Raw genomic sequence first — 72,089 nt, forward strand, 5'->3', positions numbered from 1 at the left:
GCGATAAATTTGCACCACGTCACGACCAGCCGGGACCAGATTGATGTGGGCCGGAATTTTGAACTTCGCCCTGAAATTAGCAAAGGCAACCGCATCCATCACCGATTCCGTGGCCTCAGGGTCGTCCTCGGGCAGTTTTGAAAAGTCAGATCTAGCTTTCTTGTTACGGGAAATTATTTCCTCCACCATAGGAAAGCTTTCATCCTCTGCAACAATGGCAACCTCATCGTCATGGGGAGGCATGCACACTGCCAAAGGAACAGGGTCAGGTACCCCCCAGAACTGGAAGACACATTAACCATCTTTGTTTATGAATAAAGGAGGTGTAAACACAGAAAAGTCAATAGTAGTAGGAGCCACCAGAATCAGTGAAAGCAAGAATATGGAAGTAAGATCAAAAGAGCAAGGATTCTGAATGAGGAAGGAAGAAGAAGGTATGAAGGTCCAATATTTAGATTGCAAAGAGTAAGGCAAAGGATTTTGTATCCCTATTTATAAGAGTTCATGTATCAATATCAAGAAAGCAAACCATTGTTACCCAGCTCAGGAATCGAAGCGGTAGAGGCACAACGATGCAAGGTATCAGGAAAATGTGTAATAATGACATATGATGACATGACATCAATCTGAAATGACATGACCCTGGGTTGCAGCTCACGGAAGACCACGTTTCCACCCCGTCTGAAACTCTACTACTCGACCTTCTCATCTAAACTTCTCAACCATAACTAACAGAGTCCGCTCATCGAGGTCGCCCAGGGTCGACATCAATAAGTGGAGGGACTAACTGTATAGGTCAAAATCTGCCTCAATGATATTTAGCATGGAGTGGTATTATGGAAAGTGATGTGGCCGAGGTCGACTAGTGGGCAGCGGGGCTCGTAGCCGGGCGGTCAATAACGGGCAAGATCAAGTATCAAGGACGGTACTAACGGCTAGTTTTTATAATAGGATATTTAAGGAAATATTTCACTGAATATTCTATGTACTGATACTTTTAGGGTTGACTGGGGATATATCCCATATAAATAGAAAAAGAGATAAGGGGAAAAGGCATGTAATATTTTTTGATAAGAGCACTTTTTGAGAAGAAGACTCTCTGTAGAAAAGATACAAACACTACCTTTCTAATAAGATTCTACCATTCATTATTCCATATTTTTCCATCAGATCCGAGAATAGTTCCAATATTCTAGGATTTGTCTATCACTCATCACTGTGAGAAAAAAAAATCATCCACCTCATTCAATATTGGGTGAATCATTCCCCTTATTTATGTTAATACCATTTATTATTATTTATTGCTTGATATTCTTCCTTCATTACTTCTCTTGAAATATTAAATGCACAGTGCATTTAATCCCCCACCAACACTATCCTGAGTTATTTGTGTTAGCTAGTTGTAAATCCAGGGATATTATTATTAACTAGACTTAATCCCTCATTACATAAAATTAATTAGTTTAACCGAAGATTTACACTTTTTGGTGAAAGAGGTACCAATTACCCACGCCCCGTTTAATGATTGTGATGAATTATCTATTTTTTGTTATTCTATGTGGAAAATATATTAAATGACAATATATAATTCATCTGTCCAATGACATAAAAAATTTGGGAAATTTATAGATTCTATATTGGAGTTGTTGTGTAAGGGATGGTTTGGTAGGAGGTATTAGAAAAAATAATGCAAGCATTAGCTCTATGCATTACTAATACCTTATTTGGTATATTTTTTCAACCTGTGTTTAACTAATACTTGTATTAGTTATACATCATACTTGGTATTATCCTATGTATAAGTAATGCATAGAAAACCATGGCATTAGTAATACCAAGGCTACTAATGCATGCATTAGGTTGGTTAAAGATAAAATTATCCTTAAAGTCCCTTAAAACTTGAGAATATGGAGGGAATTTTTATAAAGAACTATTCTTCTTAATAATTATGCAATGCATTATAATTTTAATACGCCACACCAAACAGTAGATAAGAAATAATATCTGCATAACTAATGCATGCATTACTAACCCATGCATTACTAATCCATGCATTACTAATATACCTTATTCCGCACTATTCTCATACACCCTACCAAACTACCCCTAAAAAAGCTGAACTGATGGGTAAAACCTTTCTGTATGCTGCTCTTCCTATGTTAATTAGACCAGATAAAAAATACCTTTCTTTTCGTTCATGTTCCCTTGTGCCATTTGATACTATTCCGTTTCAATTTAAATAATGTAGTTTGACTTGGCACAAAATTTAAGAAAACAAATAAGACTTTTGAAATATGTGGTCCTAAAAGCTCAAGGGTCAAAAGTTTTGTGGTGATATGACAAAGTGGGTAAAATAAAAAATTTAGAGTTAAATTATTTTCAAATATAGAAATGTGTCATTCTTTTTGGAACGGACTAATAAGTAAAGTGTGTCATTTAAAGCAACCTAATACAAAAATAACTCCAGAAATAGGATTCAATAATAGTCTTCATAAACTCATAACAAAAAATATCTGTGCCAAAATTAGAGTAATTGAAGTGCACTGAGCACATACTGCTGTTTGGACTGACCGTTTGTGTTCGGGGGATTGCTTGTACTTCTCAACTTCAGCCAACCAATCTTCATCGGTTAGAGGAGGAAGGCTCCCTGTGAATTTCCAGTCTGTCATTGATAGACCAGAACGTGTCAGCTGTGTGACACCACCAAGCACAACCATACTGAAGACCCAAGCAACAGATGCAAAAGGCCATATGCCAAGCATTTTCCGGGCATAGGGTCCAGCAGTCACGAGGAACTTCAATCCCTCCTTGTTTTCAGCTACAAAAGTTGCCACTGAGGAAATTTTCCTGCAAGACATTCTATGCACACCTTGAAATCAATACAGATTCTCCTGTTGGTCTGTTGGCTGCCATAATGAAACTTTTTGGACACCAAAACAAGACACAAAGGGAAAGAAATCTGACTTAAGCACTTCAATTTTTTTTGCATATTCATACACCGATTCATATCTAGATGCAGTCGCTTAGCAAGCTGAAGTATAACATAATGTGTCATCGATAACAGAGATAAGGTAATACCAACTTCGAATTTTTTTTTTTTTGCAAATTTCTACTTGAGTTATTACAAACCCCTACTCGAGAAACGTGGTGGAAGTATGATAGTTTCTACATTCGGCTTTACCAGCCTCTATGAGCGTGCATAATGTGTAGTGTACTCATCAGGCTTTAGAGGCAATTTTTTTTGATTAAAATGGAATAAGAGTCAAAACGCAGCAAGTCAACAACTGATTCAACTAAATGAAACTAACCCCAAGAAATTGTACTAAACACCTCCAGATGAAATTATAGCTGGATTGCCACTATGCTTTGACTTAAATTTTAACACTTACAGTGTGAACAAGGGGATGAAGATTGAGAATTTCATGTTCATATATTGGATGGAATATGCGCACCGAATGTGGGGAAGGGCCCTTGGTATAATGTTTGCACTTCTGTTCTCATATTCTCTCCTTAAGGGATACATAACAGTAAGACTTGGACTTAGACTTTCTGGACTCTTTGCTCTTGGTGCTGGACAGGGGCTTATCGGTTGGCGGGTGGTGAAAAGTGGTTTAGAGGTACTGTTTAACCAAAGAATTAGATTCTCAGTCAAAGCCTATTTTTAGAAGTACTCGGGTTACTGATAATCAAGAAATTTAAGATTCTCTCAAAAATAAGAAAGAAAATTAGAATAAAAAATGACAAAGTAATCAATAGAAAGCACAAGAAAGTAATTACAATAATAATCAGAACGTATCTGTACAAATGACATTTCTTTCCCTTATATAGAGGTCTTCAAGTACAACGTCTTTTTCCTTTTAAGACCGAGTCATTATGAGCATTAATGATATTAATGAAACGTTATATTTGGTAATCGTAACTGTTCGTGAAGATTCTGTAATGTTTGTAATCATCCACGCTCATTAATTGAAGATCCATGAATCTGCCCTTTTTACTGTCTTGGTTCATTCCACCGGTGCCTTTTCATATAACTTAAAGAGACTCGAGCAACCATTTCTTTTCACCTCGTGGGTGATTTGTTCGTATTTGCTGCGACTCGTGTCTCTTTTAGTGCTCCTCTCCAGCTGTCGCTTTTCTAGTGATCCACGTGCCTTGCCATGTCATCCACATAATTAACTCCACGTGTAACATTTATTTTTACCAATACAAATAGTCCCCCCACTTACCCCACTTACTTATTATTCAGCAATTGAATATTTGGAAAGTGGATCACATTTATGGCGGGAATTTTTTGCCGTAGTTTCTCACATACCATTGCATCTTCCTCTGAACCAATGCGTCGTATGTCACTTCCATTTAATGCATGTGACATGTGGCAGTTATCGATTGGTTCTGCAACTCTTCAGCGGGTTTTATGGCTTTTTTGCGGCTGCATCAGTCACGAAGTGACTGTTTTCATAATGACATTTCCATTATTACCCTCTTTACATGACGGTTGCTTCTGCATATAAATACATCCTTTGCCTTTGCTTTTACGAAAAACTTTTTTCAGTGTTCTTTATTCATAACTTACTCTTGTTCTTCGTTACGTACTAATTCCCCATACAACTATGTCTTCTTCAAATCATGATCCTCGAAAAGTCGTCATAGTAGATGAACTTCCCCCTTCTTCCGCTCCTATTAGGAGTAAGAGAGGTGGTAGGTTACGTAGTTTAGGGTCAGTGTCTGTACGTGGTTCTCCTTCTCAACCCAGTACTACTCCTCCATCATCTTCTAGAACTAGGGCTTCTTCTTCACATAGATCTTCCGCTAAAAGTAGGGATTCTAGTGAACCACTTTGTTAACCTACTGTCGACGAGATTATTCCCACCGAACTTTCCTTTGTCATTGATAGAGAATTAATTAAAAATCAGGTCACTTCCATGACTTCTCACGATCGTGCTGATGTTTACCCTTCCCAGATTACCGAGGGTTTAGTTTCTATTGTACGGAGAGATTGCTATTGGAAATTTGACTTCCCGATTCTAGTCCCCCATGAAAATCAAAGGATCGCTTCCTTTAAAGCTGGTTTTTCTTTTGTGTATACGTATCCCTTCACATTAGGTTTTAGGCCACTTATTGATCCAGTTATCATTGAGTTTTGTCGTTTCTTCGATGTGTGTTTAGAACAGATTGGTCCTATTGTATGGAGGGATATGGCATGCCTTAGATACTTGTCAAATTTGGCATCTTTACCCTTCACCTTTTACCATCTGATTTATCTTTACTCTCTCAAATTATTTCGTCATGGGATTTTTACTCTCGTGGCGAGGAATAAGAGGGTTTTGGTTAGCCCTGAAGACGACAAAGATCGTGGCTGGTATGCCCGATTTGTTGTTGCTCCTACAAGTATGTTAGTAGGTACAGAGAACATGCCCTTCCATGAGAAGTGAAACTTTGCACGTAAGTCTTTCTTTCAATCTTTTATTTCTCTTCTTTTTTTGTGAAGAACTTGTAATCTCATAACTAATTTTCTTTTCTTTTTCAGCAACCATGGGAACTGTTGAGGAGATTCCTAATCTCCGTGGTTGGGTAGAGAAATTGTTAACTGTTGCTCCTATGGAAGAAAGGTCCTCGAAATACCTTTCAAACAGATTTGGATGGAATGTAAGACTCACGGTAACTTTCTCTTTCACCTTCTTCCTTACTTCCATGTTTATTTTGGAACTTATTAACCCCTTTCTTTGTTAGGGTTTCCCCATTCGAGTTGTGAGTGCTACTTCAATCACTGCTTCGAGGCTCTCTCTATCAAAGGCTCAAGAGATAATCTTGAGTTCTTCGTCAAAAAGAAAAGCTAATAGACCACAGAACTTTGAGGATGAAGAAGAACGGGACGAAGGCTCGTTGGTTCGTAAGCCACGGGCTAGGAGACGGGTCATTTAAGATGACAAAGCTACTCCCCCTCCTAGTTCTGTTCCTATGTCCGAGCCTGAAAATGCTACCTTAGTAAATTCTGATGAAGAGACGCATGCTGCACCCCGTGACTCTACGGAACAGCTCTTTTCTCGTGGGTTTGATGAAGAAAGCTTTGGCTTTATATCTGAGGAAATGCCTCTTGCCACTTTTCATGCCTCTGCTCCGATTAATTCTTGCATGTAAAACACACACGCATCCGTGCATTCCTTTATTTTATAGCCATTCCCCATTCATGTGGGGGATTGTTGGGATTTTAAGCTTGTGTAGCTTAAAAAGGGTGAATAAGAAATGGAGGAAAAATGAAATATTTGAGTTTCCCTTGGCAAAGGGACATTGTCCCATATCGGAGGAAGAAAAGGCTTTTGATGGGTATATATATAATTTCTCTTCTTCTAGCTCTTAAAGAGTTAAGAAGAAGGCAAGCCTCGCGTCGTCGTCGTTGCTCGCTCGGCTTCGGCTTCGGCTTCGGCTTCGGATTCCGATTCGGTCAAATATTGATTGATTAATCTTTTTGGACAAAATTTCTTTCAATTATTTAATTAATTAATTAAATAATTAACGAAAAATTCAATCCGGAATAACCCATGACCCGCGACCACATTTTCCCGTAACAACCATGTTCCAACAGCCATGGCTATTCTGAAAACCTTTTCAGAAACAATGCCAGCAACTCTATAAATAGAGTTTGAATCCCAGAATCTTTCCTTACGAAATTTTCTGAGCTTCTTTTTCTTCTTCTGCACAAAAAAATTTCAGTGTGTTTTACAGCCTTCGAGTGGCTCGCTATTACCGGCGTTTTGGTACCAACACTCCGGTGAGTTAAATCGTTCTATCCTGAAAGGATATATTCCAGCACCTCAGGTATTTGAGTGGAATAATTTCCTTAAGAACACACTGTGTATTCAGTGGGCTCGATTTATTCCTATACTGTTTTTTTTTTCAGAATCTATTTCGTTAAACAAGTATTACTAACTTTCTATTTTATTTTTTCAGAAAGTTTAATTGTTTATTACAGCAATACAGAATTATAACAGGTATTTCATTTGTCTCTTATGATAAAGCTGCTCTAACAAAGTTTAAGTTTCTGGACATTGAACCAGACTTGTTATATGCACTTGCCACAATAGCAGAACATTGCCTTGTCAAAATAAAAATAAAAAGCAACAGGCGGAAAACTATGATTGGAATGCCACCAGTTTAAGCATTTTTTCTGAATGCCAAAACTTCTAGATCATCGTATACTTGACGAATTTCATTCTTTATTTTTGCAGCTTGATCATCGTATACTTACCACTGCTACTTTAGCTGCAATACGTGGGTTATAGTGGTCAACCAGGAAGCTGTACGACACTTAATCGGAAGCACCATGGGAATGGCTGCTCTGCAGGTATCAACATTGCATTATCGATAATATTCCCCAATGGCTATTTCTTGTCTTCGATTATATAAAGTGGGAAACTTTTCCCATAGTAAGAATTGAACGCACACCAATTGTGTGGAAGACTCTCACTGGTACCATTAGACTGTAAGTTGTGGTTGAATCATTTTGAATGCAAATGCAGGTAACATTGGGCATATCTACTCTTCTTTCCTATGTCCCAGTTTCTCTAGGAACTGCTCATCAGGAAGGAGCTTTGACTCTTTTAACATTCATGATCCTTCTCAATCACACTGTGCGACGACCTTCTCCGTCACTTCTCAAGATGTTACCCTCGGTCGCGAAAATGGTCTGATATTAAGATCAGCCCGGTCCCTAAGCTCCCGCTATGTACGGGGTCCGGAGAAGCACAACTTGCAGAATCAGAAAAAAAATGCCTTTCTTTCTGCCCCTCTTGTTCTCATGCTTTCCCGGGGACTTTAGAATGATTAATCTTGTAAAAGAACCAGCAATTTTGTACTTTTGTCTATGCTCATTGAGTCTTTAGAAAATTAGCAGCAATCAACTTTAATAGCAGAGTTCCGATTGGATCTCTATGAAAATAAACATTTTTGTATATTACAGTTCTATTGTAAATTACCATAATTCTGGTTTCTTTTACCCCCATCTTTAAATATCTGCATCATGAAAAACTGCAGACTTAGAATTTGCCTGGATCAACAGACTAATATCAAGCTCCCAGGCTTTGGTCTAGTGATAAGATCACAACTTGTGATGTAGCGAATGTTACGAGTTCGAATCTTGCTATAGACAAAAGCTTAGTATTTAAGTAGAGAACCGTTTTGAACCTGTTCTATTGGTCCTCAGGAATATATCAATTAAAAAATGAAATTAAGTTTTTACTTTTTTTTCTTCTAATGAGTTGGTTGAACTCATACTACTAGCACTTTATTTGGATTGTTGTTACATATCGTTTCATAATGTATTGCATTGTATTGTATTGTTTAATAAATACAATGTTTGGATAGGTTGTATCATTTGCCGTTGTCTCATGATGTCATGCATCAGCAATATGAAGAATAAACTTGCTACATTACTAAGAAAAAATAGGACATGAAGTAGAATTATCAAATAAAAAAGTAGGGTAAAGGATAAAATATGATTATTTAATTATAAGAGCAAGATGAGACAAAAAAAGCAAGGTAACGACGTCACCACACTAAATTCGTCGTTTCATAAAATAACATTTTTTCGTCGTTACGAAACGATGGATTTAACGATACGATACAATAAAATTTAAGTAACAATAAAAACAAACATTATATTTGGAATAACAATACAATACAATATAATACATCTGCAACTACATGATAGGGCTGGGCATATATTGGGTATTAACCGATAGTCCGAACCGATAAAATGTTATTGAGTTATTGATATCGGGTTATTGGGTAAATAATTTAGTAATGGTTTAATGTTATTTGACTATTAGGTTATCGGTTCGGGTCTTGGTTTGCCTAATTTTATTAACGGTTTAACTGATAATCCAATAAGCTTTATCAAAATTATAATTTTACCCATTAAGTATATAAAGTCACCTTATTGATTCATTATCTCATTCTCTTAATTCTCTTAACAATTACTCTCATCAGACCTTAATCATTAGGGTAAGTTTTAAACTTTTCTGAATTTCTCATTACTTCGGTTAAGATTTTTAGTTTTAAACTTTAAAACATTAATTGTTCAATTTTTTTTGTTTTTCTATTTGTTTCTTTTGTTGCAATGGTTCTTTAGCATTTATAAGATAATGATTTTGTTATTTTTCTGTGAATTATGTCCAAATGTACTGAATAGTTAGTAAGATTAAATTAAATGTCTTATTACTTACTCTATTAACTTATATCTTTGAAAATTGAGATCATTTGGTAGGATTTTCGCATGCAAAGAAAGTTTTCTTTTCTAAAATTGAAATTTAATCCCTTTTTATGTTAAGAATAAAAATTTAGTCCCTTTCTCTTGACGGTATGATCATAATTTCTATAATAAAAATATTTTAAAAAAATGGATATTTTTTTATTATTATCAGGTAAACTATAACCGAACCGATAAGAATTGATAACCGATTAACTGATAGGGACTAATAACCGAATCGATCGATACCCACCCGATAACCGATAAGAATTGATAACCGATTAACTAATAAGGACTAATAACCGAATCGACCGATACCCACCCGATAACCGATTAACCGATAAGGATCGATAACCGAATCGATCGATACACTACATGATATGCTTCCCAATTTATAGTACGTTAGAAACACTTGCTAAAAATTGCTTTTACTGAAACTAGCGAAAGACGTAATTGCTAACATATTTGCCTTTACCAAAATTGGCAACATATACCGGACATTGGTGTTGACTCTACCAATAGAAATATTTTTTTCGAAAAAGCTCGTTCCTTCATAAAAAGAAGGAAAAATGTTTAATTTGTCCTGTACTATTCCAAATTTAGCAACTTTATCATTAGTTAAAAAAATTGTCTAATATTATTTTAGCTATTAGGAAACATTCTCTTTTTTCACATTTGCCCCCCTAATGAAACTCTAACCCGAGGGTAATTTGACAGGTAAATGTAGAGTTTTTTCCTTGAAGAAATTAAATGTGCGGAGTTACCTATTTTACATTGGAACTTCATTAATCAAAAATGAAAAAAAAAAAAACTATGCTAACGATAAGAATATAAATGGATCAAAAGTGTAATAAAAGACAAATAATTACGCAAAAAAATATTTAAACAAAATTTGGACATTTTCCCTTAATACGATATAACCTCAATCTCAAAAAACAACAAGAGTTTTTTATTTGAAAATATAAGTCCACGTGGTTTTTAATTAAAATTTTAAAGACTCATTACTTGAGTCAACACGTCAACTTTGACTTGCAGCTTGTTTGGATGGTTGTTACCTATTGTACTATAGTATTGTTACTTTAAATATGATATTTGTTTTGATTGCTAATTAAATTTTATTGTATCGTATCGTTAAATCTGTCGTTACGTAGTAACGAAATGTGTCACTTTATGTAACGACTGATTTGGCGTGGTTGCGTCGTTACCTTGCCTTTTTCTCTCATCTCACCCTTCATTATTATTTAATAATTTTTTTTTTATAATATTACAAGTTTGCGTGATATCATAAAACAACGATAAACGATACAATCTATCTAAATATTATATTCATCAAACGATACAATACAATACAATTAGATTTGTGCATAATTTGATAAATACCGAATTACCGCACCGAAACCGAAAATTTTGGTATTTGGTAATCGATACTTTGGTATTTGGTTTAAGTTCTTTTTAAAAATTAGTATTCGATATCAAAAATACCGAAATACCGATACTGTAACGAAATATATACTAAATTACACAATACATATATTATTAATTATAACATAAATATTAAACTTCTAAATCTTACTTTCTGTTATTTTTATAGTTTTTTTTTAAGCTTTACCACCTTTTTTCCCACTATACTTTCATTTTCCCATTTCTTTGATTGCCTACTTACGTTTCAACCTTTCTCCCGTCTAGGTTTAGCATTTTTTTTTTTTTTTTACTACATTATAATATTTTTATTTTCATATTTGTGAGTATCTTATACAAGAATATTACAGTGTATATTTATACACTAGTTAATATTCAAGCCGAACAAATCGAAATTATCAGACCAAATAAATCGAAATCGAAACCGAAAAGAGAAAAAATGAATCATATCGAATTTAATTAGGTATGATATTAGTATATCATTTTAAGAAATCGAATAACAAAAATAACAAACTAAAATGTCTAAATAAAGTAACGTAACTATACAATAAAATATATTACAAAAACGATACCTAACAACGTCAGGACAAGACAAAACTGACATCATTATCAACGTCACATCCATCCCTTTCAGATTCAGCGAATCCTCAATATATTCACTTTCTTCTTCTTTTCTCTTCATTTATTTTCCCACAGAATTTCCAAAATTTGTAGGTTCGGAACTGACGGCGTTTCAAATGGCGGAAGTGAAAGTGACGATGGAAGTTGGAAGTGACGGCGTTGCCGTTATCACGATTTCTAATCCTCCAGTTAATGCTCTTGCAATTCAGAGTAAGTTTAAATAATTAAATTCATCTCTATTTATAAGTATTTTAAGTTGTTTATATAAACGGTGTTTTGATTTTGATTTATAAATTCTGTTTGGTTATTATAGTTTTTGCTGGATTAAAGGAGAAATGGAATGAAGCAGCTAAGAGAAATGATGTCAAAGCTATTGTTTTGACTGGTAAGCTCTTAATTTTATTAATAATTCGTTTTTATTTTTTAATATTCTTCTTTTGGTCTGTTTGATTTTGGATAGAATTTAGTATCATTAAATAGTACTCCTAATTAGCTTTAGAAATTTAGTTACTGTTCTGAATTATGAATTTGTGAAGCTGATGTTTGTTTGAATTCTAGTAATCGTTGCTAGTAAAATTTACTTTTGTAAAGGTCCAAATTTTGCCTTTGTGCTATCCGAAATTGTTCAATTTTGTCCTCCATGACACATTTGATCCATTCATACCCTTGTCATTAGCAAATTATCTCGTATTTCTCTTGTCATTAACAGACCTCCAACGTGAAATGGATGGACTCCACTTGTCCAAATTCTTCAAAATAAAAGTTCAATTATACCCCTAAATGTGTAACTATGGTTTAAAATTACCGGAGCTATGTTAGGAGTCAAGGGTAAAAAAAAAAAAAACTTTTTCTCAACAGCAGGGGTAATATTAGACTGAAAGTTTAATAGAGAGCAAAAGCTACTCAATTTCAAATATTATATGGGCAAATTTTGACCTTTTCCCTTTAATGAAATTGACTAGAATATCTTTGAATCAATGCAGAATTAGCTAATGCAAACTTAAGAATATAACACGATGCAGACAACGACATGGATAATACCAACTAGTAGGGATTAAGGTTTAGTTGTTCACTTATACTTACACTAGGTTCAGCAGATTTAGAGAAGCTCTAGTCCCTAATTTGCTTTAAAGTACAAATATTTACGAGTATTGGAAATAAATGGTCTGAATAGCGGATGCTGATTAGTTGGGGATTGAGGTGTAATTGTTGTTGCTGATGTTTTTCTTTCTTCGGGACAAGCTACAGTAAAGGTTTAATTTCCTTTTCTGTACCTTGTCAAAGAAAAACAGTGTTAATTTTCTTTTCTGCTTCATGGTTCATGTCCTTTGTGCTTTTGTTTGCTTTGTGTATGTGGGTCTTCCCTCTTCCTTTTTGTTTATGTTCTCATTGTTTTACTGCAGGACATGGTGGGAGGTTTTCCGGTGGTTTTGACATCAATGTCTTCCAAAAGGTTCATACGACGGGTAATGATTAGTTTCCTTTCATCTTTGTAAGTTGTTATTGTGTCTCAAGGAACCTTGTTTTTGAAAATTGGAATTCAAATGCATTGCAGGAGATATTTCTTTACTGCCTGGTGTTTCTGTTGATCTCGTGGTGAACACTATGGAAGGTAAGAGGACTGTTGGTCCAAATTAGGATCTCAAAATCTTAAATGACTTACTGTAACTTCTTATTTTACTTCTCCGTGTCATTTTGGTGTCTTATAATACTGTCTATCATTTCGTTTTGTAACTTTAGATGGAAAGAAGCCTGCAGTGGCTGCCGTGGAAGGACTTTGTCTTGGTGGTGGCTTGGAATTGGCATTGGTTTGTGGTCTCTATAAAATTTATTGCATGTGCTTAACTCTTTCTCTGGTGTGTAAATAATGTAATGCATGCTTTTGGTAGGGATGCCATGCACGCATTGCTGCGCCAAGAGCACAACTTGGGTTGCCAGAGCTTAGCCTTGGAGTTCTTCCTGGCTCTGGAGGTAACTCTGCCACTTAGTGCTCATTGAAATTGCGTTTAGGTTAATTGTCTTTTTCTTTTCTAAGTTTTGACTGAGCATAGAGATTATGTTTCTTCTCAAGGTACACAACGTCTTCCAAGGCTTATAGGGTTGTCAAAGGCCATTGAGATGATGATGGTAAGTCATTCGTGATTCGTCCTTACGTTAACCATTTGCAATTAGTTCCTTTTCAAAGTAACTGCTGGAGAAATAATGTGTTTACCGGGTGCATCATCTTAAACAGAAGTTTTCATAGTTATTCTCAGCATTAGATGGTGATTCTGGACTTTCTTTCATGATAGCAACTAAAATAGGATAAGAAATATGAAAGGGCAAAAATATCACATCCTTATTACATGTACTAGTTCAAGCTCTGTTGTTTGGCTGATTGTGATTGCTGGGTTTTAACTTTAATCAGTTGTCCGCACATTGACCTCCCCCGAGATTGCAATACATGCAGAATAATTGAGTTGCTTTTTACTCTAATTTGTAAATCAATGTAGAAACAATGATTTGTATGAACAACTTCTGTAGCCTAATTAATGTGAACAACGTCTTGCAGACGTCCAAACCAATAATGTCAGAAGAAGGGAAGAAGCTAGGTCTCATTGATGCCATTGTCCCTCCAACAGAGTTGTTGAAAGTAGCTAGACAGTGGGCACTTGACATTGCAGAAAGGCGCAAACCTTGGATGCGTTCCCTTCACAGGACCGACAAAATTGGTTCCCTTTCAGAAGCACGGGAGGTACTGAAGTCGGCTAGGCAACAAGTGAAGCAAACAGCTCGGAATATGCCTCAGCACTTGGCATGCCTTGATGTAATTGAAGAAGGCATAGTCCATGGTGGATATAATGGGGTTCTCAAGGTATCTATTGCTCGGTCAATTAATGCGTATGTTCTATAATGCGTATGTTCAGAAAAAGACAACGTTCTAGTTTAACCATTTTTTATTAACAAAATCCAGATTATCACAAATAGTGTCATAGAAAGGCAGCTAACTCAGTCTTTAGCCATTTGATAAAAATGGACCAAATGGATTAACAAGCTTGTTTCGAGTCTTTTGCAGGAAGCTAAAGTATTTGAGGACCTAGTATTATCCGATACGTCAAGAGGTCTTGTTCATGTATTTTTTGCCCAACGGGCTACATCAAAGGTACAATATATGCTTCATCATGGAACATGATAACTGTATGGACAAGAATGCTGAGTAGGCAAGAATGAACAATAAAATTAATGTGGATGACTAGAACTTATGCTCCCTACCAGTTTTAAAGCTTAAATCTTATTTTTTTTCCCTCTTGTTATCTGCTGTAGCTTTGTCTCCAATTTCCAAAATGGCTCTTAAACATTTAATTCTGAGCACATAAATCTGATTATAGATTATTTCGTATCATAGTTCTTATGTTAAAAGATAGAAAGGTATTAGCTGTTGGGCACAAAACAGTCTGTCTTTATGCAAAGCTTCTCATTGATAAGATTGATCGCATGGTTGAGAAGCAAAGTTGGGTTCATCTGTTGTTTTTTCATAACACAAACTTGATTTGGTAGGTTTCATATACTTGAGGTTTCACTTTGGGATGGCTTTTCTTTATGTGCGTCAGCTAATGAAAGTTTGTTACCAGTATGATTTCACGAATGAGAAGTAACATGGACTCTGGATCTCTTGTATATATTTAAGTATTCTGTACTTGTTATATTATATTTGTTTCTGATCATTCCTGTTGCCTTTATGCTCCTGCTCTAGGGCTAGTTTGACTTTATTAAGAAAGTTATTTGGATATCTGCTTCCCCATGGGACAATCAATTCTATCTTATTTCTGAATTATATTTTAATTACTAAATGGTTCAGGTACCTAATGTAACTGATATTGGTCTGAAACCAAGGCCAATGAAGAAAGTTGCTATAATAGGTGGAGGTTTAATGGGTTCAGGCATAGCTACCGCTCTAGTTCTGAGCAACATATTTGTTATTCTCAAGGAAATTAATCCCGAGTATCTTCAAAAGGGGATAAAAGCAGTTGAAGGTTATTGATACTCTTTCAGCAGGAACTTATTATATTTTAGTAGTTGATGCCTTGGTAATATGTTGTGATAGATTGCGAGATTGTGAGGCCCTTTGACCATTTTTATATTGATACTCCTTTTATGGTCTTGGAAGTTAGAAACTTATATGGAGCACCTTATATTACAGCAAACATACGAGGATTGGTAGCGAGAAAGAAGTTGCAGCAGGACAAAGCAAACAAAGCTCTCTCAATTGTTAAAGGTGTACTGGATTACTCAGAATTTAAGGATGTGGATATGGTCATAGAGGTAGGGACTGAACCTATATTTTGCCAAGTAATGTTCCGCAGGATGGTTTCTTCTTTTCCCTCCTTGCTTCTTTGTTTTGCTTCTCTATTATCCTGGTGCTATAAAAATGCCAATGGCCAGAATTTTAGTATTCTCAATCTGTTGAAATTGTTGTAAGTATTTGAAACAGTCCTGTTTTCTGTGTAGGCTGTCATTGAAAATTTTCCGCTAAAACAACAAATCTTCAGTGATATTGAGAAGGTCTGTCCTTCTCACTGTATTTTGGCAACCAATACATCTACCATCGACCTCAACCTAATTGGGGAAAAGACGAGATCTCAAGATCGGATTATAGGGGCACACTTTTTCAGGTTAGAATTCTTGCCCTGTAACTTTAGTCCTTTAGTGAAGGCCAACCCTACTAATCAAGAAAAATTGACCACTATGATCCTGTACAGCTGATTTTCAAGTATAAAAGTTATTATATTCTATGTTTTTTGTTGAGGGGAATATGACCGCTACATGAAAGAGAAGAATAAATATAAATGGGAAACAGAATAATGTGGAACAAAGTGTTATATGGATGTGAGGAGATTATCTTTCACATTTCTCAATATAATTTCCATTTTTAAGTTTTGCTCCCAGAAAATTTGGGATATTCTTCAATTCGTCTTTTTGTTATTTTGTTCTTTATAAGAGAAATTGGGGAGATATAGAGCAAAAGCTGTTATTACTGCTGCCTAGCAATCTAAAAAAAGGGAGGGAGAACCTAGTGAGAAAGACTCCTGCCTAACAAGCTAATTGCTCCTTCTGTTCTTTATTTTTATTTTTATTTTTAAATAGAAATCCTTGTGATAAATCTGTTGGAGCACTTCTGTTTTGCACTTATGATTGATTTTTTGCTATGGTAAGTCCTGCTCATGTGATGCCTCTGCTGGAGATAGTACGGACCGAGAAGACATCTGCACAGGCAATTCTCGACCTCATGGCTGTTGGCAAATCAATAAAGAAAGTACCTGTTGTAGTGGGAAACTGTACTGGTTTTGCTGTGAATAGGACATTCTTTCCATATTCCCAGAGCGCACATACTCTCGCCAATCTTGGAGTAGATGTCTACAGGATTGATGCGCAAATCACTAGCTTTGGTCTCCCTATTGGTCCATTCCAGTAATTCTCTTCCACAAAGTTATCATTTTTTTTTTCATGTGAGGGATAGTAAACTAGTCAGCAGTTCTCTGCAGCCTGCAGATGCAATTTTCATGGTAGATTTGACTTATACAGCCTTAAGATGATTTATGTACTTAAACAATTCAATTTTTCAAATGCACCTAGAGCATCAACACTAACAGGTTTTCTTTCCACATACAGCAGCCTGCCTACTGCAAGCAATAGTTAAGTTGGTTAGGCATGTAAAATAATTTGCTTCAACATTTTGTAGGCTTCAGGATTTGGCTGGATATGGAGTAGCTGTTGCTACAGGGAAAGAGTTTGCTTCGGCTTTTCCTGATAGAACATTTAAGTCTCCATTGCTTGACCTTCTAATAAAAAGTGGGCGAAATGGTAATATTGTAAGTCTCATCCTTTGTTTTGTTGCTTTCTAGGTAATGGTTTTTCTATTGACACTGGTGCTGCAGGTAAAAACAACGGAAAAGGATACTACATTTACAAGAAGGGAGAGAAGCCAAAACCTGATCCTTCAGTGCTTCCAATTATTGAGGAGTCTAGAAGGCTCACTAATATTATGCCTGGAGGAAAGGTATTACCGGCTAACAAAAGCAAATCTCTAATCATTAGTTGATTATTGGTTCTGAAGGGTTTGTAAAATTCTAAATCCCTCACCATAACCGGTGTCTTTGTTTTTAATTTGTGGCAGCCATTATCTGTTACCGATCAAGAAATTGTTGAGATGATACTCTTTCCCGTTGTGAATGAGGCATGTCGTGTTTTGGAAGACGGGGTTGTAGTCCGGGCATCAGACCTTGATGTCGCTTCTGTACTTGGAATGAGTTTCCCATCTTATAGGTTGGTACTCTACTGTGAATTCAGCATTCACTTGCTTCCCTTCATGGATAAGTCAAATATTTACTCCTTGCTAGCTTGTGATAACTAATGATTTTTGAAGTGTGAACAACGGGACTAACACAAAATCAATATCTCCTGTTTTGCTTGGTATAAATGGGGAGTAATCTTGCATGCTTAGGAGAGATTGTATACCCAAGAGACAAGGGGATTGTTAAAACTAATCGGTGGAGAGGAATGGGAAAGGATGGAGGGAATAGACAGTCTACAAGTGCAAGTTGTTATCAAATCATGGTGTTTACAGAAGACAAAAGATCACCAGCTTTAACCTTTTTTCTCGACACTTTGTAACTGGTCTTTTTTTTTTTCGCGCCAAAACGAGCACTTTTTTCTTAAAACAAATGTTTCTTACAATGATTTTCCTTTCGCAGAGGTGGCATTGTTTTCTGGGCAGATACAGTTGGGGCTGGTCATATATATAAAAGCCTCAAGAAGTGGTCAGAACTATATGGTAATTTCTTCAAGCCATCAAGGTTCTTGGAAGAGAGAGCAGCAAACGGCATTCCCTTGGTAAGAACTTGATCTTATAGATTTATCGTGCAATATATAGATCTTTTTACCTGTCTCATGTGTCTCAACTAGCAATTTGGTCATTGATTTGTGCCTACAAATTATTAAGAATCAATATACAGTTGAAGCAGTGACTTTGGCCGATTTAACTATTATTACTTTATAGTATTGGAAGTACCACTAATAAGCAAAACATCACCATATTATGAGCCCTCTTTTGCCAAACCACATAAAGCAGAGATATTAGTCATGGTTTTATGATTTGCACCATCTTAGTTTTAGTTCAGTTTGTCGGGATGAAAGAACAAGAAAGACGAGATAATCATATAGCTGGCAACAGCCACCGAGCTGCTTACCGTAAGACTTCAACTCCATCATACATCGGATTTGGTTCTGTTGGATCAAGAGAATCTGGATTAGGCATGATCAAAAGAGGGGACAACTCCAATATCCGCTGCCAACTACAAGATAGTTGGAATAACTTGTTCTGCCCTTATTTTATTGTAAGGAACCTTTCAATGGTCCAGGGATTGCTAGATCCCTTTCATAGTTTTGCTGCAGATGATACATTAGGAATTCTTCTTTGGTGGTTCTTTATTGATTAATTTCATCACTATCTGTTCAACTTGGGAGACTTACAACTGACTGTTGGCAACTGTGTGCATATTTTGAACTGCGATTGCTTGCTTTCCGTGCTATGTGCATATCTTAAATGTTTACTTATAACATCTTTTCTTGTGCTTCAGAGCGCTCCTGCTTCTACCTCTTCATCTTCAAGGTCACGCATGTAAGCAATGCAATAAAATTTCAGATACTGTGGAAATACGACTTGATGGAATATAGAAATGTAAAATTTCCTTGGAGGCACCTACTTTGACCTCTTCAGCATCATGGTTATATCTTTATATAATGTTTACTTCTTCGGTATAAAACACCCCAATTTCAAGTCCAATTTAGTAGTGTGGACTATTGACAAGAATGGAGCGGATTGCTTAATTTCTTGAATAATGTTGGAAAGAATTTCCAACTTTTTATATGCTATTTCTTATTTGGTTATTGTAACTATTTATGTGTTCAAGAAGTAGATCTTAAGTTCACAACGTTGAAAATTTGACTAATCAGGCGTAATTTAGTGAGTTTAACATATCCATGCTTGCTATTCTTTTCGTGAAAATATTTCATTTGTCAGCAAATTGGGGAAATATTTCGCTTAAAATAGTACAATTATGTACGATAAGATAGTTTCCAACGTTGCAATCATGCACTAGATATGCTTCTATTAGAATCATCAAACTCTATTGAAACAAGCCTAACATAACAACAACAAACAAACCCAGTGGATTCCCACATGTCGGGTTTTGAGAGGATAGGGTGTACGTCAGATCTTATCTCTACCATGGGAGAGCATAGAGACTATTTTCGTTAGACCCTCGAAAACAGACCTAACATATTCTAGCAAATACAGGATGCCACATTTGCATCAATAATTCCTCTAAAGGTGGCACGCCTTAATCCCATAAGCTGAGAAACGGCAAGGACATCTTGAACTAAGGGGAAGGGACCTTAGTAACAACAAAAGAAGTGTGCATTTCCCGATCAAAGAAGCCCTTGAACTGTTCTTCTAGATGAGAAGAGCGAGTCTCAATCCGGATGTCCCGTTTTAATCCACTTGAATTCAGCCCTACACACATTTGACTTCCCTAGGTGCCAATTAGCTAGCAGATGCACATTCAAGAAAAAGTTAAACAAAATACAATTTTGATTGAAATTATACTAAAGTAAATGTGGTAGAAGTTACATGGGTTGTTAGCTCTAACAAATGGGGCCTGAATGAACTTCACTGCTACATCAAAGAAAGACAGAATGAATAAAAGCCTAATATTACAAAAGAAGCAGCAGTTACAGGCAAATCTCATTCTAAAACTCACTACGGTTTATTTTCAGATTTTTGGTTTGACATCCCCATTCTCATCTGGACGATGAACTTTAGGAAATGGATTATTATTAGCAGTAGTTACTACTGCACTAAACAACTGAGTTGTTCTTGGCTGAGGAAGAGCAGACTTGGCAACACCATTGTTTAAGGAATCATGCTGATTCCTCATTTCAGTCGTAGTAAAACCATTACCAATCATATCTTTTTGATCGACGGGGTCAGCACCTCGGATCATTGAAGAACATTTTCGTTCTGAAATTTGAAATAGATGGTTAGTTACATAATGTCATTCCAAATGAAACACAGTGGTAAGCAGCATAAAGAAAAAGGGGAGCAAATCGGAAGTGTGGGGTGGGGGTGGGGGGCGCGTATGCAGTTGCATATGAAGCAAGCATAATCTCTTTTGTTGAAAGCTCTAAAAGCCTATAAAATGATACTGTAACTAAATACTTCACAAATAGTTCTAACAACCCTTAACCAGAAGTCTTGGCTTCGAGCCTTGGAATGGAGTTCATCTTTGGTAGGAAGCACACAAAGCCCACTATCGCAAAAACCACCCATAGTGGGCTTTCTATGGTGTGAATCTAGATTACTCAAGCCAGTGTATTCCAGGCATCGGATGGTTGAACCAAAAGTTCTAACAAATTGTATTATTGATGTTTTAATTTAAATTAATAGGGATTTAAGAATATAAAAATAACATGAAAAAGTAGATAGGTTATATTAGGAATTTAAGAGACAGATAGTACGCATAGGTTATGTGAACATTCAAAGCTAATGCAAGGCGTCCTTTCCTTATTTGTTTCTAGGACCGCAGGTAATTAATTTCTACAAACCGAGAAGAACAAAGCACATGTTCTAATTCACCATGACCTTGCAAGTGTGGTCAAGTGGAATTGATCTGAGATACAAGAGAAAAATGGAGAAAGGAGCTGGTGGCAGTACCTAGAGCTCTGCAGATTTATTATACACGAGGATTCTGAATCAATTTAATCAAACAACAATCAATTGAGCCTCAACCACAAATCAGTTTGGGCCAACTACTCTAAATCCACATCATTTTATTCAAGTCCATTTCAATCCACTAGTAAATAATTTACCTTTCTAAGGCACATGTTAGGAGCACTATAAATCTCTCACTAATCTTTTCCTAGACAACTGATTAAATCCCAAACAATTGTATCGACTATTTGGATCCTTTACTTTGTGCTTTTAGCTAAGGTTTTGTTTGGCTGACACAATATTTTCTGTAAATAAGTCATATTTTGATGTTTGATTATGGATTATAGGAAAATATTTTCTAAGGAGAACATATTCCACCAAAAAGGAAAACATGAATTCCTTCACTAATAGGCAGAAGTCATTTCCTTTATAACTATTCTAACTTACTCCATATCACGTGTTTCAACCAATACCTGGACATTATTATTTTTTGAAAAGGTGAGGCATAATATAAATGAAACAACACAAATGATATACTGTTAAAACTGTACATGTGCAGCCAAAAGAGAAACTTTGCAAAAGTATAACCCTTCTGAACCTGTAGGGAATGTAGCACTTCTAAAATAGATTCAGCCTCATCTACTTGTTCCATTTTACACCAAAAACAAAGCAATGCTATACACCTGGACATATTATTAACTTTTAATACTTAAAAATTTAATCGAAATACCATTCAATATTCAGACATTATTATCAATCATTAATAAATAAGTTTACATGGAATTCCACAAGATTTTAGTTCTTTGATACTATTTCCCTCCAATTGATTAGGTCTATCTCTTCTTCTTTTATCACATTTAATTATCATATTGTTCATTGTCAAAAAATTTAATCATCATACTGTCATGCCAATGAACCAGTGCATATAGAGGTCTATATAAGATAGAACAAAATTCTCTCAGGCAACCTTCTCTGGCTTTATCTCCATATGTGCTACTTGAACCCTCTGTTGAATGTGATTATTTCTAATCTGTTCTATCCTGTTGACCGCACATCCTCTAAAAATCTGTAGTTTATTCTATGATATCCATCTTGCGGGTATGTTGGGCATTTCAGACTCAACTTTCTCTCCTATATTACTTGTTGGTCTCACATTCGTTCTATGGAACTTGCCTTTTACTTCATTGATTACCCTTCTATCACGTATTATTCTGGTAGCACTCCTTAATTTTATTATTTTTATGTATTGCGTCTTCATTTATCATGTAATTCTTCTTAAAGCTAAGCATAGTTATCTGAATATCTATGATTAGGATCCGTCTAATCTTACGTCACTTCAATCTCCTTTCTGGGGATGAGAATAATGAATGATCTCTGTGATTGCACCAAATTTGTGTTCTTGTAACCAGTAGAGTTATTTGAATTTCAGATAGGTGAGAACTGTGGTTCATTAATCAGCTTTTAGCAGGTTGTAAGAATATGTGGAACTAAATACTGAAGCTGATATAATTACTTGCGAAGGAAACAAAAAGGCAGCTTCTTGCTAATATCTATTCACTCTAGAATAGTTTTTAAGGAATTAGGAAGCTGAATTCGATCATTGGAAAGCAATATGTCAGACCGAGTGCCTCTGAAAGCTAAATTGCTCGGACTCTTCACTTTCCGTGCCGCACACGTGTATTTTAACTGATTTTGGGTATTTTAACCAAAAGCGACGGAGAAATTAGGGACAAATACAATGATTTCTGAAATCAAAACAAAAGCTAGGGTGAAATTGAAGAAAATAGAATACCTTGTATATAGAAATTTCTACGTTAGTCATTTTACTTTTATCTCCTTCTCGGATTCTCCTCTTGATCAGTATTTTCTCTTTCTCGATATACCGGGTAAATTTTGCACATAATCTCTCATAATTTAGACATATTTTATAACTCTATTTTAGATACTTGAATTATTTTTAACCAAATCCCCGCACCCGTATCCGCACCCCCCATCTTAAAATTTAGATCATAAAGGATCCGACCTCTAGATCCGCACCCGTAACGGACACCCGCACCCGAGTCCGAGCAACTTAGTCCGAAACTATCTTTTTTTCTTTGGACAGCAGATCATGGAGCTATAATAAATAACTTACACAGAAAAGAAGACCACTGTGCACAGGTCTGCGGCATGGCAGACAGGAGGAAACGATCAGTCACTTGCTCCTTCACTGTGAAGTAGCTAAAATTTGTGGTGTATTCCTTGCCTTGGTTGGCCTGAATTGGGTAATGCAGAAACAGTTGACGAAATTTTTGCTATGTGGAAAGGGAACAAAATCTTGATCAGTCAGAAGATTTTGAGATACCGCTGCCGCTTACATAATGTAGCCACTCTGGAGAGAAGGAAATAGGAGACGCTTTGAATACAAGATCTTGCTTTATAGACTAAAGCATAGATGCACAAATACTATAATTTTATCGGGTGAACAGATAGATGTAAATGATTAGAACAATGTCACGAGTTTGATGGTAGGTTGATAGATGTAATGCTTACAACGTAGCTCCAACTCGGTACATTTACGAGCATGTAAATAGACTTCCTACCTTACCCATAAAAGGGAAGAACCAGTTACCAGGAGCTAAAGAGGAAGTGAAAGGTGGATTTTTCCTAGAAAAGAGAATTATGATTACCGTGAAAAAGAAGGAAGAGGGATAGTTCCACTTCGAAGGATTACTGAGTAATGGAGTTCTCAATCTTCACTCCTTTACATTCAGTAGCCAATGACATGCTAATTTATGGTGTATGCAGGGAGTCTGGTCGTGGGTTATCATAAACTATGTCAAGTACACAATTCATTTGTCTTGATATACTTGTATGGATTGGGTAATGATACGGATTTGAGCACTTCACATTAATCCTTTAGAATACATTAAAGGGAAGGCCAGTGCACTAAGCTCCCGCAATCCGTAGGATCCGGATACATAAGTAAACATGTCCAACTCAAACATTATACAATGTACCTCAGGTAGGTTGGTCAGGATACTTGCATATTTGATTATTTATAAGGGAATTAATTAACCACATTTAATTATTTTGGGCTATACTTAGGAATCTAGTAATGGATTGCAATTATCAGCTACCATCTCTTCTTCAGGTCATTACACTTATATCCCTGATAATACTACATTTCTCTTGCCTAACGCAGGAATCCAACAGGAAATTATCTCCCATTTACACTAAAAGACAACAGTTTAAACAGAGGCCATTGAACGTATCACTGAAATGTATTTTGGGGCTTATTTATGGATTCATTGATGTAGATAAATTGGTAACAGCTACATATTCAGTGAATAAGAACCAGGTATGGACAGAAAAGAAAGAGAAACTTACCTTTTAGTTGTCCTAAATCGACAAGCCTATTAAGACAATCACGAAATTTCATCAACACGATTCTTTCTTGTTCTGCATACGTCTCGGTCATGCCCTGCCCGTGGGGCAATTGAGAAGATGTATTACAGTTAAGAGTCGCTAGGTCATTAGGGGAAGCAACAGCAGCTGAAAACATGGTGTGTGATTCATCACACATTAGTGCTAACGTCCCTGGCGACATTGGCCTTTTTGATACATCAGCACCATCCAAACTAGACTCTTCCACACTGATTTTCTCACCCTGGTCCCCACTTGAACAACAGTCAAGCATATCCTTCTCAGTACCAGAATCTTTCTGGTTTTGTACTCGCTCCTGAGTTGATGAAGCCAAGGAAGCTTCTCTCTGCCCCTCAGCCTGTTTTATTGAAGCATCCTTTTCATCTGAAAGCATTCCAACACGTAATCAGTAAAATAATTGGACACCAACTACTGCAAACGTGTAATAAAATCACAAAAATCACATGGTAGAACCACCATATGAAAGATCTTATCTTTCCAACAACATAAGATCTGACTTGCACATTCAGTCCATGCTCAACACATTACTCCACCTATACGAGCTTAGCATCCTATGTGAACTCACATTACCTGTCCCAAGCCCATAAACGAGAGATTTGCGGTAGGTTGATGGTCTAGTAGATCTAGTCCATTTATGATGAATCCTCATTATAACCAATTTATGATTCTAGGGTTCTCCATTCAGCAAAAGAAGTACATCACTAGTGTTTCTTCTAGGAGATCTATTTGCAAAAACATTCTTTATACACAGAACTGATAAAAAAATATAATCTTTTTCATTAGTTCCTTTTTTTTCAAATCAGAACTATTAAGAAGTCAAGTTAAATTCATATATCTGTTGTCATCCACCAGATGCACAGGGAGGCATAACAGTCTGAAAACCTATGTTGCTCGGACTCTCTGAAAATGTTGCCGGGTGCCTGTTGGATCCTCCAAAAGTAGTGCATTTTTGGAGGATCCGACACAGGTACGGCAACATTTTGGAAAGTCCGCGCAACATAGCTGAAAACCAGCTTATGCATAATTACCTTACCTGATCTGCGTAGTCTCCCTCTAACAAATTGGAGTACATCTGGCCCAACTTTCATGCTCTAGTTAGGAACATTGTGGTTTATTTTTGGATAGGGTATCATAATGCATGTGCGGTGACTGTAGAACCTAAATGTGGCTTCTGCTTAATCCTAATTGCGCAAACTCACAAGTAATTCTGCTGTAGATCTTATAGATACTAACAGAAAACATGTTTTATGCATAAGGCTTTCATTTAAACACAAGGTGGGGGAGGAAAAAAGAAATGAGTCTCACTTCAATGAGCACATGAGGGTGTGGCCGAGTAGTCAATGAAGTGGAAAAAGCTACAGGAGACCGAAGTTCAAGTCTCAGTAGAGGCCTATAAAAAACCAGGTGATCAATTCCTCTCGGCCTAAGCCTTGGTGGGAAGAGTTACTTACTACCTATAGGTTATATATTATGTGTACTTATAAATTGGCTTCATTGTATTACAATTAACAATAATAATAGACTTTTCTCCCGTGCATTCTCACATGGTATCAGAGCTAACGTGAGAGATTCATCGTTGTGCAAAAATACCAGCGACTCCGGGAAGAAGAAATCAGTTAATCAGAAAATTTTCCGGTGGCTGCAGGTCTGTCCGATTTAAAAGTTCCTTTTTTGTGGGTGTTGTGCAAAAACCAACACCAGCACGAAGTAGATCACCCTCCGGCGACCAACCCCGAAAAAAATCTCCGCCAGAATACCTGGCACGCACCCTCACGTTTCGCTGACAGTGAATTTTCCGGCGAGACCTCTGATCCACGCGCCGGCAGTTCCGACCATTTTTTGGCCCAGCTTCTTCAGGACAAATTTCTCGGGAGGTGATTTCGAGCATGTCCATATAATTTTCTTTCTAATCCGACAACTTTGGAATTTTCCGACGAGCTACAGTGTTTTCCGGCGTGAACAATGTTTTCTTCCTGTCGTGAACAGTGTTTTCCCAAATATTTCATCAGTTTTCCCATAGGAGTTATTGATTTCTACTATTTCAAGTGAAGACCTTGATTTTTAACTCCAACTAAGAAAAAGAAAAAAAAAGTGTTCTGATTTGGCATTCCAAGGTTAACCATACAACTTTTAGTCAAGAATTTGAGAAATTGGTTGTAGCAAAATGGGATCCAATACTATGAATAGCTGAATGGTCTCTCTACTGGATTATATTGAGTTCCTTCAGTACAAAGCGTGTAAACATACATCTTCAAAGATAGCTTCCGTTGTTCAAACAGGTAATAGCGTGACTTGTGTCTCCCAATCTTCATCCTCCGAGTCTTGGGTCATTGATTCGGGTGCATCTGATCACATCTCTGGTAACAAATCTCTTTTCACTACTATTTCATATTCTCAATCTCTTCCAACAGTCACAATGGCTAACGGGTCTCAAACCATAGCAACTGGAATAGGTCAAGCAAGTCCACTTCCTTTCTTACCTTTAAATTCAGTTCTCTATGTTCCCAGTAGTCCTTTTAATCTCATAGTTGTTAGTCGCTTAGCCAAATCACTTAAATGCTCTGTTTTATTTCTTGATGACATTGTTTTTATACAGGAACACAGTACAGGGCGAATCATTGGTACCGGGCATGAATCAAATGGACTTTATTACCTTATCCTTGCAAAATCACATGGACTCACATCTTGTATTCCTTCAACTTGTCCTGTTACTGATTCACCAGATTTATTACATAAACGGTTGGGACATCCCGGTTTGTCAAAACTTCAGAAAATGGTACCTGGTTTATCTCACTTGTCCACTCTAGAGCGTGAGTCATGTCAGCTCGGTAAGCATACCCGCTCCCATTTTCCTCGGCGTCTTGATAATCGGGCAGAGTCACCTTTTGCTTTAGTTCATTCAGATGTTTGGGGTCCTAGTCGGGTCAGTTCTACCTTGGGATTCCGCTACTTTGTCATTTTCATTGATGATTATTCCAGGTGCACTTGGATATTTTTGATGAAAAATCGGTGTGAGTTGTTTTTCTATTTTCCAGACCTTCTACGCTGAAATTCAAAATCAATTTGGGGATCTATCTGCACATTTCGTAGTGATAATGCCCTAGAGTATTTGTCTTCTCCATTCCAGTAGTTTATGAACTCTCATGGGATTATTCATCAAACATCTTGTCCGTACACATCTCAACAAAATGGGGTAGATGAAAGAAAGAATAGACATCTTATTGAAACTGCTCGTACCTTACTCATACAATCTCATGTTCCGTTGCGTTTTTTGGGGATACAGTTCTTACATCTTACTATCTTATTAATCGTATGCCATCTTCAGCTATTCGGAATCAAGTTCCATTCTCTGTCCTGTTTCCCCACTTACCTTTGTTTTCTCTTCCACCCAGTGTCTTTGGGAGCACGTGTTTTGTTCATAACCTTGCTCCAGGAGAAGATAAGTTAGCTCCTCGTGCTCGTAAGTGCGTATTTCTGGGTTGCTCGAGAATGCAAAAGGGGTATCGATGCTTTTCTCCTGACCTCCGGCGCTACCTTATGTCCGCTGATGTTACCTTCTTTGAAACTCAATCATACTTCACAGGTCCAGGTAATCACTTAGATATTTCTGAGGTGCTACCAATTCCATCTTTTGGAGATTCAGTCACTATCTCCCATTCATCTTCATCTACAACTCCAGCTCCAGCACCTATAGCTCAAGTTCCACCACCTAGTCCAGTTCAACCTTCTGCAGTTCCACCACTCCTGACTTATCATCGGTTGTCTCCTCTTAGTGAACCGATTGCACTACGGAAAGGTATACGGTCCACACTTAATCCTAATCCCCATTATATCGGTTAAAGTTACCATCGTCTGTCATCACCCCATTGTGCATTTGTATCATCTTTGTCCTCTGTTTCCATCCCTAAGTCTACAGGTGAAGCACTATCTCATCCAGGATGGCGATAAGTTATGATTGACGAGATATCTGCTTTACATACGAGTGGTACTTGGGAGCTTGTTCCTCTTCCTTCAGGTAAATCGACTGTTGGTTGTCGTTGAGTGTATGCAGTTAAAGTTGGTCCAGATGGCCAGGTTGATCGACTTAAGGCTCGTCTTGTTGCCAAAGGGTATACTCAGATATTTGGGCTCGATTACAGTGATACTTTCTCTTCTGTTGCTAAAATAGCATCAGTCCGCCTTTTTCTATCCATGGCTGTTGTTCGCCATTGGTCTCTCTATCAGTTGGACATTAATAATGCTTTTCTTCACGGTGACCTTGAGGATGAGGTTTATATGGAGCAACCACCTGGTTTTGTTGCTCAGGGGGAGTCTAGTGGCCTTGTATGTCGGTTGCGCCGGTCCCTCTATGGTCTAAAGCAGTCTCCTCGAGCCTGGTTTGGTAAGTTCAGCACAGTTATTCAGGAGTTTGGCATGACTCGTAGTAAAGCATATCACTCTGTGTTTTATCGGCATTCTGCTTCAAATCTCTGTATTTATCTAATGGTTTATGTTGATGATATTGTTATCACCGGCAATGATCAGGATGGTATTACTAAGTTGAAGCAACATCTCTTTCAGCACTTGTAGACTAAGGATCTGGGTAGATTAAAGTATTTTCTGGGTATTAAGGTCGCGCAGTCTAGCTCAGGTATTGTGATCTCACAACGGAAGTATGCCTTAGACATTCTTGAGGAGACAGGAATGACAGGTTGTATACCTGTTGATACTCCTATGGATCCGAATTCTAAACTTCTGCCAGGGCAGGGAGAGCCGCTTAGCGATCCTGCAAGATATAGGTGTCTGGTTGGTAAATTAAATTACCTCACAGTGACTAAACCTGACATTTCCTTTCCTGTGAGTGTTGTAAGTCAGTTTATGGATTCTCCCTGTGATAATCATTGGGATGAAGTTGTCCGCATTCTTCGGTATATAAAATCAGTTCCAGGCAAAGGACTATTGTTTGAGGATCGAGGCCATGAGCAGATCGTTGGATACTCAGATGTTGATTGTGCAAGATCACCTTCTGATAGACGTTCTACGTCTGGATATTGTGTTTTAGAAGGAGGTAACTTGGTGTCTTAGAAGAGCAAGAAATAGAATGTCGTTGCTCGATCGAGTACAGAAGCAGAATATCGAGCAATGGCTATGCAACATGTGAGCTAGTTTGGACCAAAAAACAATTGCTCAAAGAATTGAAATTTGGTGAGATCAGCCAAATGGAACCTGTGTGTGATAATCAAGTTGTCCTTCATATTGCATTGAATCTGATGTTCCATGAGAGAACTAAACATATTGAGATTGACTGTCACTTTGTCAGAGAAAAGATACTCTCAGGAGATATTACGACAAAGTTTGTGAAGTCGAATGATCAGCTTGCATATATTTTCACCAAGTCCCTCACTGGTCATCGTATTAGTTATATATGTAACAAGCTTGGTACATATAATTTGTATGCACCAGCTTGAGGGGAGTGTTAGAATAGCTATGTGAATATATATGTAATTAGTCCCAGTCCTATAGGTAATATGAGTAGGTTATATATTATGAGTACTTAAAAATATAGTTCATTGTATTACAATTAACAATAATAATAGACTTTTCTCCCGTGCATTCTCACACACGCAAGCCGCCTAAAGAAATTGAGTTTCTGTGATGATTTGGTGCTTTCACGTTTCGACCAGCGGAAAACTAGATCTAATTCATTTCCACCAGAAATCATTTCATACTCCATTCCAATTATCTTTGACTGATTATCCATTTGGAGTAAGAAAAAAAAACCATTCATCCCTAAGCTGCTGTTTATAATTCCCAAGGATCAAGAAGGAAAAAGACTTAAATAGTAAAGCGAGAGAGTGAAGAAAATACTTCAACCAACAACAACAACAACAATCCAGTAGAATCCCACTAGTGGGGTTTGGGGAGGGTAGAGTGTACGCAGACCTTATACCTACCAGGGGGGTAGGGAGGCTGTTTCCGGGAGACCCTCGGCTCAACAGACGAGACAAAAAGAAAATACGTCAACCGTTATTTTAAAAATTATGTCAGAAAAAAGTCTTGATAACTTCTTACTTTCTAATGGAAACTCAATTTATGATTTTAAAGTGAACATAAAGGTGGAATCAATATAACAAAGATGATGGACCAAACGTATTGGTCATACAAGTAATCAAAAGTACTTAAAAGATATATACCTGCCAGCATCTTTGCTGCTTCTCCTGAATGTAAAACTAAAACTGAGCAAAGTTCCTTCAAGTCTTGTGGTTGGATGAGGTCTGCCAACAGAGACCTTCAACCATAACATGACAATTAGTTTGCTGAATGAGCAGTAAAGGTTAATTTCTTAGGGGTAGTTACTGCTACCTGTAAGTAAACTTGGAAGGACCCACTGTTGCAGCATTTCCAACACAAGGACCAGGAACTGAAGATAATGAAGGTAGGACAGAAGCCTTGATATGGTTCCCCTGTATAATACAGTATGTTAATTCATCCATCAATTATTTTCTGGGAAGCTGCAAGTTGTCTCTCCTGCTTATTTTAAGCAAAAAATATCAACAAGAATAAATCCAGAAAACGAATTTCACGCAGTTGTTAAATGCATTTTCTCTGATGAAAACCATGCCCTTCAGTGTGCAATCAACTATTATCAGCAATGCAGCGATGCCCGGTGGATTATACTAATGAGAAGGAACTCGGACATTCTTCACCAATCAAACAGTTGAAAAATGCCTCGAGTTCAATGGTAAAGGATATCATTTACCTGTTGGGATTGTCCATGCCTGTGAACAGGTTCCTTAACTGATGACCCAAAGAACAGCTCCTGGCCCTTTCTTTTCTTGTTCACAGGAGATAATCCATAACCAGAGGATCCAATGGCCCCTGTGATAGCAGCATTTGCCGCCTGCTGGAGATATGCCATGTTGTTTGCATGATCTCCATGGAAAAGAGCCTGCCTCTCTTCACTTCCTTCAAAATTTTTGCAGTCCATGCATTTACAATTTTCAGAGCAAAGAATGTTGGCTTGGAAGCACTCACAATACTTCTTGAGGCAACCTGATTTCTTGCAGTGGCATCCTTTGTTATGCTTTGCCAAGACTAAGACATCCCCAATTTCCTCCTAAAAAGGTTTAAACGCAGTTCGAAAGTTACCAAATAGAATAAGAAACAACATTTGAAGCTACTTTGATTTACATCAAATTTCAACTCTGCCAAATTCATCCTTATAAGCACAAGTAGTTCTAGAAATCAAGCAAAATTTCACAAAAGAGAATAAGTTCTTAGGACATCATGAGAACAATAGTATAAAATGATACAGCTTCAAAACCACCATATTGAGTTAACTAAGTTGACTTCGTAGTTAGATTGACCCCTTTAGGTAAATTCTACAAAGTGGTTGTTAGACCTACTATGTTGTATGGGGCAGAGTATTGACCACTCACGAACTCACACGTTCAGAAAATGAAAGTAGTGGAAATGAGGATGCTTAGATAGATGTGTGGGCAAACTAGGAGAGATAAGATTAGGAATGAAGATATAAGGGACAAGGTGGGAATGGCCTCTGTGGTAGACAAAATGAGGGAAGCGAGGCTGAGATGGTTCGGGCATGTGAAGAGAAGGAGAGCAGATACCCCAGTGAGGAGGTGCAAGAGGCTGGCATTGATAGGTCTGAGGAGAGGTAGAGATAGACCGAGGAACAATTGGGAAGAGGTGATTAAATAGAACATGACACATATTCAACTCACCGAAAACATGACCCTAAATAGGAGAGTATGGAGGTCAAGGATTAGGATAGATGGTTAGTAGTTAGTCGAGCGCATGGTTCTAGTTTAGAGCACCTTATCTGCTCCCTCTTCACTTCATCAATATTATTGTTATTATTGTATTATTTTCTTATCCCTCAAATTTATTACTACTGTTATTTCTTTTACTTTGGTTATATTTACTATTTTGCTGCCTTGCGAAATTTTACTGGGTTGTTGTATCTTTACTATTTTGCTGTCAATACTTCTTTCTTCAATATTTTTATCTTTAACATTTTTTACTCTTGTATTTTTCAAACCTATTTTGAAAATGTTTTCTTTAGCCGAGGGTCTATCGGAAACAACCTCTCTACCTCACACAAGGTAGGGGTAAGGTCTCAGTACACCCCACCGTCCCTACTTGTGGGAACACACTGGATATGTTGTTTTGGAGCCGCATTTGATTAATTTCTCAAAGTTAAATTTTTATAATAATGATAATTGACTAAACGGCTATCTAGCTCTAAAGTTCTTCCGGGTAAGAATTATCTCTTTTTTTTTTCCAACAATGATTCCAGCAATTTTCAATAAGTAGATTGTTAGTTGTTAAATCTACAACCACCAAATAGTTGATGAATGTTTTCCTTTGACAAAATTTGGATCATTTAGTTTGGTCAAGCACAAAGAGGATACTAGATATATTATGTTTTCTCTCTTCTTTTGACATGATTTTTTCTTTTTTTTCTTCCCAGAAGGAAAAAGATGATTTAAAATTAATCATAAAGAAGTTCATAAAACTATTCCTTTGTCCAAACTTATAGGACACTCTTCTCATTTTGGGACGTCCCAAAAATGATCGACAACATACCTCTTTATACAACTTGAAAATTTTCAAGAAGTCAAACTCAGTCATTCAAAATCTAAACTCTGATGTGATGTTTTCTCAGTCAAACTAAATTTCAAAGGGTGCATTGGTTATGAAAATACCTTTAATAGAAGCACCTTTCTTACTCTTACACGCAATACACAGAATATAGATTTATATTAGATAAGGTACAGATATAGGTTACTTTTTACTGTTTGTAAGATTAGTCAAAATTCCAGTATTCAAATGCAAGCTTGAATAACCACTGACATTTACATTTATTTACAAGCTGAATTCGAGCTCAAAGTCAAACTAAAAATTGATCCTAATTGACTACTCAAGCTCAGAAAGTTCAAGTAAATATTTATATTGCATTTCCTACTTTTCATATCAGCAATTTTTAACCAGGTCATTGCCTGAAGAGAATCTGAATAAACAAATAGTAACATAGACCACAAGGACATTAATGGGAGTAACATGTCCAGGATATCTTCAGATCTCTAGCATAATTAGAATAAAGATTTTTATGAATAGTTCAACTTTTAAGAAAGCATCATCCACGAATCTGCTTAGTTTTAAGAAGTACCTTATTATCTCGAGCTCCATGCGGACTGCTGGCGATTTTAGGCCTGAATGCATGTGGATTACGCTCTAAAGTAGCTTCAACTGCCTCACGTCTAGCAGGCTCATTTTCAACATTATTATGACAATTGTTACAATTGCACCCATCACAGTATATGCCAGATGCAAAGCATTCACAATACCTGATCCAAAAATAGAAAGAAAGCAAAGAAAAGTCACATTGCATAAGAACTAAAGCAGTGACTCTAAGTAGTAATGCATAAAAGCGAAATAAATCTTACAAATAACAGAGAATGGAATTGTATAAACATATTACCTGCACCCTAACTGTGAGAGGGAAAAAAAGGGATTGACTTAAACCATCCGAAATACACCAATGTCCCACAAACTGACCTTTTCCATGGGTTGGTTTTCAACCCTAGAAAACCATTGTGGTGGTTTATTTTGATTTTTATACATAAAAAGCTGCAAAAACTCAAATAAAACCTCCATTTTCAAAATGTAGACTGTATACATGTATTGCATGGCCACTTTGAAACAAATAGCCCATTTATTTCATGGTTAGAACCTAATGGCCAAAAGGTTTACTTTTGCAAATGGTGAATTTACTAAGAACAGTGTGGTTTTATATGTGGGCTACAGCTGGTAATTTTTGTATGTAATCATGTTATGTATAAACCACAAACTTCCATGTATAGCACAAAAACATAAACTCTAAACCCCAAATTTATCATATGTAAAGTCTATAATCCTAAACTTTGAGCTCCTAATGTAACGTCATATAACCAAAAACACCAGACTTTCTAACGTATAGTTGAACTGTAAACACCTAAACTATAATCTATACTGAATCTACCAAAATTGTCAACCAACCAACCACAAGCTAACTAAACTAAATTGATTGGATATTTTGGAAAAACCAGTGCAAAATATGATTAGGTTATGGTTTTACTTCAAAACCACCCCAAACCGCCAATGTACATCCATGTACACATCTAGTCATCATTGATTGGAAATCGTATGCGGCGGAGAACTTTTCCTAAAATTTTGCCACTATGTGTATGTGCTCACAAGATTAATGCAAAGACAGTCAGTACTATGACACAAAGAGAAATAATTCACATATACTCCTGCAAGTGAAACTTTGCGCACTTAAACAGATTAAGAAAAAAGGCCCTGGAAAAAGCATTGAATCGAGCTGGTGCCCAAGGTAATTTAAGTGATAGAATAGGCTTTAATCTCATTATTATCCTTCCTTTTACAAAATTACCAATAAGCCCTAGGATAAAATTATTAGCTTCTTTAGAACAGGGATTAAACATATCGAAGGTGCCAAAAGGAGTAAAATATCCTTACAATATCTGGTCATTTCGCATCTTTATTTTCCATTTTCTTAACCCTTCCTGTTGGGAATTGTTTAGTTGATAATATTTGTTTGGACCAATGAATATGTTTTTTTTAAGACACATCTATGCTTGATTACCTCATGTATTTCCCTTCCAACAAATATTTTGCCATCAAGAAGGGAAAAAATAGAAATTTAAGAGCTTATCAGTGCCGAAAGGACAATAGAAGAACAGTCATTTCAGAGCTTATCAGTGCTACCTTCATGTGTTTGCCATCCATTAATATATTTTAGTTATTTTTGAGATTTTCCACATATCTGTATGAGACGGAGGTAGTACTTACAACTTTAGACATCGAGAGTGTTTGCAGTTACACTGCTTCTGCTTTTTAGGAGTACCATCTTTTACCTCACTAGCACTTTGCCTTGGCCGTGCTCTTGGAGAATCTGGTTTCCTGGAAACAGTGAGTATTAGCATCATATAGATCATATTCAGTCTAAGCTAACATAAAAATGCTCCCTCTCACAGCTTCGTAAATCAAAATCCCAAAAACTTGTGTAGAGCCCACAAACAAACCCTAGACGGATGATGATCAACAGTTAGAAATGTGAAGCCAAGGCAAATCACAAATACACCCAGCATTTTACATGTTTGAGGTGAGCAAAATGAGATAACTGTAGATATTAATATTACTTATACAAGAAACAGAGAGCTCTTTGATAACTATGTCCAATTTCAAGTCTGAGGGATGTGAGACAAGCATTATGATGTACTCAGACGATGATTTAGAAACTTATCGACAAATTTAGGATCAACAAGACAGAAGACTCTATGATCAACTAATCAATGTGATTTCGGAGTGGCTAACCACAAAATAATATAAGGTTAACAGTTTAAATTAAGGAAATTTGTGTGACAAACAAACTGAAAAGTCAAATCTTTTTGTGAAGTAGACCCACAAGCGTAAATGGAAACCAATTTGGCTGGAGCATGCCTACATGTGTACAAATATTGTTTCTTTCCATAAGTTAGCAAGTAATTGCAAACGACTTACTCCTCCGTTCCAGTTTATGTGAACCTATTTCCTTTTTGGTCCGTTCCAAAAAGAATGACCCCTTTCTAAATTTGGAAGCAATTTATCTTAAACTTACAATTCTACCCTTAATGAGAAGCTTTTATAACCACACAAATACTCTGGGCCCCTTTTTGACTTATTTAGGACCACAAATTCTAAAAGTCTTCAATTTTTCTTAAACTCCGTGCCCAATCAAACAGGTTCACATAAATTGAAACGGAGGGAGTACAAGGTTGTAAGGAAAGGATCATGATTATCATCTCTAATGTCATGTGCTGCTCACCAGTCAACCAAAATATAGAAACAAAGAATCACTTATAAAAGCCTAGCAAGGTGGACCAAATGAAATCTAAAGAACAAGAAAGGCAAATTCAAACATTTCCGAATCCAAACATTTTCTACCCTCTCGGGCTCTCACTTCCCCCCTCTCCTCATGGATATAAGAAACAAATTTCGTTTCTAACCTTTTCATCTGACGCTAACCTACAAACAGATTACTGATTAATTACCTATCCTAGTTCCACCAGAAAAGCTTGAACTTTCCCTAGCAACAGCCCCTAGTATTTGTGAAAGAAATCTCAAATTCTGTGTCTTTCTCTTTATGGATAACCAAGAAATCCATTGTTTCTGGTTTAGAAAATCAGTGGATATGGGCTTTCTACCATTCCCCATTCAAATACCACACTTCATTCACCAACCAAGATTTGAACTCATGGCGTGCGCCTACCACAAATATAGCCTATAATACCTTTTGACCAAAGCCCTAGAGGCATCTCATATTCTCTTTCTACATGCTCAAAGAAGCAGGGGCGAATGTAGGCTTTAAGAAATGGGTTCGGCAAAACCAAGTATCTTTGGCCCAAACCCTGTATAAGTGTTAAGAAATCCACCAAATACGTACAAAAATCAGATTTAAAATTCAGTTACTAGCACTTGAGGTCGTTGTCCTAGAATCCAGAACCTATAAAGTTTAAATTCCTCGATATATATATATTAAGAAATCCATTAAATATTTATAAATATTTGACTTTGATCACAAGATATTATTCTATATTAACTTGCGGTCATTGTAGGAACCCATAAAATTCAAACTGTGAATCGGCCTTTGCCTGTAATACCGTTCACATTGAATCAAAGCCCTAGAGGCTTCTTATATTCTCTTCCTACATGCTCAAAGATGCATTCTTTAGCAAATAACAAACAAATTATAGAGTTTATAACAAACTTTTAACTATAATTTCCTCTAATCCTGACAAATTTCAGTTAAATGAGCTAAAACAAGACCCTCTTTTTCCGTAGATACTTACAGAGGAGGTCGTATTGAAGGATGAGTAGTCGGCACCGCAGTTTGTTTCGTCGGCATTAACACCATATGTTGCTGCGTCTGTGGCCTTTGCAGTTGTATTGATTTCACAAGCGGTTGAATCTGCTTTGTTTGCTCCGGCATAGCGGTGCCCGGAGATTGACCACCACTGCCACCGAACACCGTGAAATCCAGCTGCCTAGCCAGCTTCTTCGCCGGAAAATCCACTGCCACCTGCGGCTGCACCGTCGTAGCTGCATCAGCGGAAACAGCCACCTCCGATTGAGCCTTGTTAGGAGGGAAAAAATCCCCTCCCTCACTATTCTCCATTCAAACACACAATAAAAACTCAACAAACGCCCAGAAATTACAAAATCTCACAAATTCACTGATTATCCACTGCAAATACCACGATAATTCCACAAATTTCAACAAACATAACGAAAAAACTGCTTAAAATTCAAAATTTCGACAGGTGAAGCTGTGTAATTCGAAAATCAGATTCAAATTACAAAAAACCAGCGAATGTTGGCTAGAAATCCACTCAAATTATTCACCTAATTCAACAATAAGTTCGATCGACAAATACACATACACTGTGTGTGTGCGTGTTTTATGTATGTACACAGGCGGAAGGAGAAAAGAAGGGATTTTTCGAAGAAGAGAAGCAGCAGCAAATATTTGCTGCTCCCTCTAAAGCTTTTGAAATTCAATTTTGTAAATATTGGACGGTACGATTTCGGTAAAAAGTTTCATCGTGCGGTGGCTGCGGGGAGAATTAATCTAACGGCTTAAATTCATAGAAGCTTTGTAGGATTATCTATAACCGTCGGATTAGAAGAGAATTAGAATGCGTGTTCGGTCACTCTTTTTTACATGCTCATTTCATCTAAATAAGATACACTTTTATTATTTAATAACTAATCTTACTTAGCGTTCGGACATAGATTTAGTTAAAACCTGAAAAAAGAGTTTTTGAAAGTTGAATTTATATTTGGACATACATTTTATTTGGAAAAAAAATTGAAGTTTTGTGAGTGGAATACAAAATTTCACCAAAAAACTACCTTAAAGTTTTTGGGAACTTGAATTTTTTTTCAAAAACTGATCATATTCCATAAACAAATAGTATTTCAAAAAAATTTTGAAAAAAAAAAATAGTTAAAATCTATGGCCAAACATGAAACAAATTATATAAAATAATAATGGATATGATAGCAGATGGCTTGCAACATTTAGGAAAAAGAGCAAAATTAGGGTATTATATGTACTGACATTGTAATTGAATTCAAAATAAGCAGATATCATCTTAACCTGGTTTAATGAACAATTTAGTTAAGTTAGTTATGTTGTTTTATGATTATATAATTAATATTTTTTTTACTATTATAGACAAAACTTATCCAAAAAATCAAACTTTTACATTTTTTAATATGCAACAACATTTGTTATTTTCATTTTTTTCATTTTTTTAATATGCATCAACATATATGCTTAAGAAAGGAAAAAGAAAAAGCCACAAGAAAAGTAAAATGACACAATTTCTGGATAACTCGTAAACAAGAAAAGGACGAAGAATGTAAATAAATATTTTTGTTGCTTCAGAAATAGAAGAGAGGTTTGATATGGTTATCCTCACATTTGTTATGTTATTTTCAATTTTTTTTCAAGTCAAGTGATTTAGGTTTTTTATTTTAGAATGACAGATTTTATTAGATAAATTTTGATAATTGAGCGACCATTTGAGTAATGGAATCTATTGAAGTAAAAATTAAAACATACAAAAAGAATAATATGATGAAAATAAATAAATTACCTCAAGAAATAGTTGTTTATTTATTTAAACCTGATACAATGGAACTCAAAGACAGATTTAATAGAAGAATAATACTGTAACACAATGTAAAAGTACTTCACCAAGTTATATATATATATATATATATATATATATATATATATATATATATATATATATATATATCACACACACACACATAAGCTAGCGTTTGAACATTGATTTGGTTGAAACTTGAAAATTGAATTTTTGAAATTATATTAAAAAATAATTTTTTGGAAGTTGAAGTTGTATTTTGGACATGCATTTTATTTGAAAAAAAAACTTTAAGTTTTAAGAGCAGAAGAAAGAATTTCATCCATAAATAGCGCTAAACCAATTTTTGGGAACTTGAAAAAAAAATCAATTTTTTTCAAAAACTTATCATATTCAATGAATAAACAGTGTTTCAAATTATTTTTTTGAAAAAAGTAGCCAAAATCTGTAGTCAAACGGAAGCTAACTACTATGGTTAAAAACACCAAATTAGAGCATTGTATCAATGAGCTCTAAATCCTCCTTGTATCAAAAAAATAACGCGTTTTGATATATAAAACTTTCTTAAACTTAAACTTATATTTTTTCTTAATGACATGTTCTTATTGTCATAGAAAGGTTATGACAACTTTAAGATTACAAAAGTTCGAAAATACTTTTGATATGTTGTTATTTTGTAGATAAAATGAAAGTAATTCAAAAATTCAATATTTCGTTTTAAAAATGCTAGTTGCGTTGAGTCTTCAACTGCGAAAACCTATACAATATGCTGCATTTTCTTGAGATTTTTTTTTTTTTTTTGCTAATGCATTTTCTTGAGATAAAATAGGGTAGGATTATATCAGCCAACATCACCAGTCATATAATTGTCAAGTGACCAATGGTAAGACGCCATGTGGAATGGCATTAAGCGCCATCATTACTTGGGAAGAGAAGAGCGGGAAATTAGGTGGGCTCGAGAGCACGTGATTATTATTTTTATTTTATTTTTTAATATAGAGGAAATCTCTCTGCTATGTTTAATTTGAAGAAAATAAAATAAGGTACAATGCAAATAGTAGTAGTAATAGGTTTTGGCTCTAAAGGGTCCACGAGGACGTTGACTTTCCTCGTGCATAAAAAATCATTAATTCGGTTATTTACGGATTAATCAGTATTTATTTATTCCGAAAATATAAGTAAAAAAATTTAATTTTAGGGTATTTGTATTCTGAAAATTGAATTGAAAAACTGAAATTTAAGACACATAGGTTAATTCCTAAATAAAAGCCCTTTAAAATGATTATTTGATACCATTTCTGTACTTTTTTCTTGGCGTAAGAGGTTAGTGATCCAATGAATGCTGAAGTTTGTATAAAAAAGCACTTGGGAATTGGGATAGACGGACCAGATTTACTAGGGATATTTTTTCTCTATTAGTACGTTGGTGATAAGAAAATGAGCACAAAGAGACCGTGAGAATTGAACCCGCACATATCATGGGAGAAATTTTCACTTATATCACTAGACTATTAATCTTTGCAGTTATTAATTAGAGATTCAAGTGAGACCAAAGAGGGTATGGTTTTTTTTCTCCTTTATTTTTTTTTTGTTTGACAATCGACCATAAATCATAATATTGAAGGAGGAAAGACAAAACGAGGATAATGAGATAGGAACTATGTACCTATATTTCGAGGACGGTTAATAATTCTTCAAAGAGTATGGTATGATGGATGAAATCATTCCACGCTTAATCAGAGGTCTCAATTTGAGCCTTAAGAATGAATAAACTCTTGGTTTGGAGTGAATCAGAATAAATCGGTCTAGAAAATTTTGAATACCAAATGGTGAAACCAAAAAAGAAAATATCGTCTAATATGTTAGGGATCATTTTGAGTGTAATCTCAAACTTAAAGGATTATTTTAAGTTTTTTTTTTCAGAATTGTGTACGTATGTCTTTTGAAATGAAAATTTGTTTTACCTACCAAGGGAAGTGGAAGAAAGAGACACAAAGCGAAACTGGGAAATAAGAAGGTTACCATGGAATAAATATGTTATCTTAGTGTTATTGCAAAGTCACCAGCTTTGTTCCAGTTCCACCAAAACTTTCTGGTAACATATTAGTCAATGACTAAAGGAAGAGAAAGTGCTTTTCGATGAAACAATATCACTTCCACGTTTCAAATTTTGAGGGGTTAATTTGCAATTGAAAAAAACAGTCCTGCGCAAAATGAGAGCAAAATCTCGAGGCTGCACAAGCAAAGGTACTGACAATATTGAGGACAACTTAATAACTATATATCCTTTAACCATGAGGTCTCGAGTTCGCGTCCCGGGTATGGAGTCACATTTGTTAGGGAACATTTTACCCCCAATGTGGGACTTCCCGGCACGAATCCGAATTTAATCGGGCCCCAATGCAGGTACCGGACACCGGATGGGAAACCAAAAAAATACTTAATAACTATATACCTGAAATTGAAACAGATGGGATCCAATTCTTCATTGAAGTAGCTGTAGAACCTTTTAAGTAGATTGTAGCACAATACAAGAAGTCTCCTTCAGCACAAAAACAATACTAATAATATAGACTTGCCGTTTACGTATATGTCTCAGTTTCTTAATTGCTATTCCAACAGAGGAAGCCACAATTGTTACAACTTACAAAACTTTGAGAAGCCCCTACAACAAAATATATGAAGTACTGCAACAAAATGATGATACTTGAATATCACATGGCAAACTGAGAATCTCTATCACTCTGAGAGGAATCGCTTCTACCAATGTGAGGACAGCTCAGCCACAAAATTTTGGGGAAAAAAGGAAGTAAATTTTGAACAAAATTATACACCCGGGGGCTCAAGAAAACTTGATTGAGAAACCATAATCAGTACTTGATACTTTCACTGGGCCAAAATCATCAAAGTCTGAGTCAGAGTTAAAATCCCTATAATCACCTAATTCATCAGGTGAATCTTCATCTGCGCCACTATGTTTGGAGGGAATCCTCAGTTCAGACGATAGGACAGGCAAAGGATCTTCGTTCAGATACTTGTCATGTAGTAATTCCATTGCAGTAGCTCTACCAGCCGGGTCAAAACATAGCAACTTTTTTACGAGCAGAATTTCGTCAGTTGACCTGTTGGATAGACATGCTTCTAAGCCAATTGGATTATCTACTTTACCAAATGAAATTATCTTGTAATCAGGAAGATTTGCGCAACCAGGCCAAACTTCTTCAGATAAGTTTCCAAGAACACTAAATATTCTGCCGAGTTGATCAATGTCTGAATTTCCAGGAAAAAGTGATTCCAGACGCAAAACCTCCGCAAAAATACAACCTAATGACCACAAATCAATCTCCGGCCCATAATTTGTGGATCCATAAAGTAGCTCAGGTGCCTTGTACCAACGAGTTCCAACGCAGGATGTAAGGGGAGGAAAACAATCATGTTCACCATCTTCAACATCGTAGGAATATGTTCCCGGTAAGAGATCTTCCTCAACATTACTCATGGTGCCTGTAGCTAGACAGGAAGTGTCTCCATCTTGAATATTACTATCTTTATCAATGTCATCCAAGAACCTGGATCTCAGATCATCCGACTCTCCAAGGCGTTCGGGTTGAACCAGAGATGCTTGCTCTTCAATAAATAGACCTCCTTCAGAAGACACATCTGATATGTGCTTGAAATGTGATGGACCGGCCACAGTTGCCTGATCGGGATTGCTCTGTACGTATGGCTGTTGATTGTCATTAGCAGCTACAAACCCGGGGACCAGTAGTATCCTAGCCTGTGTCATGTTGTGATAAAGGAAAGAACATTAATCAGAAGCGGCCTTGAAAAGAGTTCAGGTATTAGAGGATGTTCCAGCAGAAGAACAAAAGCACTATGGATATCCTGAAGAAGACCCTATGCTTGTGAGAACAAAGGTTATGCATATAGAGCTGGGGGGGGGGGGGGGGCGATCTAACGTGACTACTGTAGGTTCAATTAACTATTGCTTTTGGCTCGAAGCATACACATACAAAGAGCAATAACAACTACTACGCCGCAGTCCAAACAAGCTGGGGTCTGCTATATGCATTCTCAATGACCATGTTTCTCCATTTAAACTCCATATCAGGCCAAAGTTATACAAATAAGTTCTCTATATTTCTACTGACATATAAATCTCTGACAAGGCTAAAAGACTCTTAGAAAGCATAGGAACTAAAAAAACGTACTAATATGATTAAAACATATACCCAACTAATTGGTATCAAATATACAAATCATTTTCTTCTATAATGTCCTATCTTTCACTAAGTATGCATGGATTCCATAATATTGCCCAACAAAAAAAAAAAGGTATAAATAACTAGTACTTATATAATAACATCACACTCATTCTAAACTCACTCACTCTATATCCTGGATTAGCCTTCGTATAGAGATACTAACTCGAACAGGGAGCTTAGTGAATGGATACCTCAGAGGCTAATATCTTCCAGAGTTCTAGTATAAGATCCTTGCATAAAACTATGTTGCGCGGACTATCCAAAATGTGCCGCACCATGTCGGATCCTCCAAAAATACACTACTTTTGGAGGATCCGACACGCACCTCGTGATATTTTTGGAGAGTCCGAGCAACATAGGTATAAAGTGGTCTTTAAATGAGTTAATCGCCCAGCCGACTGCACCTGTTGCTAAGCTGTGCCTGTAATTCTCTTATGAATTGCAATCAAAACTCTACTAGTAATAAACGATGAATATTTGACGAGGAACACATATTAAAGTTCACATCTTGACGAGCTCTGTGCATGTGGTAAAAGACAATTTTCTAAGCTCAAATAAATCAGAAATATCGAATCGAAATGGAAAATTTTGATATCTCGAAAAAGCAGAAAAACTGAGAACCTGGCCAAAATCAGCTAACTTGAGGACTCCATTATCAGAAATCAACAAATTTTCAGGCTTCAAGTCCCTATGTACAATCGAATTCCTATGACAAGCATCAACTCCACATAAGATCTGGACCATCCACTTCTTAATCTCCCCAAGGCCCAATCCATTTTCCCAATTCTTCGCTTCTTTTATAAGAGAGCTCAAATCTGTAGGCAAATATTCCAATACGAGTACAGCATCTTCATCTTCTCTCCAAAAATACTCGTATAAAACGACGACGTTTGGACAGTGCTGAAGGATTTGTAAGGCTTCGATTTCTCGACAAGCTGATTGGTAATCGTGGATTTCTTTAAGGGCGACGGTAACGGAGTCAGATCGCCGGCGAGCTTTGTAGACGTCGGAATATGCGCCGGCGCCGATTCGGTTGAAGATTTCGTATTTTGTGGTGATTTCTTTTCGGGTATGGATGCTCCAGCTCTTTTCGTGTGGAGGGTCCATTGTTAAGGTATTTCCTTTTTCTTTTCTTTCTTTTGGTTTGTTTTGAAGAAGAAGAAGAAAATTGGCTATGTCACGTGAGGTGGAGTCATTGCACGTGCATCGAAGTTAGACTAAACATAAAATTTTGAAAAATCCAACTTTGACTTTATCTTTTTCCACTATAAAACTATTCAACTTCGTTTGCTCAAAGCACAATTATTATTATTATTATTACTAGTCTTAGGGTTACCCCATACTTTTTTAAAAAATCACATTAGTAAATATTATTAAAATATATTTTAATTATAAAATATATATTAGAAGAAAATTAAAAATAAAGAATCAAGAAAGTAGGGATCGGGAGTTTCTTGTCATTGAGTCCTAAAAATTATTTTTTCTTAACTCTTCAAGATATTACCGATATAACTATATAAGAATATTCAATGTGAAATCTATTTTTAAAGAATAAAAATATCGATTAATATTTTATTTGAGTTTCTTGATTTTATAATCTATATTACCAAAATAATAAAGTCTATGCAAAAGATAATTGAAAATCTTGAACCCTAAAGGAGAAAAAAGAATGTGTCTGGCCTAGGGGCGGCCCAACCCTAAAGCAAGTGAACACTTGCTTTAGGCCCCAAATATTTAAGGGCCCCAAAATTATTTTTCTATATATAGTAGTATATTATTTATATAATTATCTTTTATTATTGATAAATTTATTTCTTTATTGTCATATTAATTTTTAATAACTCGATTTCTTCCTAATTAATATAACTAAAATAGTTTTCTGTCAATCTTATTTTACCTTTTTTACTTAATTATATTTCTCTATTCATTAGTTGGTCACGTAACTATATCTAATAATCTAACTTATTATTTATTTTTCTTACATAAATTATACTCTCTCCGTCCCAATTTATATGAAAGTGTTTGACTGGACATGGATTTTATGAAATAAAGGAAGTCTTTTGAAACTTGTAATCTTAAATAAATCATAGACGTTTTTGGGCTAGAAATCATCTCATTAATGGTAAAAAAAAAAAAAATCTAAAGTTGAATTATTACCAAATATAGAAAGGGACTTACTAAAAAAAAAAGGAGTCACTTATGTTTTCTGGGTTCTCCCATTTCAGTTGTGATGCAATCAACGTTAAATTCATTTAATTTTCTGTATTTTATAAAACTAAATTCTCATTTTTTTTAATTACACATCCTCACTTGTCTAATTTTTAAAAAAATGATATTCATATATATATATATATATATATATATATATATATATATATATATATATATATATATATATATATATATATATTAAGGCCTCTTATTAAGATTTTGCTTTAGGCCTCCGATGAGGTTGGGCCGCCCCTGGTCTGACCTTGAACAAAATAACTCCATGTCTGTAAAGTCATGAGGAAAAATTACCTATTTCGCATAACACACTTTGACATATTTTTTAATTTCTTGCCAATAATTGTCCACCAAAATGATCACCTTAATTGCTCCATAAAAAAGGAGGCCTTTAAACTCAAGTAACTCAACAATTTTATATATAAAAAAAAAAGTCTAAAGGAGCATATTGTGAAGTAATAACTGTACATTTTATTCATTGACTCTTAAAAAAAAAATTAATACACAAGTAAATTTATATCTCAAATTCTAGGATGAATAATTTTTGAGAATTATACCTTGACAAACATATGCATATCTGATACTTGGCGCATCAATATAAACGCCACATACTGAAGAAGTAATACTCTTGTCGTCAAGATTTTTCCGGCTTAGCAAACAAAATTGGGAACTTGATCTTGCACTCTTTTTGATTCTTCTGTGTTATATATTGTGATTACATTGTTTCATTAGCTTTTAAGATATCAAGTTAATTCAATAGACAATGAAATTGAAATAAAATTATCTAACCAAAAATATAAACAATCATCTCTATCAAGTACCAAGAAGTTAGTCAGTTCAACTTAAAACTTATGAATTTTGAAGCTAAAAGATAAAAATACAAGAGGAACAACAAAAGAGCCAATTTACAAGTACCTTTTCGTCGTAACTTCTAGGCTGCAGTTTTGATTAACAATTGACAAATTTTATCAAGAATTCTTTGATATTCGGTGTTAAATTTCTTATCTAATTCAAATTCATGTTTCTTGGACCTATTAGTATTAACTTATATATGGAATCTTCAAAAAGTATCGTTAACACCTCCTTTTATTTTTTTCTATCTAATATGAAGCCATCAAAATATCCTCTCTTATAAATAAACCGGTACATAAAACAAACACTTGAAATCTTGACTCCTTCTTAATTTTTTTCTTTTTATTTTTTTATTTTTTTTCTTGTTCCTTTTCTAATTTCACGTGATTGTCATGCAAATCTTGATCTCATTCCCTACAAATATCAGTACACACTCTACCATTAGCAGTAACATAACCAGTTATGGAGCAAGAAAACATAATCTACGACCACCAAATCTCCATATATACTAATTAGAATAGAAATGATAATAAAATATTGGAAATGCAATAAAAATATAAGTAGCAAAAAAGACTTCTAGTACCATATGATACCAATATGGTATACATATATACCAATAGAGTATATGATTGCTCTAGAATACTGCTACAACTATCTGCGGCTATACTACTGTACCAAAATATTATAGGATGCAATAAAAGTATGAGAAAATTACATGCTCACATTGCAAGCTAAATATTCGCAAAACAACTTACTCATTCCGTATACTAACATGGTATATAGTTGTATGGGGTCGTTCCACCATATGATACCAATATGACATATAATTATACCAATATGATATACAGTCCTACCAATTAATTTCAGACAATAATATATGACTATACTACTATTACATAATACACATGCATAAAGAGAAAAATTAAAAAATAGTGTACCACATATTAATATAATAATATATTTCAAGATATTGTACTATAATATTATTATATAAATCAAACGAATAAAGAAAAATCAAAATGATTATATAATACACATGCATAAAGGAAAATTAAAAAATTCAAGATACTGTACTATTCTACTATTATTAAAGAAAAATCAAATAGTGTACCAATTAAATGTAACTAATACAACCAAAAAGGTTCCAACTAACATATGATACCAGTATAGTATATAGCTATACCAACATGGTATATAGTTGTACGCAAAGGGTTTAAAAAAGATTTTTTTAATTCAATTATTAAACTGAAATAATATCAGTTGTCACATAATCTAATTAACTCGCCAAAACCTCAAATCAAATTTTAAACCCACCCTAGTTAAAATTGTATCGAAATAACTACAACCTCAACAAACCAATTTATGCATTTCAAGCTTCAAGGTCCTTTAATAATGAATTTTATTTTTATTATAATAAATCTCTGAAAAATTAAACTTGTGGAAGTAAAAAATGTAATAACATATGATAATTTAAGCTAACAAAATGACAAGCTAAAAATACTTTATGATGCAATACTAGCAGCTAATAAAAATTAGAATAAAAAATCTCAAAAAATCGTAAATTATATATTCATTCCAGCTCTCAATCTCAAGAAGCAATGAAAACTACAGAATTTTTAAACTTTTATTAAGAAAAAATAACACAAGGGAATTTTTTTTTTTTTTAAAAAAAGAAACAAAAAACTTCAAAGAAGGTGTTCAAATCTAATAACAACCACGCCACAAACTAATTAAAGGTCAGTTTGAGAAAGAATCTTTGGACACCCAATCAAATAAAGGTACAAGGGATAAAGGAAAACAACTATGGGTAGTCGGGTAATATTTTTAGTTCAAATATGTGTAAATTGTAACAAATTTTTAGATGGGTAAACATGGGTAAATATTTTAATTTTCATAGGTAGTTAGCATAAATTGCTCTTTAAAAAAAATATGCTTTTATTTATTTATTTATTTTAAGTATGCAATTTGCGCAAAATCCTTAAATGGAGACAAAATCTAGACAGTAGCGCGAAACAATGTTGAATTTTGTGAATTTCCTCGTTTAACGTTAAAGATATTAGAAAAGGAACACTTTTATATGTTCATTTTAGCGCTACAATAAAGAGGAGAAGAAAAGGAGTATCGAAGAGGCTATTGCTTATTCCACTTTGGTGTTTAATTTCTTTTTATTCTTCTATTCAAACTGTTAGGCTATTAAATCTGAAATTCAGAGACTATCTTGGGACAGTTTTCAACTAAACAGAAGTAAATAATAATTTTGCGAAGTTGACAGTCATATGAACTAATTAAAGTACATTGAATGAGGGAACCAACATATTCCCTCTGCCTTTCCCCAACTAGTTATGGTACAAAACTAATGCTATATGAATAACTTAACTATGCCTCAATTCTAAACTCGTGTCAATATTTATGAAATTAATACAACATAAGATCCACATAACGTTTTCTAAGCATCACAGCCTCCACACACGACCCCCTACTATTGGATAAAAATGAGATAAGTATTAGATATTGAACAATTAAGTAGAAGAGGAATCAACATATGGTGGAGATTTTCAAATTGTGAATAGATAGAGAAAATACTTGGCGAGCTGTTAAAAATGCAAGTAAGAATGCCTATCGTTAGTGAGACCAACCAATGATGCGGAAACCACAATATTAAGCATATAGTCAACAAGTTTTTGAGACCATTCTTTAATAAGATTCTGGCTCTAACCAAACGAAGATTTTAAACTTATTTACCCGGTTTATCTAAGTTTTCATATTTATAGAAAGTAACTAAAGTTTTTTTTACAAAATATATGAAGATGTTTGTTTAATCGTAAAACGGTACAGTTAAATTTATAACGTGATTTATAGACAAGTGAATCGATTTAACCCAAAAATACGAAATGAATAATAACAGAAATAAGATTATGAAATGAAATTAGAGAAAATACAAGTCTCGATATGAACTTAGCCTCTTCGGTTGGCAAAAGTGTGAACAATATTCAAGAATAAAACCAATCTTAGATTTTTGAAGAGTAACAAAGTGTTAAAGATTGTAGCATTTTGAGAACATTTTCATAGCTTGCTATATGTCTCTGCACCTCTATAGCTTAGTGGTCTCAAACCTATACAAGGGCTTTGAAGGGATAGGGGAAGAAAAGAAAACAAAGAGGGTCATTTTCTTTTAGGAACATGGCTCCTCCATTCGCTTGCTTATGAACTCGTAGCTTCGCCACAAGCGATAAGGGGGGCTGGGAAGGCCGGCGACTACATGAGGCCGGAAGCTTTCGTAGAAGTTTTACCCCTTGCTTTACAAAGATAGTTATGAACCGACTAAATGACTAGATTCTCCCGGAATGCTAGCTAAGCTAATCGTCTTAGTTCCCTTCAATTAAATCAATAAGTTTTTTGATTGAGGGGGACCTCGGTCCGGGAAGGGGAGAGTGGCGGGAAGGGGAGTGTCCGAGTGATCAAAAACGACATACTGTAAATCTGTTGAAATTTTTCTACGTAGGTTCGAAACCTGCCTCAACCTGCTATAATCCTCCTGACCTTTAGAAAAACACATAAATATAAAATCCATACGCTAAATACTTAGGCACCCAAATCAGAACTTAAGAAAACTAAATCTATTTGAAAGAATCAAAGCAAGTGAAAGTACCTGCAGTACTATCCCACAATCTCAAATTGACAATTAATTTTCCCATCCATAGCTACATTAGCACCGAAATTATCAAACACAGTAGGAATATAATCCTGCAAAAAAGCCACAAATAGATTATTAAGACAAACAATTTTTCAAGAGTAGCTGCATTTTTTAGTAGCTTGCTTCAATGCAACCCATGCCAAACAAGAACATCAATTCCCAAGAAAAAATAACTAAAAATGAAAATTTGGAGAAAAAAACATGAAATCCCACATTTGAAATTCATAAATATGTTGACCAAAAAAAAAAAAACGGTGCATATATATTGACTAGACTTCTAGTAGTAAGAGTACAGTTTGATGTTGTGTAACTTACGTGCATGTCACGAATATGAAAAACTTAGAGGGACCCCATTATCCACAGAGTTTTGGAAAGTGTGCCAGTGCCCATAAGAAACTTTTGTTATAAAAAACAAAAAAAATACTGAAAAATTAGAGGATTCTTTAACATGGCAAGAAAGAAAATCACGGTGGCAGGGGCGGATTACTGCCCAATATACGGGGCACGTAATCTCTTTCTGTTATATTATATCTGTTTGGCTCTCGTGCTCCAAAAAATTGAATAATGCACTTGGTTGAATGAATAGTTATTTATCTAGAGAAATATGGATTAATTTTCACTTAATATATATTTTTTCTCCTTTCTTTAATGATGCACCCATATTTTAAAATTCCTATATCCGCCTTTGTACGGTGGAAAACATACTACTAGCGTAACAAATTAGCATGCAGGTTTTCCCAACAGCTCCATCCCCTACAGTGACACATTTTATGAACTTTGAAACGTTCATCTCACAGCTTCTCTATTTTTGAGATGATAGAAGAATACATATCACTCCCTTGGTGTTTCAGAAAGAAAACATTAAATAAACTAGTAAGGAAGAAAGATTAAGATGTAGAGACGTGTCAAAGGGTTTCTCTCACTTGGCTTTTAAAGCATCTCAATAAATTTCAAAAACGTTTAGATGATAGAATATTGGCCAAATACAAAGACAACCCATTAAATTTGGCCCAATTTTTTATTTTGACACTCTAACTCAATCTTGTTCCATTTTGGTCCTACAACCCTATTTTTTATGTTTCACTTTAACACAAAAGCTGAAATCAGTCCAAAAAATATGGCGTGTGTATACACACAAATCTGATGTGTCATGTGTAATAATATCCAATTAAATATTGCCAGCTGATTTTTTCATCCATGCCAAACGGGTGTACTCTAATATAACTGACCCCGACCCTATTTGGGTAAATTAAGGCCGTTTCTCTGTGACAAAATCCCTACCCGACTAAAGCTCCTTCACAAATCCCTAATCGCACATGATGAACCCGTCGATTTTTGATGGTTTCTTCATCATCTGAAGATGAGAACGACATTTTCACCAACTATTTCTTCATATTCATCAACTATTTCTTCATATTCACATGACAACCAACCTCACATTGAACAAGCAGAAAACAACACATATTTGACTAGAGAGGAAGAAAACATTAATCTAGGAGATGACAATACTATTTTGCCTTCAGATCTGGAGAGTAGTGAATCTGAATTAGATGTTATACCTGAGGAAGATGATAGTGAGTTAGATGATGAGTGTAGAGCATTAAAGCAAGAAAGAAGAAAAAATAATCAAAAGCCAAAGAAACAGAGGAAGAATCCTACTCCAACACCAGAGGTTGAGTTAGGAGAGGCTGGAGCAGACAAAGGGTTTGATGACATTGAGATGCCAAACAAAAGAGACAAGTATGTTGGAAGATTAGGGGGGGATGAGGACTACTACAACAGTTCAGATATTGGAAGTGATGATAGTAGAGATGAGTTGGATGTTCTAGCTGAAAGGGGTGTTGACTTACTAGCTAGAAGGAAGAGTAAAAAATTAAGGTTTGACCCAGATTGTAAAATAACTATCTTTGAGCTTGGTATGATTTTTGAGAATGCTATGCAATTTAGGAAAGCGGTACAATCTTATGCTATAGAGTACAAAGTGCTGCTCAAACTTAAGCTTAATGAGAAGCACAAGATTAGAGTAAAGTGTAAAAGTAAAAGGCTATGTACATGGGAGCTTTAAGGTTGGTATGAAAATTATTGGATTTGATGGATGCTTCTTGAAGGGGTTATGTAAAGGTGAGTTACTAGTAGCTGCCGGTAAAAATAAGAATAATCAAATGTTTCCTATAAACAGCCCAAGAGACAAAACAATCTTGGACTTGGTTCATTGAAAATTTGATTTCAGACTTGGACTTAGGAGATGGAGTCGGCTTAACAGTTATGTCATATATGCAAAAGGTATTCTCTTTTAAATAATTTGTTTCTATTTTTATAATGTAGCTTTTCTGCATTTTATTGTTGAATAAAATTGCTATTTTCTTGTTTTGTAGGGTCTGGTTCCAACTATTAGTGAATGCTTACCTAACACAGAGCACAAAATGTGTGCTAGACATATTTGGTCTAATTGAGCCAAAATCTGGAGAGGGGAAGAAAGAAGAATGCAATTCTGGAAATGTGCTAAGTCTTCATATGAAGTAAAGTTGAAGGAAGAAATTGCAAACATGGCAAAACTTGGGAAGAAGGAGATATGTGAAGATTTACCGGCATATAAAAAAGAATGCTGGTGCAGGGCTTACTTTTCTACATGTTCTAAATGTGATGCTGTTGAAAATAATGTGTGAAACCTTCAATTCTTGAATAGTAGGACCAAAACATAAGTCAATTATTACTATGTTAGAGGAAATTAGATACAAAATCATGAATAGGCATGTTGATATGAGGAGATTTGCTGAGACCTGGATAATAAACATTTCATTTCTTGGTTGTATTAACACTCATTTCTGAGACGTTTTGACGGCCAAGTACAAACATGTCATGTATAATCATATTTTTCTCTGAGGTGCCCTATCACCACTTCATTTATCTTTTATCCAAAATTCTGTTCGACTCCCTTTATTACCCGGAGAAAGCACACATCAGAGGGACATGGTTGCAAAAGAAATGATAGGAAAACAGAGAACCTGGAGCCAATTGCCACCACCAAGACCTTCCTATACATGTAACGATCTAACTGGTTGTTTTGAGCTCTGGCGCATCATTCGGCGGTTTGAGGCCTTGAGTAGCTTCACTTCAGATATTATGATTTGTATGTGCGGTAGGAATCGAATTTCGGGAGGTTTGGAGTTGATTTGGAAGAAAATTCTAAATTCTGAAGTTTTATGTTGGACGAATTGACTAAGGTGTGACTTTTGAGCAAACGACCTCGGAACCGGAATTTGATGGTTCCAATAGGTTCGTATGATGATTTCGAATTTGGGCGTATGTTCGGGTCGAGTATGAGGTGGTAAGGGAGTATATCGGCGCTTATTATGGAAGGTTGACACTACCAAAAAAAAAAAAAAAAGTTTTTAGTGGCAATTTTAAGGTTTGGTTATTTTGGTTACTACAAAATTAATAATCTTTTACTACTCCTATTATTTTAGATCTTCCCTCCTTTTTCCCCCTAAAAAAATGTTTTCTTTTAAGAATACTTTATTTCTCTTTACAAACAATTTACTCAGTTATTCATTTTTGCCAAAGATGTAATTAGGGCAGTTTTTTGGCCGACAAAGATTTTTTGCCCTACCAAGCTAATCAATTCATTCCGACGTAAATTTGTGCGACATAGACCCTTTCTCTGTCAAGCACCCTATCTATTTCTCTGTTGAAAATGACCCGTAAGATTTTTTTATTTGCTATCCTCACTCTCCTTCTCGAAGCAATTGGTGTAGTATCTCCATCTTGTATGTGATATGAACTTGACTGCTAGTGCATTTCCATTGGTTTTCTCATGTAAGTATTCTTTATTGTTTTCCAGATGAAAGGTTATTTGTCACATTGGGTGAGAAATCTCAATTATAAGGTTTTTAGGACTAACCATTTTATTACTTCTTTAAGGACGTGTATTTTCATTTAGTGTAACTTTGATAGAACTTGACGTATCATGTTCTAACATTTATAATTTTACTATTTATGATTTCCTATCTTTTGATTTTAGGTTTGGAATAGTTTTAATTTTTTTTTAAACTTAAAATTTATTGTTTCTCTGGCTAGAATTCATCCGTACAGTTTTAGGAGTAGTTACTTCTCTTACATGGTTTTATAGAGATGCTAGATCAATAGATTTTTCGAATTTTGAATACCGATTCGGAGTCGGATTTGAATGAAATTAGTATGGTTGAATTCGTAATTGAATGGATTATCGGATTTTGTGAGTTTCGTCAGGTTTTGAGACGTGGGCCCCACTGCCAACTTTTCGAGCGGTGTTGGAAATTTTTATAAATTGTTAAATTTCAAGCATTGGAATATATTTTTGATTAATTTGTACGTTGTTTGACTAGTTTCGGATTGAACGTCACCAAGTTGGGGCTTTAGAGCGAAATTGTGACCGGAAAGTGGGTTTTGAGACTAGGTAAGTCTCTTGTTTAACCTCGTAAGAGGGAATTTAACCTATAGGTGATTTAAATTATTATTTGCTACAAATTGTGGGGGCTACGTACATACGAAGTGATGAGAGTCCGTGCGTAGCTACTAATTATGCTTATGTCCAGATAGTTTTAGGACCCAAAGCATGAACTACTTGTAATGTTTGCACCCTTTGTTAATTGAAGTACCTGAATCATATTGGATTAGAGAAAATAGTAAAAGACCAAAATTTCACGTACTTGAATTTTGTGCAAGTTATTCGACCATTAATAGAACTTGTACCTCCTTACATGTTAGCCTTGTGATAGATTCTCATTCCGGAGGTTCATGAAGTGTCCTTCTTTCTTGTGGAGCTGGCCGAATGCCTCGGCAATATAGATACATCTATGGATCACGCCGCTCGTCCCTTAGTAGTGTACACAATATTATGGATCGGGCCGAATGACCTCGACAGAATCGTGCGTTATATCGTTAGTAGCCCGAATATTCACGAGCAAATCTTTCCGCTGATGCCCGGTATTTTTATGGTATTTCTTATTTATTTAATAATGACACTTGACATTTTTCTGAGTTTTTATGGTAGAATACGAGATTTATAAATTCATACTTTATAGGAAATATTTGGAAGAATATAACTTATGGATTTACCCCATTACTTCCATATGCTTCATATCTGCTCACGTTTTTATTATATTGCTCTATTGGATCTTTAGTAAGTGTCGATATCGTCCTCTAGTCACTACTTCTTCAAGATTAGACTTGATACTTACTGGGTACACGTTGATTTATGTACTCATACTACACTTGCTGCACATTTTGTGCAGGTACATATATGTCTAGTGGTTTTTTTGGGCGCAGAGGCGCGACTATTGCAGGGACTTACGGTGAGCTGCATTCTATAGTACGAATTCGTAGTATACAGAGTCTCCACCAAAGTTATTTACATTCTCCTGTCTAATTTGTATTTCAGACAGAGGTTGTATTTTATCATATTTACTAGTTGATGCTCATGCACTTGTGATACAGAGTTTTGGGGGTTTTCTTCGGGTTAATCGTTATTGTGGTTCATGTTAATAGTTTTATTCATTTTGTAAATTCTATGATATACTGTTAAATTAAGGAAAAATCACGATTTCAAAAACACTAAAATGAGTAAATAAATTGATAAATCAATGTTGGCTTGCCTGACGGCGGCGTTAGGCGCCATCATGACCCATAGTGGATTTTGGGTCGTGACAGCTTGGTATCGGAGCATTAGGTTCACTTAGGTCTCACAAGTCATGAGCAAGTCTAGTAGTGTCTTGCGGATCGGTATGGAGACGTTTGTACTTATCTTCGAGAGGCTATAGGGCTGTTAGGAGCACTTCCCTTATTGATTCCTTTTTCATGCGGTTTGATTCCATTGAGGCTTGTGCCTCTATTTCCTTCCTACTCATTCTTTTACGATGTTGAGCGCTCGTGCCAATTGGGCATCGAGGAGTTTTATTGGTACTGAAGACGTGGTACAGGATGTTGTTACTTGCTTGTTCGGGTAGGCTATTATCGTCGCCTTGCGAAAGGATGTTCTGTCATTTTGGCTCAGAATTTGTACTGCCTATGGTTTTGAGGTTACGCACATATTGCTATGGGATCCGTGTTGCTATCTCACGGTATTGATGTACTGGTGTGTGCTTGTTTATGCGTCAGGACAGTAAAATGAATCGAAAAGAGGATTTCTCAGTGCGTGATTTAGAGGTTTAGTATTTAATTCCAGTAAAGGAAAGGAAATTGGACTATGAATGTTCAGGTTTGGGTAGATGGAGTAACTAGATTTGGAAGTTTCGAGCGTGGTAGAATTTTCATTGTGATGCAGTGTCATAGTCCTTATTTGAGCGCGTTACGGTTTGCCGACGTCATGGTCTTCTTTAATTTTGCCTTCGGAGCAGGGTATTGTGAAATGGTGCTTGAGGGGCGGTTGTCAGAAATAGAGATGTGCAGCGATTCAGGATCGAATGGGTGATTCCAATGTTGATGGCTCGAGAAAGATGATCTTCTAGGAGACTTAGAATTGGTAGTAATTTGTTAGCTCATGTGCTACAGAGATGAATTTTGATTCAATGCAACAATTGGGTAACGAAGAATGAGAAAGGACACGTGGGAGGTGTCTTGCGGTGGTTAATTTACTAGCAGGTCAAGTATGAGAAGCGAAAGTCGAGAAGTTGCTTAAGGGAGATTGTTTGACCGAAGTGGGAGAGGTAGAGTAGCATATGAATTTTGTGGTAGGATAGCCACGTACCTTCAGAAAGTGTAGAACGGTTTGGGAATCGTGATGGAAGGTGATTTGGTCTATGTATTTTATTTTGAATGATGGTTATTGTACAGAGAGAGATTGAATATGGCAGAAAGGAGTTTGCTTGAAATGAAGAGGGGTGTGAAGATTTGATTATCGTTTCAGATGCAATATGACTCAAGTTTGGATGACATTGTTGAGCTCTCAGTTGATGCTAATGGGGAAAGAACGGACTTATACAGCCAGTGGGCGAGCATGGGCTCAGAAGAGTTTACTGAACTCGTGGTAGTTATACCCGGTGCAGAGTTGTTGGAAGATGTCGGTATGAACCTTCACGGGTAGGTTATCTCATGTGAACAGGTTAACAATTGCGTGATGTTGATGAAGCTTCTACGAAGAATTTTACTTGCTACCCAGTAAGGGATCTGATATGAGACTGTGGCTGATGATTCAGAATGTTCGTGAGAAGATTAACAAAACACTTCGAGGAACTTAGCGGGTTAACGGTGCGAGATCATGGTAATTGAGAAGGAGAAATCATTGTGGGCTTAACATTATGTGATTATAGCTTAAAGCTAAGTGGGGGGAGCCCCACCGTCTATGATTGGATCGCGTGGTTGTCTATTTGTGTGGTTTCTGGCTATCGGTGCATAGGTGAACTATTTATGACTGATGAATGTGTGCCAAATTTCGTCTTATCGATTCAGGTAAAGGTTTTGTGAAGACTCAGAGTTATGCTTCTTGTGGATGTAATGTTAAAGGAAAAGAATTCAGCTGGTTGCTTCTTTGAGAGGGAATTCATGTGCTAGCAGAGCTATGGAGTTTGGTTATAACCGAGACCGGGTCAGAGTGGGTGACTCTTAACAATGGTCCAGTGAGTTCAAAAATTTAAGTCTAGTGCCTAAGGATTTCGGGTCCGTTGTGTGGTTAAGGATCGAGTTTCTATAGTGGATTATGAACGGGACTTGGAATGTTCTATGTTATCATCGGGTATGCGGTGCGGTATTAGAGAAAAGGATGAAATAGCTTCGGATTAGCGGGAGGTCATGTAGAATGGGTATACTAGTTGGAGATGCCATTGCGCGCATGAGGAGGTGTGAGATGAATCATGGGTATTGAGGCGATGTGGCCTCGCGATTCGGGTCGCTCGGGATAAGTACAGATTGAGTTCGTTATGTTATAGATAGAGCTATTATTATTTTAAGATAGGTCCAGAGTAAATGTAAAGAAGTTGGGTCGGTTAGTAATGGTTGAATCAACACGATTGTAGCAATGATCAGTTCATTCGGTGTGCCAAGTTATAACATGTGATTTTTTATTATATGTGCGAGCTCGGCCGCCACTATAACTTGATTGAATTGGGAGGCATTTGATTCAAATTACTTTGTGGTGTAAATGGATTTCTAGGAGATTCATGGCGGTGTAGATCACGACTTGAGGTTGTATGTTCTGCGGTTTGGGAATTCAGTTGCGTGTTGCATTGGTTCTTCTGAAATGAGCTAAGTGAAAGGTTTTCTAGCCATTGACGTGTTCATTCTACTAGTAGTTCATGAGTTGTGATTAATTATGGTATTCTCCCGTAGTGGCATGATAGGTGCAGTAAGTGGCATGAGGATTCGAAAGTTGAGGATCAAGGTTACGGTTAGGTATTGACAAGAATGTCACGAGCTCGGATGAGCAGGCATGAATTCAAATGTTTAGAGTAAGATGGAATTTTCTTTTAGTGTCACCTGAGAACGACATTCTGTGTAAGAGGCTTTGTGTATTGATTTGCGGATTCTTGAATTGCTTTATAGAATTTGTACTGTTGGTGGCCTAGAGGCGCAAATTTTGCCACCGGGTGCGTAATGCCGTGGGAGCGTACCCCACGAGAATGTTTTTATAAGTATGGCATATGGGTCATTTGATTGTGAAAGGTTAAAGCCAAGTATGGAAGTTATAATAATATCACTACGTTGAGAGTTTATGCTTGAGAGACGTTCTATTCCTTGGACTGTGGACTGTTTGAGTTTGTTCCGGATTTGACCGTTGTTCTTATGTGCCATGTAGGTTATGAGACGGCTTGATTATTCACACATGTGTTGAGGTCCCATGTAGCTTGCGATGTTATATAAGAAGGCTATCTCTCGAGGAGCAGATCATATATCGCACCTTAGTTGTGCTTGGGTTTCGTAGCGTATGTCGCTAACCATCTCCCAAGGGTTGTATTTTTGCACCGGGCATGCTTGTGGTCGATATTCGTTATTTCACAAGTATAAGCGTTATAGCTTGATGTGTGTTTCCTCCTTAACTGTTATATGTGGATCGGGTGGCACGCCGCCACAGGTATATTATGCGGATCGGGTGGCACGCCGCTATGAGTATATTGTGCGGATCGGGTGGCACGCTGCCACCGGTATGTTATTTGGATCGGGTTGCACGCGACAATGGTATTATGTGTGGATCGGGTTGCACGCCACAATAACGAGATGTTGAGTACGATTACCTATATCTATCCTTATGCATTTGTTTCTCATTCTCCGAGGAAGGTTCATAACACCTTTTCGGTTGTTTTATTAGTTACATGGGCTGGATAGTTCTTTTCCAGAGTTCGCTTTTCCTTATGTATCGCATTCGAGTTTGTAGCCTATTGGCGCATTGTTGGCTTCATATGTGATTTTGGTCAGTATTTGAGATGGCTTACTGCCCGAGCAGCTTGTGCTGGGTGAGATGAGGATTATTGGACTTGGGATCAGTGCGATCGAAAATTATGTAGGTTACGTGTCACAACCCAAAATCCACCTAGTCATGATGGCACCTAACACAACTCGTCAAGTAAGCCAATTAACAACTATCCAACTTAATGAGATTATTAAGATAACAAATGATAATACACTACTTTAATACAAAAATTTACAAATCATGAGCTTATAAATTAGAATTTACAAAGCTGGTATGAAATAAATACATCATCTGTTCGAAATGTACATAAACAAATTTTTTTATAAGTCTAAGGCAACCATGAACAAGAGGCAGCTATGACTGAAACGCAGGTACGTCTTCAAATACAGCTCCCGACGATCACAGCAACATCAACATCCAATATCTACACGCAATGTGCATAAGTGTAATATGAGTACAACCGACCCCATGTACTCAATAAGTAACAAACCTATCCTTAGGTTGAAAGTAGTGACGAGCTAGAACACAGGTCGGGGTCCAACACCAATATCCAACAACAGTTCATAACAACATAATGGAAGTAATAAAAGAAATATCTCAGAGATAAAATGCTCAGCTCGTTCACAGTTCCAAAAAAAAATAGGCTTGCTTTTCAAGTATATTCGCGAAAACCCAAATCTTTTACCGAAATCACCAAAATATGAGTACGTTTTGTAAAACTGTGATTTTTTCCAAAAACTTTTCAACAGCAGATAGGATGTTTCATATTCAAATGGCATGAGGAAAATACATCTCTATGCATACATGTCAATGAGTATATGAAGTCATGAGTGATGTAATATCATGCATCATGAGGAAAAATGCATCTCTATGCCTGTATGTCAAGTGTGCATGTCAATAGGATGCAACTCTAGCATTCGAATGAGTAACACATCTTTCATGCACGATCATCTCACCAAGAATATTTCCATAATTCTTCCCTGTCATATAGCAATAATTTGAATATCAGCAGTTTATCAACCAGGTGAGTACCACAATACCGATGAACATCCATAAGTCAAAATATAATGCGCCTTCTGAAATGCGCACCATTCTCAGGGATTACTGAACAATTATAACATTCCTCTAAATATCTAAAACTGACCATTATGTCCAAAATTCGTGACCTTCCTTTCATGACTGAACTGCTACCTTGTACATGTAAATCTTAACCCCACACAACACACCACATCTATCATGCCATCATGTGACAAGCACAAGAATCTCATTATGAACTCTGAGTCACCAACAAATTACATACTCGGTTAGTTAGAAACCTTTCTCTTGCTTCCTTCCTGGAGGAAATCACAATACACAACACGTTCTCCACATTGGTAGAAAATATCTGTTATAACCACGGTAGAAACCATAAAGAGCACTTTGAAATTCATTTGCACATAACCAAGCTATTAGAGCTGAATCTCCCTAACTCTACCAAGCCACGCACGTCACCAAACCCAAGAATATTGCCATCAAAACATCTGTAAAGTCTCACCACATCATAATTACCCCTATAAATACTACAACCAAAACACCCACTCTGAAAATACCTTATTTGAATCTAAAGCCGTTTCCTTCACCTTCTTGATACCGAAATATTAAATCCATAATGATATAAAAAAATGCCACAAGTCTCGACACCATCAAACTTAAATCTCAAATTCTAGCCATATACAAATCCGCCAAAATTCTCAGTTGCTACATATTAATCTTGAATCCATTAGAACCTTCTTGAGAGTCATCCACTCTGCTCAAATCTCAATTGTACCACCCAAACGGGCCGAACTACCTATGCTCAATTAGTACAATAACACCCCAAAAAAGTAACCATGCCTTAACACAATCGAGAAAATTCATACACCGTGCACACTATATCCGTCACGAATAACAACTCAACTCATTCTGTGATTTTCATATGCTCATAAAGTGCAATATAACCCGTATCCAGGAATTTTCTTACTCGACTTATCCTCCATCTCAACCTCTGCAAGTCATAACTAATCCAAAAGTATGTCTCAGACCAAAACCAATACAACACATAATCGTGCAATCAAATCGGTGATAGCAGACTCCCCCACTTGGCTCAAAGCCATAGAACAAAACATTCCATAACTCACAATATCCATACTCTATTACTGCCATAATACTGTAGTCAGTTCAACGAAAATTCTTCTCAAGCTCAAGCCACACCAACCATAAGCTAAGCTCGCATTTATTCTCTTGACAGTCAAGTCAACCTTCTCAACCAGATTCAAATTCAGATCTCAACACATACACCCCACTGGTAGAAAAGAAACTCTCTGCTCAACTTTATAAGGAGCATACCTTCGTAGTTTACTCCGTATGAGATAACTCACATGCTTTGCCTAAAATTGGCATCTTGACATACCCTTTCGCAGCCACAATCACTACGCGATCACTTAATCTCCCTATGTCCGAACTCATCAACAAGACATGAAAATCTACTTCTCTCCACCATTAAATAACATGAAAGATCCTTCAGCACATTCATACTCTAGACTATACGTCAAATCAAGACAGACACCAAGCACCCAATGGCCTTTTTTTAACATCTCAAGCAAACTATTCTCGTCACAATTAAACCATCTGAACATATTCCGCAGTAACATCATGCTCGTTATATAACTATTCAACCGCTCATCGAGCCACAAATTCCACTCATAGGGACACTTTCGGACATATGATTTCAAATATACAAGTTCACACAACTGAAGCTACCGAGCCTACGCTGGTCTAAACCTGGCCTCAAGTCCTCCAGACTGGACCATCACAAAAACACATAATACACATCTCGCACCTCATCCCTAGAATCACAAGCCGGCGATGCACGACTGATACCGAGCACTCACATGCGCACATGAATGCGTGGAAGGAATTCAAAGAGTTATGTTTCAAGCTGAATCAATTTCGCACGATAAGGAAAGAAAGATGGAAATTATTCTAAATGCCCTGTAGTATCTTGAAGATAAGTATGGATGCCATCATACCGATCCACAAGACTCTACTAGACACTTGCTCATGACTTGTAGAACCTATGAACCTAGAGCTCTGATACCAACTTGTCACGACCCAAAATCCACCTAGTCGTGATGGAACCTAACCCAACCCGTCAGGTAATCCAATTAACAACTATCCAACTTAATGAGATTATTAAGATAAGAAATGATAATACACTGCTTTTACACAAAAATTTACCAAGGACCGGTAGTACAAATCATGAGCTTCTAAGATTAGAATTTACAAAGCTGGTATAAAATAAATACATCATCTGTTCGAAATGTACATAAACAGATTTTTTTATAAGTCTAAGGCTACCATGAATAAGAGGCAGTTATGAACGGAACGTAGGTACGTCTTCAAATCCAGCTCCCGTCAATCACAGCAACATCAATATCCAATATATGCATGCAATGTGAAGAAGTGTAGTATGAGTACAACCGACCCCATGTACTCAATAAGTAACAAACCTAACCTAAGGTTGAAAGTAGTGAAGAGCTGGAACATAGGTCGGGGTCCCACACCAATAGCCAACAACAGTTCATAACAACATAATGGAAGTAATAAAAGAAGTAACTCATAGATAAAATGCTCAGCTCGTTCACAGTTCCAGGAAAAATAGGCTTGCTTTTCAAGAATATCAGCGAAAATCCAAATCTTTTACCGAAATCATCAAAATATGAGTACGTTTTGTAAAACTATGATTTTTTCCAAAAACCTTTCAACAACAGATAGGATGTTTCATTTTCAAATGGAATGAGGAAAATACATCTCTATGCCTACATGTCAATGAGTATGTGAAGTCATGAATGACGCAATATCGTACAACATGAGGAACAATGCATCTCTATGCCTGTATGTGAAGTGTGCATGTCAATGCGATGCAACTCAGTAATAAAACCATATGCATACTCTCAGAGTGTCATTTCACTGAGTCCTCCCAGTCACCCAGTCCTCACAGTCACTGAATCCTCCCAATCGCTCGGCACTCGCACTCGGCACTCGCACTCAGTAGGTACCTGTGCTCACTGGGGTGTGTACAGACTCCGGAGGGGTTCCTTCAGCCCAAACGCTATAATCTGCACGGATAAATCACGTGCTGCACGGACAAATCACGTGCTGCACGGACAATTCACATGCTGCACGGACAACTCACGTGCTATAGTATCAATATCTGGATCCGCACGGATAACTCACGTGCTGCACGGACAACTCACGTGCTATAATAAGCCAATCTTGCCTGCTACGGCGTGCAACCCAATCCCATAATTATCCTCAGAATCAGGCCCTCGGCCTCACTCAGTCATCAATCTCTCCAATCTCTCGAGCTCACAATGTCATGAAACTAGCCCAAAATAATGATATGATGTATCAATAAATAACAACATAAACTGAGATATGATATGCAATGAATGAATATGACTGAGTATGAAATTACAATTTAAACATATAATTCGACAGTAGAAAAGACCTCAGTGGGTCCCAATAATACCAACATTTGCCTAAGGATGATTTCTAACATGCGTCACAACTCAGTTTCTCTAACACATAAAAATGCATGGAAAAATACAAGTTAATTGACTATACAGCTCTACGAAATCAACCGAGTCTCAATTTCTACGGTACATGCTCACACGCCCGTCACCTAGCATGTGCGTCACCTCCAAACAATTCACATAACACGTATAATCAGGGTTCATACCCTCAGCTCCAAGATTAGAGATGTTACTTATCTCGAGCAAGACAAATCCAATACCGAGCAAGTTGTACAATACTCCAGAAATTTTATTTTGCGCGTATCAACCTCCATACGCCTTCCTATATCCTCAATTCAAGCCAAACTATTTGTATCTATTCAAACATCGTGCAAATTAATCACAATTTACTCTAAAGCTTACAATTTAACAATTTACAAAAATTTCCAACTCCGCTCGAAAAATTGACAGTGGGACCCACGTCTCGAAATCCAACTAAACTCACAAAATCCGATAACCCATTCAATTACAAGTCCAACCATACTAATTTTACTCAAATCCGACTCCGAATCGATGTTCAAATCTCGAAAATTTATTTTATGGAATTGTAGAAAATTTGTTCGATTTCTCTTGGAAAATTATTAATCTAACGCCAAAAATGAAGATTAATTCATGGAATATAATCACAAAGGAGTCAAGAATACTTACCCCAAGTTGTGTGGTGAAATTTTCCTTTGAGAATCGCCCAAACCGAGCTCCCCAACTCTATTTTCGTCAAAAATGGCAAAAATCTCTCGTTTATAGGGCTTTTTAGTGTTCGAGCGTCACAAGTGGCATGGGGCGCTGCCTGTGGCGCAGCTTCCAGCATCCCAAAAATTTCCAGCGCCAGGGTTAGCGCCCCATGCTACCCTGTGCGCTGGCGGCGACGGAAAATCTTTCTCGACACGGAAATGGGCATAACTCTCTCATACGATGTCTGAATTCGACGATTCTTTTTGCTATGGCTCCGTAATTTCAACAAGGATCTAATACTTCAATCAAAACTAAATTTGGAGTTCATTTTCTTATTGTGATACCACTTATGCTTGAAGAAACAATGTCGAAACATTCTGGAATTAACCATCCGAAATTCACCCTCGGCCCTCGGGACCTCAACCAAATATACCAATAAGTCTTAAAACATCATACGAACTTAGTCGATACCTCAAATCACATCAAACAATACTAAAATAACATAATAAAGCTATCAAATCAACTTTCGAACCTCACGCCGAAACATATCAAATCAATCTGGAATGAACTCAAATTTTGCGTACAAGTCATAAATGACATAATGAAGCTATTATAATTTCCAGAATATGATTCCGACTCCGATATGCGAAAGTCAACTCCCCGGTCAAACTTTCAAACTTTAAATTTCCTATTTTTGCCATTTCAAGCCAAATTTAACTATGGACTTCAAAATGAATATCAAGACACACTATTAAGTCCAAAATCACCATATAGTGCTATTGGAATCATCAAAACTCCATTCCGGAGTCGTTTGCATAAAACGTTAAATCGGTCAACTCTTTTCATTTAAGCTTCTAAACAAGGATTGTTCTTTCTATTAAATCCCGAATCATCTGAAAACCAAAGCCGATAATTCACACAAGTCATAATACATATTACGAAGCTGCTCAAGACTTCAAATTGTCGAAAGGAGCATAGATATTCAAAATGACAAGTCGGGTCATTACAGTTTATTAAAGAACAAATATCGTGATTCAGTTTAGAATAAGGTAATGGTTCCTGTCAGGAGCAGAGATTCCAGGATTTGTTGATTCGGCAGGTGGTTATGAGTTTCTACACATCTCGTCCGTCATGGCAGAATTGAAGGATTGAAAACCGGGCTTATATGTGTTATGAGGTATGCTTCGGGCGCCGGGGTCAGTGAAATTTCAGCATGGGCAAATAAGGTTGCCTTGGAGGAGGTTGCCTTGGGCAAATGAGTCATGTGGTGCATTGTATGATATCAGCATGGGTGCATGATTATGTGTGGATTCAGCGTGTGGAGAATTGTACGGTGTTCGTACGTTGGAATTAGCTCTTGTAAAGAAATTCGGAGTCGGAATTTGATTCTAAGGCTTATTGGTGTAGTTTCTCCATCTTGTATGTGATATGAACTTGACTGCTTGTGCATTTCCATTGGTTTCCTCATGTAAGTATTCTTTATTGTTTTCCATATGAAAGGTTATTTGTCACATTAGGTAAGAAATCTCAATTATAAGGTTTTTAGAACTAACCATTTTATTACTTCTTTAAGGGCATGTATTTCATTTAGTGTAACTTTGATAGAACTTGATGTATCATGTTCTGACATTTATAATTTTACTATTTCTTATTTCCTATCTTTTGATTTTAGGTTTGGAATAGTTTTAAATAAAATTAGTATGGTTGAACTCGTAACTGAATGGGTTATCGGATTTTGTGAGTTTCGTCAGATTTCGAGACATGGGCCCCACTGCCAACTTTCGAGCGGTATTGGAAGTTTTTATAAATTGTTAAATTTCAAGCATTGGAATATATTTTAGATTAATTTGCACATTGTTTGACTAGTTTCGGATTGAACGGCACCAAGTTGGGGCTTTAGAGCGAAATTATTGCCAGAAAGTGGGTTTTGAGATGAGGTAAGTCTCTTGTCTAACCTTGTAAGAGGGAATTTACCCCATAGGTGATTTAAATTATTGTTTGCTACTAATTATGGGGGCTACGTACGTACGAGGTGACGAGAGTCCGTGCGTAGCTACTAATTATGCATATGTCCGGGTAGTTTTAGGACCCAAAGCATGAACTACTTGTAATGTTTGCACTCTTGGTTAATTGAAGTACCTAAATCATATTGGAAGATGTTAGAGGAAATAGTAAAAGACTTAAATTTCACGTACTTGAATTTTGTGCGAGTTATTCGACCGTTAATAGAAATTATACCTCCTTACGTGTTAGCTTTATGATAGCTTCTCATTCCGGAGGTTCATGAAGTGTCCTCCTTTCTTTTGGAAGGGGACAAACGCCTTAGAAGTATAGTGTCACGACCCAAAAATCACTAGTCATGATGGCATCTAACTCGACCCGCTAGGTAAGCCAACTAATAGTCAATACAATCCAAATGAAATTGTAGGAAAATAATGAAGAATTATCTGAACTTTTACAAATTAACCCAAGAAACTGATAGTACGAATCATGAGCTTCTAAGACTTGAAATTTACAAGCTGATACAAATAATTACATGATCTGTTTGAAGGTTACATAAACAGATTAACAAAATCTAAAGCTACCAAGGTCAAGTGACAGCTATATCTGGAATGCACGAACATCCTCAGGGTCAGCTCCTGACATCACCAGCAGCTCCGCTCCAGAAATTTGCGCGCAAGGTGCAGAAGTGTAGTATGAGTACAACCGACCCCATATACCCAGTAAGTATTTTGTCTAACCTTGTCAAAGTAGTGACGAGGCTTTTTAGTAAAAAGATGCTCACTAATAAAAATCTGTACCGAAATCTAGCCATAGAACTATACTACAGTGTAACAGGATAGAGTACATGAAACAAATGTACAAAATAATAACAAAGTACTAGAATAGATCACAATTCAACAGTTTTCAATATCTCAACCAATCTTTTCCTTAGAGCGAAACTAATAAACCACAATAGTCACCCCATAACTTTCATAACGTGAGGAATATACTCTGATATAAAGTCAATTGCACGGCAACACCCTTCGTGCATTTATTTCATCCTCACCAAATATGCATACAACAGTACCAACCGGATGGCAGAAATGCTGATAACAGTAATGACAAAGTAGGAAATATGCCAGTAGCAATAATGAATGAGAATGTACATAAGGGCATCAGTAACAGACAAGACAGAAAGCATAGAGGTGATGACAAAAATCAGGAAAAAGGAATGTAACTTCAACTAACTAGCATGGTGGAGGCATAAATACAAATATAACGAATAAGAGGGGAACACATGATCTTTATACGTTAACAAGTAGAAGAATGAATGACTAACACGGAAGAAGGCATGTACTAAGTGCAACCAAAATAGATACGACAAAGATATAATTATGACAGCCGGAAGTAGGCATGATATTTGCGAGTTTAGCAAGTAGGAGGCATGAGTGACACAATATCAAATAAGATAAAAAAACAAGAACATGGCATTAACGACAAGTCACATAAGAACCATAAATACAACAATAACAGCTCAATGTAACAGCATGATTGGTATACACAAAGGAAAGATATCACAACATAATGCATGTCCCTCGTCCTCACCTGCACGGAAACACCCATCGTACCATGAACTCATGATAATTTAAAGCATGATAATATAAATAAAATGGCACGGCATCACCCTTCGTGCTTTACACTCACATAACATGGCACGACATCACCCTTCGTGCTTTTCACAAATGATATGGTACGGCATCACCCTTCGTGCTTTTACTCTCAATAATATGGCACGACATCACCCTTCGTGCTTTTACTCTCAATAATATGGCACGACATCACCCTTCGTGCTTTTATTCTCAATAATATGGCACGACATCACCCTTCATGCTTTACAGTCTCCCTCACATGATAATGTATAGACAAAGCCACGACATCACCCTTCGTGCTTTACACTCTTTCTTACCAAGCATATGTATATCAATGACAAACAAGACAAGAAGAATAAATAACGTCAAGAAGAGTGTTTAAACGAATATTCCAAATGAATCCCAATCACAACTTTCCAAGCCAACAATAGTTCAATAAACCCGCAAGAACCTTATTATTCAAGTATTCCAACAAATCTCACAAATGATCTACAACACAAATATAGAATCTAGTATCTCAATAATATCGGTCGTAGCAATGTATTAATGATTATGCATATTGATGACCAAGTTAAACACACCAATATATTCTCAGAATTTCTATTAAATTTGACCAAGTTATAATAAGCTAAGTCTTAGTTCTAACATGTAATACTATGCTCTTAGTATCTAGGAGTCAAGTAAGGCACAAGGCAAGAAGGTCAGGTGATTCTACAAGACACAATTTATAACATAATTTACCCCCGAGTATGGTTAGCCCTGGCACATGCATATATGCTCGTCACCTCATATATGTATCACCCCCGCATGTGGCAAACAATGTCAAATAGTAGGAAAAATTCCTTCAACAAAGTTAAACAAGGCACTTACCTCAATTCGGCTAACTCAATACTCAATTTAGCTTTTTCCTTTACAAATTCACCTATGCTCGACACAATCTAGCCAAAGACGACTTAAATACATCACACAATGCAAGGGAAAACAATTTCAATTAGTAAAGCTGTGATTTTTATACAATTTCTAAAAAGTCAACAAAAGTCAACTCCTGGGCTCGCTTGGTCCAAACCCGAAATTCGGAAAACTCGAGTACTCATTCACACCCGAGCCCGGTTTTGTAATTTGTTTTGAAATCCGACCTCAATTTGAGGTCTAAATCCCAATTCTACAAAAATTCCTAATTCTACCCAAACCCCCAATTTTCACCATGAAAACACTAGAATTTAGGTTGAAAACTTATGAAATTTAATGAAAGATTGAAAGGAAATAGGTTAGAATCACTTACCAATGGATTGGGGGAGAAGAGTTCTTTGAAAAATCGCCTCTAGGGTTTTCTAGTTTTGAAAATTTGAAGAATGAACAAAAATCCCATTTTCCCCTTCTTTTACCCAACTGCAGTTATCGCAATTGCGACACAAGGTTCGCAATTGCGATCAATTCCTCGCAAATGCGATGAATCTCTGAGCTTGCTAACTTCGTAAATGCGACGCATATGTCGCAAATGCGAGCCAAGGTCCTTCGAAAAAGCAAACTTTTTACTCGCAAATGTGAGTTTGCCTTGATCTGATTCGAGTCGCAAATACGATAATATTCCCGCAAATGCAAATCCTGCCCCCATCACATTTGCGGCTTCTCTTCGCAAAAGCGAACCTGACCCAACCCCTTCCCTCTTCGCAAATGCGAGCCTGACTTCGCATTTGCGATCAAGTCCTCGCAAATGCGAGATCTGCAGACTTGATGCACCAGATATTGTTTTCCAAGTCTAAACCACTCCGTAGCCTATCCGAAACTCACCCGAGTCCTCGGGGCTCTAAACCAAATGTGCACACAAGTATAAAAATATTATACGAACTTGCTCGCACGACCAAATTGCCAAGATAACACCTAAAACTATGAATTGAGCACCAAATCAAAAGAAACTTTTCAAGAAAACTTTAAAACTTCTATTACAACAACCGGACGTCCGAATTACGTCAAATCAACTCCGTTTCTCACCAAATTTGACAGACAAGTCATAAATATAGAAATGAACCTATACCGGATTCCGGAACCAAAATATGAACCCGCTAACAATAATTTTAAACATCGATCAAACCTTTAGATTCATTAAGCCTTTAAACTTTTAAATTTCAACAAAATGCGGTAACCCGAGCTAGGGACTTTCGAATTCAATTTCGGGCATACGCCCAAGTCCCAAATCATGATACGAACCCATCGGGACCGTTAAAATACTGATCCGAGTCTATTTTCTCAAAACGTTGACCAAAGTCAACTCAAATGAGTTTTAATGCAAAGATTTCATATTTTTCAGTTTTTAACATAAAAAATTTTCGAAAAAAAAAATACCCGAATTGCACGCAAATTGAGGAGGGATAAAATGAGGTATTTGAGGCTTCGAAACACAGAATTAGGTACTAAAATATAAGATGACCTATCGGTTCATCACATAATACATCATGTGGGGAAACCCGTGCCCTCAAACTACCGAGAAAAGTGCAAGTGCTCAAAATGACCAGTTGAGTCGTTACATATAGATGCATCTATGGATCGCGCAGCTCGTCCCTCAGCAGTGTACACATTATTCTGGATCGGGTCGAACGATCTCGGCAGAATCGTACGTTATATCGTTAGTAGCCCGAATATTCACGAGCAAATCTTTCCACTGATGCCCGATATTTTTATGGTATTTCTTATTTATTTGAGAATGACACTTGCCATTTTTCTGAGTTGTTATGGTAGAATACAAGATTTAGAAATTCATGCTTTAAAGGAAATATTTGGAAGACTATGTAACTTACAGTTTTTACCCCATTACTTCCATATGCTTCATATCTGCTCACGCTTTTATTATATTGCTCTATTGGACCTTTAGTTAGTGTCGATGTCGACCTCTCGTCACTACTTCTTCGAGGTTAGACTTGATACTTACTGGGTACGCGTTGATTTACGTACTCATACTACACTTGGTGCACATTTTGTGAAGGTACATATATGTCTAGTGATTTTTTTGAGCGCAGAGGCGCGACTATTGCGGGGATTTACGGTGAGCTGCATTCCATGTTACGAATCCGCAGCATACAGAGTCTCCATCAAAATTATTTACATTCTCCTCTCTAATTTGTATTCCAGACAGAGGTTGTATTTTATCATATTTCCTAGTGGATACTCATGCACTTGTGACACCGAGTTTTGGGGGTTTTCTTAGGGTTAATCGTTATTGTGGTTCATATTAATATTTTTATTCATTTTGTAAATTCTATGATATACTGTTAAATTAAGAAAAAATCGCAATTTCAAAAATATTGAAATGAGTAAATAAATTAATAAATCAATGTTGGCTTGCCTGATGGCGGCGTTAGGAGCCATCATGATCCATAGTGGATTTTGGGTCGTGACAATATATGTTCACTAAATACGACAAAGCTGCAAAATGAACTTGTCGCATCCATAAACGTTTTCTTTTTACCCGTTGAAGATGTTGCTTCTTTTTTTCCCCTAATGTGCTATTTATTTTCGTGTTCTTCTTGTTTCACTAAATAATGACTTATTTTTGTGAAATGCTTGAACAAGTGAATTTGCTACTTAATTAGAGTAGATATATA

The 72,089-nt window shown here is 36.3% G+C and overlaps 4 protein-coding genes and 1 long non-coding RNA gene across 7 annotated transcripts; 3 read left to right on the top strand and 2 right to left on the bottom strand.

Moving 5' to 3' along the window:
* The first annotated feature begins 7,070 nt into the window (after positions 1-7,070).
* On the top strand, positions 7,071-7,993 carry LOC117278380 (uncharacterized). The gene is made up of 2 exons (XR_004508755.1): positions 7,071-7,342; positions 7,518-7,993. It is a non-coding gene; the product is annotated as an uncharacterized lncRNA (long non-coding RNA).
* A 3,342-nt stretch (positions 7,994-11,335) lies between these two features.
* Positions 11,336-19,298, top strand: LOC104102803 (peroxisomal fatty acid beta-oxidation multifunctional protein AIM1). Of its 2 annotated transcripts, XM_009610633.4 has the most exons (18): positions 11,336-11,494; positions 11,598-11,669; positions 12,688-12,750; positions 12,840-12,896; positions 13,025-13,092; positions 13,174-13,255; positions 13,356-13,411; positions 13,836-14,138; positions 14,340-14,426; positions 15,123-15,297; positions 15,465-15,586; positions 15,773-15,936; positions 16,478-16,732; positions 17,004-17,125; positions 17,200-17,321; positions 17,439-17,587; positions 18,016-18,154; positions 18,901-19,298. In XM_009610633.4, exons 1-18 carry the CDS (start codon positions 11,401-11,403, stop codon positions 18,943-18,945), a joined length of 2,175 nt encoding a protein of 724 aa, XP_009608928.1. In that variant the 5' UTR covers positions 11,336-11,400; the 3' UTR covers positions 18,946-19,298. The 2 variants fall into 2 exon arrangements, with proteins under 2 accessions (XP_009608928.1, XP_018628548.1); XM_018773032.3 differs by lacking the exon at positions 16,478-16,732.
* Positions 19,299-19,895: 597 nt separating this feature from the next.
* LOC104102804 (protein tesmin/TSO1-like CXC 5) lies at positions 19,896-38,046 on the bottom strand. Of its 2 annotated transcripts, XR_687770.4 has the most exons (9): positions 37,352-38,046; positions 35,313-35,423; positions 33,628-33,805; positions 31,198-31,554; positions 30,801-30,901; positions 30,632-30,726; positions 24,402-24,821; positions 23,167-23,403; positions 20,203-20,342 (listed from the first exon to the last, which is right to left on the bottom strand). XR_687770.4 is itself a non-coding variant. In XM_009610634.4 (8 exons), exons 1-8 carry the CDS (start codon positions 37,675-37,677, stop codon positions 20,095-20,097), a joined length of 1,836 nt encoding a protein of 611 aa, XP_009608929.1. In that variant the 5' UTR covers positions 37,678-38,046; the 3' UTR covers positions 19,896-20,094. The 2 variants fall into 2 exon arrangements, 1 of the variants encoding a protein (XP_009608929.1); XM_009610634.4 differs by lacking the exon at positions 23,167-23,403 and having other exon boundaries at positions 19,896-20,342.
* Positions 38,047-41,639: 3,593 nt separating this feature from the next.
* Positions 41,640-44,591, bottom strand: LOC104102805 (cyclin-dependent kinase F-1). The gene is made up of 2 exons (XM_009610637.4): positions 44,065-44,591; positions 41,640-42,956 (listed from the first exon to the last, which is right to left on the bottom strand). Exons 1-2 carry the CDS (start codon positions 44,548-44,550, stop codon positions 42,021-42,023), a joined length of 1,422 nt encoding a protein of 473 aa, XP_009608932.1. The 5' UTR covers positions 44,551-44,591; the 3' UTR covers positions 41,640-42,020.
* Positions 44,592-51,484: 6,893 nt separating this feature from the next.
* Positions 51,485-52,781, top strand: LOC104102806 (uncharacterized). Its single transcript, XM_009610638.3, has 2 exons — positions 51,485-52,498; positions 52,591-52,781. The coding sequence occupies exon 1, from the start codon at positions 51,576-51,578 to the stop codon at positions 52,278-52,280; it is 705 nt and encodes a 234-aa protein (XP_009608933.1). The 5' UTR covers positions 51,485-51,575; the 3' UTR covers positions 52,281-52,498; positions 52,591-52,781.
* The last annotated feature ends 19,308 nt before the right edge of the window (positions 52,782-72,089 follow it).

Source organism: Nicotiana tomentosiformis, chromosome 6 (assembly GCF_000390325.3).
Source record: "Nicotiana tomentosiformis chromosome 6, ASM39032v3, whole genome shotgun sequence".
NCBI lineage: Eukaryota > Viridiplantae > Streptophyta > Magnoliopsida > Solanales > Solanaceae > Nicotiana > Nicotiana tomentosiformis.

Excerpts from the sequence above, each read along its gene's own strand:
- LOC104102803 (XM_009610633.4), top strand. The coding sequence starts at position 11,401 with ATGGCGGAAGTGAAAGTGACGATGGAAGTTGGAAGTGACGGCGTTGCC. Across the intron at positions 15,937-16,477 it reads ATAGGGGCACACTTTTTCAG|TCCTGCTCATGTGATGCCTC; the intron begins GTTAGAATTCTT and ends TGCTATGGTAAG. Across the intron at positions 18,155-18,900 it reads CAGCAAACGGCATTCCCTTG|AGCGCTCCTGCTTCTACCTC; the intron begins GTAAGAACTTGA and ends CTTGTGCTTCAG.
- LOC104102806 (XM_009610638.3), top strand. The coding sequence starts at position 51,576 with ATGAGAACGACATTTTCACCAACTATTTCTTCATATTCATCAACTATT.
- LOC104102804 (XM_009610634.4), bottom strand. The coding sequence starts at position 37,677 with ATGGAGAATAGTGAGGGAGGGGATTTTTTCCCTCCTAACAAGGCTCAA. Across the intron at positions 33,806-35,312 it reads CACTCTCGATGTCTAAAGTT|GTATTGTGAATGCTTTGCAT; the intron begins GTAAGTACTACC and ends TTTTTGGATCAG. Across the intron at positions 30,727-30,800 it reads CCTTCCAAGTTTACTTACAG|GTCTCTGTTGGCAGACCTCA; the intron begins GTAGCAGTAACT and ends TTATGGTTGAAG.
- LOC104102805 (XM_009610637.4), bottom strand. The coding sequence starts at position 44,550 with ATGGACCCTCCACACGAAAAGAGCTGGAGCATCCATACCCGAAAAGAA. Across the intron at positions 42,957-44,064 it reads AGTTAGCTGATTTTGGCCAG|GCTAGGATACTACTGGTCCC; the intron begins GTTCTCAGTTTT and ends AACATGACACAG.